This window comes from Musca autumnalis, unplaced genomic scaffold (genome assembly GCF_047663935.1).
Source record: "Musca autumnalis isolate F117 unplaced genomic scaffold, ASM4766393v1 scaffold_4, whole genome shotgun sequence".
NCBI lineage: Eukaryota > Metazoa > Arthropoda > Insecta > Diptera > Muscidae > Musca > Musca autumnalis.
In genome coordinates this window covers 183,350,654-183,422,742 of record NW_027411977.1, presented here as the reverse complement: position 1 = coordinate 183,422,742, position 72,089 = coordinate 183,350,654, and the positions used below count along the sequence as shown (strand labels likewise).

The 72,089-nt window shown below is 33.5% G+C and overlaps 2 protein-coding genes across 3 annotated transcripts in view; one reads left to right on the top strand and one right to left on the bottom strand.

The window, feature by feature from the left end:
* Mpcp2 (Mitochondrial phosphate carrier protein 2) overlaps nucleotides 1-83 on the top strand; it is a 4,919-nt gene extending 4,836 nt beyond the window's left edge. Inside the window, exon 4 of the mRNA XM_073982503.1 lies at nucleotides 1-83. This exon is cut by the window's left edge and continues 971 nt beyond it. The gene's annotated coding sequence lies outside the window, so the exon portion shown is untranslated.
* Nucleotides 84-16,236: 16,153 nt separating this feature from the next.
* Nucleotides 16,237-54,159, bottom strand: Gbs-70E (Glycogen binding subunit 70E). Of its 2 annotated transcripts, XM_073980479.1 has the most exons (5): nucleotides 53,206-54,159; nucleotides 48,117-48,600; nucleotides 37,271-37,663; nucleotides 19,856-20,059; nucleotides 16,237-19,792 (listed from the first exon to the last, which is right to left on the bottom strand). In XM_073980479.1, the coding sequence occupies exons 2-5, from the start codon at nucleotides 48,200-48,202 to the stop codon at nucleotides 19,276-19,278; spliced, it is 1,200 nt and encodes a 399-aa protein (XP_073836580.1). In that variant the 5' UTR covers nucleotides 48,203-48,600; nucleotides 53,206-54,159; the 3' UTR covers nucleotides 16,237-19,275. The 2 variants fall into 2 exon arrangements, with proteins under 2 accessions (XP_073836580.1, XP_073836581.1); XM_073980480.1 differs by lacking the exon at nucleotides 48,117-48,600 and having other exon boundaries at nucleotides 53,206-53,735.
* Between the last annotated feature and the right edge of the window lie 17,930 nt (nucleotides 54,160-72,089).

Genomic DNA, 72,089 nt, shown 5'->3' with positions numbered 1-72,089 from the left:
TATCAAACCAAAACTACCATAAAACCAACCCCAAAAGGAAAGAACTAAATAAATAATTCAGCCAGCCGGTAAAATTATTGTAACAATTTGTGTTTCACATTTGATGGGAAATGGGAGCTTGAAGGAACTAAGCTTTAGTTTCCTCAAAATCGTATGGGCATTCTTGGAGAATCTTTAAAATTGCATCAAGTAAAGGAAGATTCTTAGTTGTCTTCAACATTTTAGGAATAGATCCTGGTAAAAATAAAACATAGTTTAATATGTTCTCACTCTCACACATCAAATGAGTTGACAACTTCTGAATGACCTTAATACATATTTTATAAGTAATCAGCTAGATGGTAATACTGATATTGACAGCATTATGTCATCATAGCAAAAAAATATTGATCTCTCTTTTGTATGGTCTTTATTCGATGTTCCTTCTTCCAATTAAGTTCTTTCACAATGTATTTTCTCACATATCGTCATATTTTCTTCATTTAATTAATACCATTATGATGACGTCGACGATTCCTAAGGAGTGGAAGACGGCAAAAATAAATGCAATAAAACAGAAAGAATCTTCTGGAGATAATTATAGGCCAATATCTTTACTTCCTGTTTTATCCAATGTTGTTGAATACGTTCTAAAAACTACTTAGAGAGTAACAGTTTGCTTGAAGCACATCAATGTTGATCTTGGGTCTGACAGACTCTGACTTTCTCAGAACAAATTTATCTATTCTGCTGTCGTTATATGATGAGGAGTGTCGTGCTGCCACCGAAGAGAAAAATGCGGCATATAAGGCTACTTCACAATCCGTAGCAACGCGTAGCGCACGAGAGAGATACAGGGAGAAAAGGAGAGAGGAGAAACGTCTTTTCCGCAGGAAAAAGAGAGAAAAAGAGGAAAAGCGGGAGTGTGAAAAAATCGAGATGTACAGGAGCCAGAATGAAGTACGAAAATTCTACCAAAGAGTCAAGCATCAAACTGATGGCTTTGGTACAGGCACATCCTCCTGTAGAGACCAGCAAGGTAATTTGGTAACTGATACAGATAGTGTACTCAGGATATGGAAAGAACATTTTTCAAATCTGTTGGTATCCAATAGCAGCGAAGACGACGAAGATACCACAGTCCCAATCCCAGAAGATGGTATTGAATGTATACCGCCCAGCCAAGATGAGGTAAAGACAGCAATAAATCGGCTGAAGAATAATAAGGCAGCAGGGGCCGATGGCTTACCAGCCGAGCTGTTCAAAACCGGAGGCGACACGCTGATAAGGTGTATTCATCAGCTAGTTAGCACCATCTGGCAGGAAGAACGAGTACCCGACGATTGGAACCTGAGTATCCTGTGCCCCGTCCACAAGAAGGGAGATAAGACTGTATGCTCTAACTATAGGGGCATAAGTCTACTCCCTATTGCCTACAAGATCGTGTCAGGGATATTGTGCGAACGACTAAAGCCAATGGTCAACGAGATTATTGGACCATACCAATGCGGCTTTAGACCTGGCAAGTCCACCATTGACCAGATATTTACCCTGCGGCAAATCCTGGAGAAGACCCAAGAGATGCAGATCGACACCTACCACCTTTTTGTCGATTATAAAGCAGCCTTCGACAGTCCGCTGCGCTCAAAGGTATTCCAAGCCATGTCTGAATTTGGTATTCCCGCAAAGCTCATCCGGCTTTGTAAAATGACTTTAACTGACACGAGGTCCTCAGTTAAAATAGGAAAGAACCTCTCCGAAGAGTTTGGTACCAAAAGAGGTTTCAGACAAGGAGACAGCCTTTCGTGTGACCTCTTCAACATCCTGCTAGAAAAGGTTATACGAGAGGCAAACGTCAAAAGAAGTGGCACAATCTACACCAATAGTCACATGTTACTTGCTTATGCTGATGATATAGACATCATGGGTCGATCAGTAAAAGAAGTAACTGATACCTTTATAAAGGTCGAAGGAGAATCTGCTAAAGTGGGTCTGGCGGTAAACGGTGAGAAGACCAAGTTGATGGTGTCGACGCGCAATGCGTCCATTGAGCTCGGACCGACTGTGGAAGTTGGTTCCTATAATATTGAGGTAGTAAAAGACTTCGTCTACCTCGGCACCTTCGTCAACACAACAAACGACATCAGTTGTGAAATAAAAAGAAGAATTGTATTGGCCAACAGATGCTACTTTGGATTAAGTAAGCAGTTTAAAAACAAAGCCACATCTCGTCAAACAAAAATAACGCTCTACAAAACACTGATACTACCCGTGCTGATGTATGGCTCCGAAGCCTGGGTACTTGCGCAAGCAGACATGGCAGTGCTTGGTGTGTTTGAGAGAAAAATTCTTCGAAAGATCTACGGACCAATCTGCGTTGACGGTGAATATCGACGTCGCACGAACCACGAGCTGTATCTGCTATACAACGACATCAATATTGTTAAACGTATCGAGATGCAGCGATTGCGTTGGCTAGGCCATATCAAAAGAATGAGCGATGATGAACCCACTAAAAAGGCGTATGAATACATGCCACATGGCGGTGCACGCAGAATTGGCAGGCCAAGGAATAGATGGCGCAAACAAGTGGATGATGAGATGACAAGGCGCGGTATTCCAGAGTGCAAAGCAACAAATAGAGAGGAATGGAGATCTCTTCTTAGTTCGGCCTATAGAACAAATGTTCTGTAATGGGCCAGCTAAGTAAGTAAGTGCTGTCGTTATACATATCTGCAAAAAGCTTTCGATAGAATCGACTGCAAAATCATGATTGAGAAACTTAAGAACTTTTACAATTTCAGTCGCAGTACCTGTAAATTGGTACATTCTTATTTGACAGGGCGTAGTCAGTGCGTTGTTATGAATGCTGTATGGTCTGGTGCGCTTTTTGTTAAAAGTGGGTTGTTTTTTATAATGTTTTTAAACGATATATTTTCAATTGTTCGGAATTGGTGTTTACCATATTCGTATGCGACGAAATTCTTTTGGAGATGAAACCGTTGATGAGTATATTAAGAACCCAAAAGGAATTTAATGGATACTTTTTATAAATTGTGTTAAAATAATAACGTTCTTAATACTATTTTTTACACAACTAATAAATGCATTTTATTTATTCTGTAATATTATTAATGGCTTGCAGTTTTTATTGCATGCTTAAACTGATTAAAAACACTTTCCAAAGAATGTATCTAAATCAGAATGCGGCACCTCTTTACTCGCGAGCACTCACTAATTGAAAAACAATGCACTGACAACAGTGTTTGCTCAAATTGTTGTTATTGTGTGCCGAATGCTGATCTAAAATTTATATTTAAAATTTAGATTCTAAATCAGGGGTGAGCTCGCCTTTGTGCTAGCACACAGGCAAATTGTGAAAACGTACTCTTAGTTTTTTGTGAACCATCAACAATTAAAAGTTTATGCAATTTTTTATTTATATTTTTTAATAATTTGCATTGTGGACGATTTTAGACAACATTAATGTTTAAAAAATGTTGAAATAAGTAATGAAACATCAAGAAATATTAAATATTAATTCTCCCTTAAATTTGCCTCTCTCTCGATTTTGCTCAGCTCTGTTCAAGAAGAGAATGCTATTTTGGGTTTTTGTACGGGAAAGAGAGTTTTAGTTAACTTTTTCGTAAAGACGCGTGCATGGCTGATCTAAATCAATGTTGAGCAAAACAGAATTTAAGAGAATATAAGAGAGTTTAACATTTGCCGTTTTTAATGGTTTTTCTAAATTGTTTTATAATTGTAAAAACGCAGTTTTAATCTAAAATCGTGGATGAAATTACTTATTAAATAATAATTACAAAAAATACTTAATCGTCTGAGTTTTGTTGAATTAATAAAAGTAAGAGTATTTTACAGCAGCCACCAGTGGATGCCCGTGCACACCATTGATCTAAATTCAATCAAAAGCACTCAATCAAAAGACGTGCCGTGGATCGAAAATGGAGTGCATCCTAGACGTTTGCTGTGGTAGCAAAATGGACCGTATCCTCGCTGCACCATGCCCTTGTAAAAATCATGACTTCTTTCACATAAAAAGATGTAGTCCGAAATCACATGCACTCATGATTCATCTACTTCTTTGGCTAAAAACATTTTGCTGGGTATAGGTTTCAAAGCCAGATTTTGCCCGTTTGCCGGGAGTACTAAACTCGTCTTTATTCACGTATGTATATTTAAAAGATATACAAACTAGTAATAACAATTTGTTTAAAAACTGCTCGCGGGGTCAAAATTTTTAATCTACAATTTACTACAACCGGCACCAATGTTGCAGCACTTCAGATGTTCTAACCACTTTCTCCGCTTGTGTTCATCGACTAACCTATTGACTTCCATTGTCAGTTCTCCGACTCTGCGGTCATTAGGGTTCGTGCGACGAAGCTCATCACGCTCATTAGCTAATCCCGTCGACTCTGCTAGGAAATTAGGTCTTATTTCAGGTATTCGACCAGCAGGAACATAACGAGCGGCTGCAGCAGTGATGATGTCTCGGAATTTGCTCTCTTCTACCCGAACATCAGAGGGATTGGGCAGTTCTCTGAAGCAGCATCCGGCAAAAAGGGGCACACGTGCCCTTGATGAGAATAACAACAGAACAACCACCGTTCAGTCTTCGTTCAGAAGTCAATGAAGCAAGTTCTGATGTCGGTTGTTTCAATGATTTTTAATTTTAGCAATGCATTAACGCACACGCTGTTTGTGGAGAGAGCGAGAGAGAGAGAGTCGTATGCGTGAGGCCGCAAACAATGCGTTTGTATTAGTGCCGATACCTGCTCTGAAGCTTTGGTTCAGGGGTGAGCTGTGTGCTAGCACACAGTCAAATTGTGAAAACGTACTCTTAGTTTTTTGTGAACCATAAACAATTAAAAGTTTATGCCATTTTTTATTTATATTTTTTAATAATTTGCATTGTGGACGATTTTAGACAACATTAATGTTTAAAAAATATTGAAATAAGAAATGAAACATCAAAAAAAATTAAATACTAATTCTCCCTTAAATTTGGTTAGTGACATAGAGGGATGCACAACGAGAATCTGAAACATTCTCTCTTAAATATTTCACACGGCATTTTTGTTGGCTTTTCATAATTTTTTATGTTTTAAAACTTTAGTTGTATTCTAAAATAGTAAAAGTTGCATATTCCTTAAAAATATTTATAAAACAATGTGTATATTTTTGATCGCACTTGTGTCAATTATGGCTGCGTTTAAGAGTAATCGACGCTAGAGTACTGTTTTGTTCACCATTGATGAAAGCTCACCATTGGTTAGTGAATTCTCTGAAACCTTGCCAATCAGCTTTCCCATGGTTAATGAAAGTACGGCGTTCAGTGGTTATGAAGTCTATTGATGGAGATGAGGATTGGGAGATGGTCCGACCCAAGGTAAATGACGGGTTGATATGTCACGTCATTCGTCAGACCGGGTGACACGATGGATATTTATTTATTTACAATATATTTTACAAATTAATTTATAAAATATAGGTTACGCCGGGTAACAGAGACCATATGCGCACGATATAATCAATACTGAGTTTTACAAAACTGAATTTAATATATACAGCATAATTGGAAATATATATTATATACATACATATATACATGAAAAGTTACTGAGAGAATATGTAGGTGTAATTTATAGGAAATTATTTAAAATTCTGATTCAAACATTACGAATATTATGTACATGGAGCGAGCAACGAATTCGACACAGGAGGTCGTTAGTAGAGCAATCAAGAATTTTGTCAATAGATAAACCAATTGCAGAGTATTGACATTCCACTATAATATGTGAAACAGTCAGCAGACCACCACAAAACGAGCAGCTAGCAGGTATTGTATTTTCATAATTATGACGGGTATTAAAAATACATTTTCCAACCCTAAGTCGGGCAAGGAAAACGCAGTCTGCTCTACTAAGATTAGCAGAATATTGTTTTCTAGGTATGGTTGGATTGACATATTTAAGAAAAGTCTGGGATGACTGCCAATTTGTTAGAGAAAGCTGTGGATTGTCCGTTAAAAGAACCATCGGTAAACAGGATCTTGTCCGGATTGTATAGAGAAATTTTTTGGAGAAATAGTTGTTTGTAACAGATTTTACTGGTAAAGTCTTTTTTGTGGAAACTCAAACTAGTATCAAACGAGACTGATTTTTCGTTTAATGGATTGGTAGTTGGTTTGGGAGGCAAAGGAATTTGGAAGGTTGAAAAGAGTTTAAGGATTTGATCAATACTTGATGAGTATGAAGTATTTCTTTTACTAATATGTCTCCAGAGTATGTTGTGAAGACCATGGGATTGTATTGTAAGAGCCTAGCTTCCGAGGCTAATAGAAAATTGTTCTAAAATATGATTAAAATCCTGATATTTTGCCTCGTCATATAGAGATTCCAATGGGGTAGAACGCAGGAGACCTGTGGCTGTTCTGAAACATTTGTTCATAGCTGTATTTAACGTGGAAGTATTGGATTTAGAAGTAAGTCCGTAAATTGTTATACCATGAGCAATAGTACCAAATACTAAAGATTTACAGATATGTATCTATTGCGCTTTCTATGTGAGGTCCCTAGGTGCTAGAGCATATAAGCCGAAGGAGATTATTAATTTTACCCAATTTTTCCTGCAAAACATTTATTTGTTTGTTCCATGATAAATTTTTGGTAAAGCTGAGACCCAAAATCTTCATAGAGTCAGAGACGTTAACAGTATTTTCATGTAGGGATATTGTAGAACATTGACACCTTCTTTTGCGGCATACGTGAAGCATATCGATTTTGTTAAGGGGGATAACTGCTCCCACTTGTTTGGCCCAGCTTTGAACTTTGTTATTAAACATATTTATATTGTCTACAACGGTTTCTTGGTCTCCGGATGTGACAGAAAATATATTATCTGCAAATATTACAACGAAATCGATTTCTTTTATGCTTTCGAAGACTCTGCACAATGAGTTTGCATAAATATTGTAAAGAATAACGGAAAGTGGCGAGCCCTGCGGTATGCCATTATCTATAGGTAGGTTTTTGGAATAATGACCGTCGTCCCGAACAAGCATTCGTCTATTGGTTAAAAATGAACGTAACAATGTCAAAAATTGCGTTTGAACACTCCAACTCTGAAGTTCGGTCAAAATATTGGTATATACCAGGCGATCGAAAGCTTTCTCCAAATCCTCCGAGATAAGCATACTATGTTTTCTTCGATGTAAATTTTCACGAAGGAAATATTCTAATTGATGACACAATGTGTGTACACCGTGATGTGGAAGAAAGGCGTGCTGTATAGGAGACAAGTGTGGCTTGGAGTAATCTAGAAGACGGCGAGATATTATTTTTTCTTGGAGAGAATAGGGAGTAACGAAATCGGCCTATATCCTTCCAATGTACAAGGGTTCTTTCCGTATTTTGGAATTGGACAGAGTATAGCTACCTTCCAGTCATGTGGACTATTGTACAAACTACAAATGCGTTTTTTATCAAAAACGGTGCGTTACGTACCATTGAGTATGTTAGTTTGTCCAATGAGGGTGTGGATCCCTTTAGAGTTTTGAGCGTGTTATTAAGCTCGTAAATGTCAATCAATTTTGTGATGGTCAGATTGTTTGCATTTACCGGGTTTATGTTGGAAATTGTAAAAGAATTTTTGGCTGAATAGACAGATGACTCAAAACCTGAATCTGAGCTTATAGAGCTCCAAAAAGAAGAAAAAGCATTTGCAATACCTTTGGGGTGAGAGATAGTATTAGAATTCACTCGCATGCTTGAGAATCTGTTTATTTTTGGATTTCTTAAGCCATTAACTTTACTCCACAAATGACGAACATTCATCGATGGACTGAGAGAGTTAAGAAAACGGTTCCATGTCAACCTTTTCGCTATTTTACATTCTCTTTTTACTAAAGCATACATTTTCCGATAAGGTATTCCATTTTCTATACTCCTTACTCTTCTAGAAATTCTCCATGCACGTTGCCTCTCACGTATTAACCTTGCTATATCACTGTTAAACCAAACAGGTCTCATCCTGTCCTTAGGTTTACGGCTTACCGGAATTGATTCGTTGGCAGATTTTCTAAATAGGCGTTTGATTTGAGATGCCTCTTTATTGACTTTTTCCGATTGAGCAAAGTTGGAGTTGTACATCAATAACTTTGATTGAAAAAGATCCCAGTTGGCTCTACCGTCTATGAATTTTGGAATAAAATTTTTAGATGGGATAGGGATGTCATTTGAGATAAGGATAGGAAAATGATCACCAGTTTCCGGTAAAGGCAGTGTTTTCCAGGACAGTGAAGAAGCCAAATCAGAGCGACACATGGAGACATCTATAGATGTTAGTGTATGCCGGGTGCTCAATAAGGTAGGAGAGCCATCGTTGAGAATTACAAGGCCGTTTGAATCGGCAAAATCCTCCCATATGACTCCACCTTGAGAAGTGTCAGAGGATCCCCATAAAGTGTTTTGGGTATTTAAATCTCCTAGAGGGAGAGTCTGACAAGTGGTCGGTATGTTAATGGTGTTAACCATTTCACGAGTTATGGGTACTTTACACGATATGTATTTTACATATGGGTTGTCACTTTTTATATACAAAATGTATACGCAAAGTGACAACCCATATGTAAAATACATATCGTGTAAAGTACCCATTAATGAGATGTTATATTCCTTATTGTTGTGTATTTGTTGAAAATAAGCACGCGTTTGATTAATATTTAAATAATACTTTATTTAATAAATAACTAACAACAAAATTATAAATCGAATATAAAAATGGAGTCGAACGTTTTGATCTGGTTGATAGTTGAAATCGAAGTGAACAAAGATTGTAACTAATAAAAGCAAAATGGCAGTTACTAAAAATGTAACGAATACTAATTAGTACAAAAGATACTTTGATTAAAGAGAGAATTTATAACATAGAAATAGAGTTGCCATGTGTATGAAATGTAATAATGGAATACACTACAGTCTCCCAGGCTTAAATAAGGACTTGGTCCGTCAGGAGAGCAGGAGGTTGTTTCCTTAGGCTTGAACTTCTTATACATCAGGTGCAGCTGAGAGGGACTGTTGACTGCAGTGATGACATGTTTTGATAACAATGTTGATAACATGGCAGGTTTAAATTTTGAAGATATTGAAAGTTGCTGATTTGGATTTTTGATCTGGTTGTGTTGATGATTTTGGAATTGTTGAATTGATTTTGTCAAATTGGTTGATGTTGAACTTTAGCTGAAGCTGCTTTCCTTTTTAGAAAATTTAGATGTTGTTTTTCGAACGTTGATAGATTCTGTATGTTGAATTTGTTGAGGTGTTGATTTTGAATACAACCACTGGTGATTCTAGGAACAGGCACTCTTTTCTCCCAGGCTTAATGATTGTGGTATGTTTATATTGTCATCATTGAGATTGATGTTCAAGTGTCGTATCCAACTACGACCCAGCACTGTGGCGCACTTTGGATTGACAATATACATTTCTTCTATTGACGTTTTGTTTTTGAATTTTACTTGTACGTCCACAACTCCCACAGGCACAATTTCTTCACCCGTGTACGATCGAAATGTAATTTTTGATTTCCGTATTGGATTATTAATATGTAACTTTTTGAATTGATTTTGCGAAATTAATGTGTGGCACGCACCCGAATCCACTTCAAAAATTGTATTTTTATTTTCAATTTGCACTTTTGCATAAAATTTGTCTGCATCTGCTATTGCCGTTCCTTTTCTGTTTTTGTTTTGGTCGATATCGATAATTTTGTTGATACCAAAACAGTCATCGGTGGGGTATGTTCCGTGAATTGAATTTGAATCATTTTGAGAGAACAGCTGGTTGCACTCATCGATCGATTGGGTATGTTTATTGATTGTTGATATGTTTTCCTTTTGATTCATTTTCGCTTGAATGCAAACTTTTTGAACATGTCCCCTTCTTCCACAATATTGACATTTCAATTTATGCTTGTTTACATTGCACTCACTTGCTATGTGGTTTGATTGTCCGCAGCGCACACACATACCATCCAAACCCAATTCGCTGTAATTGATTGTTGTTTGGCGGTTTTGACTACGGCTTCGATTTTTGTTTTGGCGGTATTGATTGATTTGATGTATCGATGTTGAAGGGTTATTTGAAATTGCCTGGCTGTCGAGTTTTGCCGCTTCAATTGTTGTTGCTTTTTGCACAATTTGTGTGAAAGTCAGTTCTGGTGTTTGTAATATTTGTTCTCGTATGTGAGCATCTCTCAATCCTCTGATAAATTGAGAGCGTAGAAATATTTCGGCCACTGACTTTTTGCACTCACACACAAACATACATGCACTGGCTCGTTCTTGTAAAACTGCAACGAAATCTGAGATATTTTGATTTTCGTTTTGCATTTCGCACAGGAATTTATGTTGTTCCACTAAAATGTTTTTCTTTGGACAATAATGACAAAGAAGCAATTGAATTATCTGATCGTAAGTCAACTCATTAACGTTCCGTGGGGCAGCTAATGTTGATAGGGTTGAATATACTGGTGACCCAATGTACTGAAGCAAAAGCTTTGCACTTGTTGCTTTGTCTTCAAATACCCCCTTTAATTGTAAGTGGAGCTCCAAACGTTCCTTGTATGTTTTGAAATTTTCCTTCTTTGGTTCAAAGGCATCGAAGTTGGTTATGATGTTGACACTGGTTGATGTTGAAGTAGAAGCTTGTTGCTGGTTTTGCATTGCTGTTGCCATTGTTGTAATGGCATCCAACAGTTTCGCCAATTGATTTTGATCCATTTTAGGTTATGGATTTTGTTGAAGTTGAAAATAGATTTTTTTTTTACAAAATCTTATTGGGAACTCTTTGAACTTGAGTTTATCCTCGTCGCCAATTTTGTTGTGTATTTGTTGAAAATAAGCACGCGTTTGATTAATATTTAAATAATACTTTATTTAATAAATAACTAACAACAAAATTATAAATCGAATATAAAAATGGAGTCGAACGTTTTGATCTGGTTGATAGTTGAAATCGAAGTGAACAAAGATTGTAACTAATAAAAGCAAAATGGCAGTTACTAAAAATGTAACGAATACTAATTAGTACAAAAGATACTTTGATTAAAGAGAGAATTTATAACATAGAAATAGAGTTGCCATGTGTATGAAATGTAATAATGGAATACACTACACTTATATACGTTTATAATGTGGAAAGAAAACCCAACGTCTAATGATACAGACTGAAAAAGAAGATCTCCAGTGGAGTTAAAAATGTTAGACACATTTATATTATTCTTAACCAGAATTGATATTCCTGATTTGGAATAGTTGTAGTCTTTATTATGGTGAAAAATAGCGTAACCTGGAAGATGAAGGAGGTGCTTATTTTGCTCGATGATATGCGTTTCTTGCAATACAATGACACTTGGATTATGCAATGATATTAACATTTCAAGGGCAAATTTCTGGCAAATAAACCCTTGTATGTTCCATTGTAGTATCGTGATGCTTGTATCTGGAATCATTAGTTAAAACATAAAACATGTACTCTGCTCCAGATCCTGCCAGAGCCTACCATCCTCGAGTTTTCCAACAATGTTTGAAGAAAACATTGTCAAAAACCGAAAAATAGTAGACTCCCGCAGGCTATGGGGAAATAGACACGTCGTCTATGGCGTTTCTTCTTGAATCAATCTTGACCGAAGCATTTGGTATGAATGATGAATTGTTTGTCGTTGATGAATTTTCTGGTGTTGTCTTGAGTTGATTTTTTAATGTGTGAATTTGATTCTTTGGCTCTTAAAGTGAATATTTGTGAGTTTAGTTTATCTAATAATTGTTCTTTTCCTTTGTTAATGTTTGATTGGTAGTTAGAGGTAGTAGCGGATAGAATAGATTCCGTATTTTGTGCTGTTAAGGATTTTCCAGAAGACTTTGTGATAGTTGAAGCAGATGATGAAGTTGACGGTAGATTGAATGAATTTGATGAAATAGTGTTTTGGTTGGAGGTAGTGTTTGACTGTGATTCTAGTGGTTTTGTGCTTTGTCCAGAGGAAGAATATTTCTGAGCAACATTTAATACTTGGGAAAAAGAAGTATTTTTTTGTGGTTGGCTTTATGAGATAGTTTTCGGGATCGCTTTTAAAAATTCTCCATCCACTCTGTGTAATTTTTATTTTGTTAACCGATTTTTGGGTGAGGAACGTGGGACACGTGTTGTCATAAGATGTGTGTGTGTCAATGTTGCAATTTACACAAAATTTTCTGCTGCATTCGGTATGTGGAGGAGGTTTCCTTACTGAGTTCAGTGTTTGTACAGTGGTTTTTAGTATGTCCTAGTTTCTGACAGCTTTTGCATTTTAGCGGATAAGGGATATACTCACGTACTGGGATTGTGCGCCAACCTATGTCGATAAAGTTTGGAGGATGTATGAGGTCAAAGGTGAGAACGGCTCCACCAGTGGCAACCAATTGATTTCCTTCCATTTTCATAAACTTTCGTGTAGCAATAAGTCCCAATTTACATTAGGCGAGTTTACTTGCGGCAATTGTCAGTTTGTAGGTGAGAGAGGGGGCTGAGAGGCAAAGGGTTACCATATGCCTCACCTCTCTCTCCATCAAACTGATAATTGCCGCAAGTAAACTCGCCTAATGTAAATTGGGACTAACATCGAATTCGGCTAAATCTTTGAGCATTTCCTCTTCGGATATTGCTTTAATTTTGTCACAGAATATCAGACCTTGTGACTGATTTAAAGTAGCATAGGCAACTATTTTCACAGGCACGACATAGATGAATTTAGCACTTAGGAATTTTTTGAAAGCTTTCACATTGATGGCTTTAATCAGTAGGTCACCGCAACGAAGTTCAGAAATTTCGGAATATTCACGGCAAATGTTTTTAATACCTCTACCAATCTGAAACACATTATAGGAAGCTAATGGTTTCACTTCGCACGTGGTATTTGTAAAAACGGCTGAGGCAATCACAAATCTCGGAACGTCATCATAATTTGGCTTTTTTGTTGGGAGAGACACAAAGTCGGATGCTTCTAAACGTGATCTCTTTAGGGTATGTTGAGTTTTTTTCTTGTCAGCATCAAGTACAGCGTACCTATTATAATTAGGGGGGTACACCTCGTTCATAGTTTTTTTTTTGTTTCAAACACTCAATAAATTTAATCTTTGACAGAAAATGCAGATATACAAAATATCGAGTGTAATACCCTAGACAGACGGCAGAGTTAATTTGCATTAAAAATTCCTTAATTTGAATTAACTTTTTACCCTGACAGACGATAGTTTCTGCATTTATGAAACAGCTGTTTGTGTTGTTTGTTTGTACCCAGCAGACTATTTCATAAAGTTTTACAAAAGTTCGCCAAAATATGCGAAACAAATATACTTTCTATCATTGAATTTTTCACTACGATAATGCAAAAATAAATTTAATTTATTCGCGATATTTTTGAGACTTTTTAATATTATAAAAATATTGCAAAACTTAAAAAAAAAACATTTGTAGAAGATATAATTTTCGATAGAATTGGTAGGGTGGGTAATGAAAGTTGTTGTGAAAATAAACATTTTAAAAAGAGATTTTTAGAAGGCATGAAAAACGATTCGCTGCTATTCTATTTGAGAAAGACCACTACTTATTTGAAAGAAAAGCGAAAATTTCTGATTTGTTTTCCTTTTATTTTCTTAAACATGGAAATTTGACAAAATACAATTGTTTTTCAATGCAAATTGTGTCTCAGAGCATGAATATGCTCTCTCTCCTACATGAATATGGGCTCTCTTTTACAGCATTGCCATATTGAAATACCTAAATACAGTTTAAATTTCCTTTGATTTTGTGCATTAAGAATGTGGATAATGCACGAATTAATTTGAATTAAGGCAGTTAATGCGAATTAACGCTGCCGTCTGTCTAGGGTATAAAAGGAAATAACAAAAAACGTGCTCAAATGAAAACAGCTGTTTTAGATCAAACGATGTTTGCTCATCAACTGTTAGATGAGAACTGACACGATGAATATGTCAGGCGAACTATGGCAGTCTCCTCTAATACTGGTGGGTGCGTCTTTGTTCGCAGTGCAGAATTTGGAGCTATCTATTTGCTCAGCCGGATCTGTGCCTCTCTGGTCATTCCCTAGGGCTGAATGCCATTGCTCATGATGCGCATTAAAATCCCTAGGACCAGCCGGTTATCGCCTCTCAACAAAGGTCTGATGTTGGGCGAATAACGCGGGGCACAGCTATTAATCGGCGGGATATTCACATTCTGCATTTCTATCTAGGCGGTTCCACACCTCACCGCAACCCCCATACACACCAAGTACGGGTCCCTAGAGTCTATCTCAGGCGAGATAGGTCTGTACTGGACATACTGGTGCAGTAGGAATGCAAACCCACCACACCCACTTCTCGTACGATCCAGGCGAAGAACGTTGAATCCATTACAACTCTGAAGACTGCAGTTGCTGTTCAGCTTCGTTTCCTGAATCGCCGCGACCATTATAATTCTTCGACTCATAATATTCACGATCTCACTGATCTTGACTCGAAAACCATCGCAGTTAAACTGCAGGAATGTCACATTCTCAGGAACTGGAACAGGTGTTAACGGCTGCGGCTGACTTACTGGGGATCGTGTTGGCGCAGCACGAAGCAATATAAACCCAGTCGTAATACTCCCTCAGGAAGGTCAGGCCTGAACAGTTCCTGAAATGCACCCATCCGCGACACCCGTTGTATCTCAGCGACACCGACCTGTGGTGGATGAGACGCTGACAAACGGTGAAAAACCATGGTCCGGGGTTACTTTCTATCCCGGCACGGACCAAAAGATTCCGGAGCAATCATTCCGGGAAAATCGGAGAAAGATATATATATATATAAAGTCTATATCTAAATCTGAACAGTCATAATCGGTAAAAATGCTATTCATTTAAAATTGACGGATTTAAAGCAAAACCGGAGATAGATATATATATATATATCGGGACGATATCAAAATCTGAAGCGATTTTTTTTTATCAAAATCGCTTAAACTGATCAGTAGCCTAATAAAAAGTCTTATATTAAATTTAAAGGTTATTCAACTAAAATTTACCGATTTTTAGGAAAAACGGAGAAATAAATATGTGGGGTCTATATCCAACCATGGTCCGGGGTTACTTTCTATCCCGGCACGGACCAAAAGATTCCGGAGCAGGCATTCCGGGAAAATCGGAGAAAGATATATATAAAGTCTATATCTAAATCTGAACAGTCATAATCGGTAAAAATGCTATTCATTTAAAATTGACGGATTTAAAGCAAAACCGGAGATAGATATATATATCGGGACGATATCAAAATCTGAAGCGATTTTTTTATCAAAATCGCTTAAACTGATCAGTAGCCTAATAAAAAGTCTCATATTAAATTTAAAGGTTATTCAACTAAAATTTACCGATTTTTAGGAAAAACGGAGAAATAAATATGTGGGGGTTATATCCAACTCTGAACCGATTTTTGTCAAAATCTTTTAACCTAATCGGGGGCATAAGAAAATATCGCATATTAAATTTGAAGGCTATTCAATTAAAATTGATCGAGTTATAGCAAAATCGGGGAAAGATATATATGGGAGCAACATCCAAATCTGAACCGATATGGACCAAAGTCGAATTTTTTCATTCCTATGCCCTAATAAGTCATTGTACAAAATTTATGGGCCGATTCCGTACAGCGAGGCGAGTCGTGTCGCGTTGCCAAATGCCATTTTTCGATTCCGTATGGCAATATCGCCTGACGTCGTCAAATTTTGTCGCCGAAATGTTCATTTTCCGGCGACAACAAATTAGCTGTCGCCGTACATTTTTACTAACGAATAAAAATAAAATAAAAAAAAATAAAAATAACTTGTTATCGACGATTATTTTCTATCGCTGTACGTAGTGCATTTTTTAAATTTTGTCACAGAGACGATAGACGACGCGACATGACTCGTCTCGCTGTACGGAATCGGCCCATTAATCAGCATGGGTCAACTCCTTCTATTTTTGTCCACGTTTACAAGGAAGCGGCAACACTGTGGGTCATATGTAGACTTTTTGCAATCATTTATTATAATTTTTTTGTTTCACGGGTCAAATTTTTCTAGTAATTTTATAATAATCCATATAATAAACCATAAACTCTACAAAAACCCCCAAAAATTAGAATGCTGCATGAATTTCAGAACAAAAATAAAAAAAGCATTTTCATTTAAAAAATAGATATCATTTATTGCTTTTATTTAAAATCTATACATGTATATAATATATGGCATTAAAATGAAAAAAAAAAATGATACTAAAATAATAGCATTGAACGTCCTTTTAAAATCGGCTGTTCAAAGCAAAGGACGCACAGTTCATTAATAAAAATAAAGAACAACTATGGCCTATGGAGGATATAACTAAAAAACGCTTAAAAGTAAATATTACACAGGAAATAATTAAAGATATTTGTATGTCTATTTGCGAATAGTATTTATGTATTTTTATTTACAAACTAAAATAAATGATATACATTCAATAATTAGCTTTCAATATAACAAAAATAAAAAACACAAATTATTAAAAAATATTAAAAAATCATTGTAGATAAAATATACATATATATGGGCGAAAAGAAAACACATTTGAACATTATATCTTTTTTGAGAAACTTTTGGGTTTTTTACAGAAATTAGAAACAAAAAATACAAGCATGTAATGATGATATTTGAAAATTGGTACAAGGGTGATCGTTTTTTTTTTTTTTGTTTCTTTTCATCAATAACAATTTCAGTCTTTCAAGTTGCAGGATTTCTAGTTTTTTTGTTTTAATATTTATTGAAGAAAAATTGTATAAAATAAAAATACATATAAAAATTATAATGAAATAAACCATTTTTGCCACATATTCGAAGAATTCTAGATAATTTGTAGAGCAATTTGTTTTAATTGTTTTTGGGTTTGGTGGTATTGAAAAAAGAAACAAAAAAATCAAATAATAAAAAGATGAAAAAGCAAAAAATAAAAAAAAAACTTGTACATATAAAAACAAATTAAACATAGTCATTTTTTGTATGTAAGTGCTGAATGTTATATATGGCCATAAAATATTAAAAAAATGACAAAAAATTGTTGTAAAACTATTTAAAAGTATTTTTTCTCCAAACATTGAGGGGCATTTTTTATGTTTAAAAATAGGTAGTTCGTTCCTTAGACGGCTGATTTAAATTCTTTAGTCATATCAAAAAGTAGTAGTAGTCAGTTTGGGGTTTAAAGTATATTCTTACGCGTTCTTGTTTTAGAGACATTTAGATTTGGGATTTAAAAGAGGCTCATATGTAAAAACCTCAATATATAAACAAACATATTTTGTGTATAACCATGAACTCAATTCTTTCTCGACGAAACAAAAAGTGAAAGTGAAAGAAAATTGACCAGTTTTTTAAAGACAATTATTTTTTTATAAGATTTATTTTACAATTCATTTTATGTTCATGATAATATGATCAATCTTGATTAATTTGATGAAAAAGTACAAATATCTTTATCAAATTAATGAAGATACATCAATTTTCATGATAATGAACGCAAATGTAAACGTAGAATTTGAATTGAAATGGTTTGACTTGTATATTTGAAAATCCTTGTTTGATTTGATCTCCAGATTTTGACACAAATATTAGACATGAATATTATTGTACATAAATGTCTGTAAATAAAACGAAACTATAAACTATCAGTTTTAATGATCAACATTTCGACAATAATAATTGTATAAAGTTTCATTTCTATGCACAGTGTAAACTGTTTGTATATTGTATGAGAATCTGTCAAACTGTTCACGGCACAATAGTAAAACGGAATTTACATTAGGGCTGTTTTGTAATGCTAAAATGCTTAATCTCGATTCATTTTACTGATATGATATGGATATAGAGTTATTTTCATTTTAATAAGCCCAAATATAAATCCAGTATTAATCACGTATATGCAAAGGGGCTTATAGTACGTTTACATTAGCGAAATCGAATGGATTTCAACTGTAAATTCGTTTGTCAAATGAAAACTCATCTGAAATCCATTGGATTTAATTTGACGTATACGCATAGGAATTTACAGTTAAAATTGAGAGGATTTCGTTAATGTAAACGTACTATTAAACGTTTAAGGGACATTATTACAAGTTACCTTTTGTTACAGGTTGGATTCAGTGTGTTCGTTTACTCAAAATTTGTACAAATTGTTACTGGATGTTGTTCGTTTACTCCTCAGTACAATGCAAAAGACCTTAGCCGATTGCAAGAAGTTACTGAACTTGTACAAATTTGTACGAATTGTTGAGTAAACGAACACACCTATTGTCTCACCAATTGATACAAGTACAAGTGCAGTCAAAATGCTTTCGTAGCCAAATCGACATGTGGCCTTACTGTTTTAAACGTTGGCAACACCAATCGTTTTTTCGAACTTCCACGATAATGTTACGTTTACATATACATGATTATTTGTTATAACGTGATATACATATTTGACAATTCCTTATACAATATACATATTTACAGAATGCTAGAATCCTCAAAATGTAATTTCTGATGGGAATAATATTTATCATGGCCTATATTCATCAGATTTGAATTTGGAAAAATTGACATGACATTTTTAAAACAAAAAGTTAATACATGGAGATCATAAAAGAACACAAAACAAATATAAACCCAGTAAAAAGATATCCAAATTCAAAGCAGAAAGGGAGATCATAATCAAACAAGTTTTCTCATTAATAAATTTCATGGATCAAGTAAAATGGTTTTTCATTTAAAAGGCTCCGAAGCGACGTTTTTACGAATTACTAATAAGAATTCGTTAAAATTTCAAATGGACTGCCCTGGAAGAAAAAAATCCTTCTTTCGTTTTCAAACTGTTTGAATAATAATAGTTTTGTGATCCAATTGATATGTCTTAAAAACACACATTTTGGATCACATCATTTGACATTTATGTATTTTTCTTGACGTCTACGCCCCTTTCTCTTTCATAATAAAGATAATGTACTTTTTATAACCACCATCTTTCTATATAGTAGATTATATTCCTATGCTTTTTTCATTAAAGGGAACAACTTTAAAGCTCTGTGGGGTATTTTGTTAAAAAAGCTCTGCAGCTCTATTGCATTAAAGCTAAAAAGCTTTTCTTGTACAAGTTCATCTTAATGCAAACTGTTTTCTTCAAAATCCTATTAGCGATCAGCAATATATTTTTTTACCAATAAGGACTTGGTTCTTGCTGCAAATTTTGTTGGGTTGAATCAGGATTCTTATTGGCTAAAGCTGCACTTAGTGCTGATCTCACTTGACTCTGGCATGAGGCGGAATTACGCATTGCGGACGATGAGTTGTTTTTCTCATACGGTGACAAGGCATTGTAATAAAATGGCGAACGCTTAGTGATGGTGTAATTTTTGCCTCCATTATTATCCCAGTACTCCTGACCATCAGCACGGTAACATATGCAGAATTCTAAGCGTTTGGAAGATGGTGGTAGGGTAATCTTGAATGAGAATGTATCGAATATAACATGGGCGCAGGTGGCAGGCCCATATGCTCGATTATAGGTACAAAATATATCTTGTTGGCTCTTCCAGTCATCCCAGGTAACGCGTACAATCACCTCCTTGGCAAAGGAAATGTTCTTTACTTTCACAGTACCCACAACAATTGACTCCTCATCTTTGACAATGACATTTTCAAGTGAAACAAAATCTCGTTCAATGGTTTGTCTAAAAACAAAACAAAAGAGACAATTAAAATATATCCTCAAGATAGTGGGTGACAAGACCTACCTAAAGACCAAGTAATCGGAAGCAGGTTGTTTAAAATCAACTGTCCACTGATCGGCAGGATGTGGGGTAACCAAACCTTGAGTAATTTGTTCCAAAAATTTCACACTCCAGTATGGTGGCACATTAGAGGGTTCAGACATGACCCTGACCTGTGTCAGGGATAGACCTTCATCATCGGCAAATATTACTTTTTTACGTGGATGGCTGAAATAAAAAAAAAAACAAAAATTAGGATTTAGAAATTATTTATTTATTTGATTTTGAGAGAGTTTATAATTAAATAATATCTGTAATTGTGTTTAATAAATCATAACAATGTGAGTTAATGTAAACGTAACCTTATTGTCAGAGCACCAGCCAAGTTCCGGGCCACACTAAGAGTAATTTCACTGAAATTTTGACATGAAAGTAAAAGAAAATGTAAAATAAAACGGTCTGTTTGTTTCATACGAATATTGCAACAAAGCAAAATTGCAGAACACATGAAACCGTGTACACTAGTTTCTTGAAATTATGATTTTTTTCCCAAAAATGCAAAGTTTTATGTCAAAATTTCATTGAAATTACTCTAGTATGCAACTTTTTGCTTGCCCAAATTGGCGTTGTAAAAAGTTTCTTAGGAGAACGCTTAAACGGTGTTTGCATTAGTGCTTTTTGCCGGGTTAACCTTCTTTATGAGGATTTATTTGACCCTTATAGCACGGTTACACTACAGCTTTTTGCCGGGTTAACCCACTTCATGAGGATTTATTGCTTAATCTGGTCAAATCTGACCAGATTTGCCATACAAAAATTAAATCCTCTTATGACTGGGTTTATTTTAAATCCGGCACAAATCCACCAAAAATACAGTGTTGTATTCGGTATTTGTGCAAAAAAATCCAACTCTACTCAAAAAGTACCAAAAGTTGCAACTGTTTTTGCAACAGAGTTAGTCGTGTTTTACACGTTTACGATTGGTCGCATGAGATTTTATGGAGTTAATAAATCTAAAGTTATTTGAAAATCATAAAATTATTTATTTTTTTTTACATTAGACACTTTTTTAACAAAAAGTACGCTTGATACCATGATACAAAAATGTATCCCTGTGTGTAAAATATACCAATATGAGCAAAGAGGGGACGATATCTCATACGAGAAATTGTAAAAGTGTAAAACACGACTTTATTAGTTATTTTGTATGTATACGTAAACAAACATCAGCTGACAGTTTATATCCTCGAAAAGCTAAATGTAACCAGCAAAGATTAACCCACTGGATCTATTAAACCCAGTGGGTTAACCTTCAATAGTGTAACCGGGGTATTATGCTATGAATTGACATTTGAAACCCAGTGTGTTTATTAAATCCGGTTAAGTGCAAATAGGATTTCAATGAAATAATTTCATGAAATAAGGCTTCATAGATTAAGTTCCCCACTAGAGCTATTTTATAAAATAAGTTTAGTATGGAACTGGATCTAAGAACTCGTAATTAATGAAATGGTTTTCAATGAAATCACTCTAATGTGGACCGGGACTCATTTTATGCTTTTGCTGAAGTGAGGAACTCGATCTAAGAACGCCTTATTTCATGAAATTACACATTTTATTGAAATCGCTCTAGTGTGGACCGGGAATAACTGAGAAGTAAACATTTTGAAACTTTTTGGCGTACGGGAACGCTTTTTAAGGAAAAAGTTTGCAAATGTGGGTAAAATTATAAAAATTTGGTTCTAATAGTAGGTTTACATACAACAGCCTTTAATAAGTCTACTGGATGTTAACTCCATTGCCAATATGTCAAATAAATCCTCGCAATGAAGGGTAATCCGACAAAAACTCTAATGTAAATATGGCTCAATATTTTGCATTTTCATTTTGCATCCAAAAATACAGTAAAAGGATTCCAACTTTTAATAATGTTTTTGAACAACAAAAATTTATATCGGGAACGAATAAGGCCGCATATGCGTTCATATTAATAAATTCTGATTAGTGTCTTAATTTTATTGTCAAACATGCAAAAATATCATACGATTCTTTCATTTTGAAATCAAAATGCATTCTACATACACTCTTCAAATGGATGATTTCAAAGGTGTTTATTTTACGTGTTTTGAAATTTTCAAGTGATCGCGAATTCGTAAAGAACAAAAGCAAATACGTTCGTTGACATCGGGTTTCAATTTTCTTCTATTTGTTTTCATTTTTGTGTTTGCAGCATCCAATTGTACTGGCCCTGACCAGAATGTAAGACATTTTCGGTTGTACGGAGATTTCTTTTCAGAGAGGTGATAGGGCAAATGGTATTTGATCATTTGGCGCCAGAGGGATGGTTTGTTTTCGAATCAACGCCTTTCGATATAAATTCATAAAAAGTAACTGAATGTGTTTGGTGTTTTTTTATGTGATTTCTTTTTTCTCTGCCAAGAATTTAATTTTGCATTATTTAAATTGAACGCCATAAAAAGCGACGACATTTTGTTTCTTCAAATAAAATGCCAATCTGTAAATTTGGATTTTACTTGTTTTCTGTCAGGTGGCTATTGCCAAACGTGTCTCAATGTTAATGTACCCATTGTTTTGGTTGTTTATGCCAATTGATTCTGCCGAAAAAGAATGAAGAATTGAAAAGGCCCCCTCATGCATCATTTGTATTTTTGCCAGAATATAAAGCCACGTATTGGTGTACTTAATATTTTAGCATTTGTCTTATTTAAGTTCTTTAATTGGTCTTACCTAAGGCTTAGAATAATAAAATATCATTACATTGTAATGCAGTCGGTAATGAATTTAAAAATATTTGTTAAGTGGATTCGATTGTCATTTCCATTGCGTTTATGTCAAATAAAAACTCATTTGAAATCCATTGAATTTCATTCGGCAATTAACCCACTTAGCTCCGAGAATTTTTTGCGAGAAAAATCAAATTGTATATAAAAATGATATTTTTGAGTCTTTTTAAGCATTTTTTAATAATAACTTTTTTCTCTAAAAGGTTTAGTTTTCCTGCAATCGGGCCTTCTTTTAAAAGTGGCAAAAAATTTGGAGGGTAATATAGGTGTATTCTTATATGCCAATCCCTTGGTGTGTGTGATTGAGAAAATACTCTTACTTTATTCCTAACAAATCCCTGACTTTATATGAATCTAGCATTTATGATTAAACTTTTATCCCTTATTTAAATTTTCATCAAAAGTCGAAAATTACAAAAGAGTAATTTTTTTTTAAAAAAAAACCTGGGTTTGCAGGGTTAGCCTTCTTAATGAGTATTTATTTGACGTACATATATGCCAAGCAATTGATATATGAAACCCAGTGGATTTGTTAAATCCGGTACTACTACTACTACTAAACGTACTATTAGGCCAATTGCGTGAAAATGCATAGGTCAAATGAAGCTTTATAAGCGTGAAATGATAGATACCAGACAATACTATAACAAAACGCAAGAAAAAACCACAAACATATTCGATATGACCAGAGTTTTATGTCAATTTTTGCAACCATTTTTTGTGGCGTTTAAACGGCCGGTGGCTTTATCTGAGTTAAACATTTTACACTTGTAATTAAAACAGTTGTCTTGGGAGTTTACGTCATTTATTTGACAGATATTGCATGCAATTGACAACTTAAATGATGCCTGTTTTTTTAAAACATCCTTATTGTAAAATGCGTTTTACACTGGTTTTCGTAAATGTAAACTTACTATAAGAATATATTATAGGGTTGCCATTTAGTCGTGTTTCGTTCGTCACACTAAAATTACATTTACACCATAGCACAATTACCAAGGTAGTGGTATCACACCAGCTGTTCGAATATGAAGTGTCAAATCCCTTTATAAAAAAATTATTTTTGTTGTAATTTCCCCAACAACCTAAAGAAAGTTTTGACATGACATATTCAAAATTTTACGATACCACTACCTGGGTAATTGTGCCATGATTTACACTCATAATTAAATGGATCTGTCATGTTTACATTACACTTCTTTTGGTTAACCCCTTTATGTGGATTTATTTGACACACGCAGATTTGACATGTACGTAAGTAAATAATATGTACACGTACTATAACTTCATTTATTAAAATATCTTTTCGGGAGATTTGAGTTTATAATGACAATAAACGATGGTGTAAATGGCATTTAAATATTTTATTTTTGAAAATGCATCGCATTCACAGAAAAATTTACCAAATTACCAAAAAATGTTCATATTATTTTTATAGTATGAAATCACGTTTCTTGGCAGTATCGGTACAAAATAATATACACGAAAAAAAACCATTAATTTTTATTAATGTTATCGAAATTCAAATTTCATGTTTCTACTGTTGTTGAATGTGTAATTCTCTGCAATTGCATTTTTTGTGTATTTATTTTTGTCTGGCATAAAAAACCTCAACATTTTTATATACGCCTACATTTTGTCTGTCGGTTAATAAATTTATTTGTTTTCTTTTCTTGAAAGAGAAAAACGCATAAAAATGCAATAGTCGTAGACCACCATGTCAGAATTAAACAATAAAAGTACAACAACAGGGAATTGTTTATGCAGATGTGATTTAATTTCGAAACAAATGTGTACAAAAGCTTCGTTACCGTACTTTTTAATGGTAAAAGTTGCAAAAGAGCCAACTGTCAAAAATTGTTGCAGCTTTTACATTATTTTTATTTATTTATTCCTCAGTTATACTAAAGCCTTCATGGCATAAAAATATATAACATAGCATTTAAACCAGAAATCTTAAATGTAACATGTTCATATTGTTGACTTAATTGGAGCTTTTTGTAGGGTTATCTTTTTTATGAAGATTTAGTTTTAGTTGACGTAGATTTATATAATGACATCGGAAATCCAGGGGATTTACAAAATCCAATTATATGTAAACGTACTATAATTTACGATGATTTTCGAAACAAAACAAAAATTGCTGAAACTTTTTAGTTCTGAAGTAAGTCCATATTTACATTAGGCAATTTTCCTTGCGGCAATTGTAATTTTCAAGGATAGAGAGGTGAAACATATGGTAAACCTTTGCCTCTCAACACCCTCTCTCACAACTCAAACTGACAATTGCCGCAAGAAAATTGCCTGATGTAAACAGGCCTGTTCGATAACTTCGCAAGTAAAAAGTATTTGCAAGTTCTTGCAACTACTTGCAAGTACTTCTCATTTCTCCATTATTGAACAAGTTAGTTATCGAACAGCATTTTGAAAAAGTTTGTACAAATTTGTACAAACTTTTGAGTTATCGTACAGACCTAATATGGACTTATATAGTTGGCTTGATTTCGTAAATGTAAACAAAGCATTAGTTCACCATATGGAACATGATTTTCTAATTAATATAAAAGCCATCTAATAGTACGTTTACATGTCAGCGGATTGAACAAACCCACTGGGTTTCAAATGTCAATTCCATTGTACACACGTTAAACAAATTCTCATAAAGAAGGTTAACCACGCAAAAAGCTGTAATATAAATAGTCTATAAGTAAGTAACCTTCTTTATGAGGATTTATCTGACGTATACGCAATTGAATTGACATTTGAAACTCAAACTATGTTTACATTTACGAAATCCACTCGATTTCAACTGTCAATTCGTCAAATGAAAACTCATCTGAAATCCATTCGATTTCATTTGACGTTTAAGCAATGGAATTGACAGTTGAAATCGAGTGGATTTCGTAAATGTAAACCAAGCATCAGTGAGCTTATTAAATCCGGTTATATGTAAACGTACTATTAACTCTTGGAATATCTGATAGCTCTGCTGCAAAACCTACAAGAGTTGTAACCATGGCACAATTAACCAGGTAGTGGCATCGTAAAATTTTGAATATGTTATGTCAAAACTTTCTTTATGTTGTTGGGGAAATTACAACAAAAATAATTTTTTTATAAAGGGATTTGACTTTTCATATTCGATCAGCTGGTGTGATACCACTACCTGGTAGTTCTGCCATGGTTGTAACTCGAAGTCATGGTACAATAATACAGGTAGCATTATCAAGCCAGCTGATGGTAACATAATGTGTCAATTGCATTGAATTGATGTCAAATTTTGACATCTTATATTACCAACAATTGCCGATGCGGCTACCTGTGTATTTGTACCATGCAGCTTATATTGGATAAAGTAATCATCCATTTTCATTCAAAACCCGCATTGGGATACTAGACACGAGTTATATTATAGTTTTTAATTAGTAGGTATATTGTTGCAACTACCTAATTCAAATCCGGCTTGAAAACAAGTGGTGGGCAAACTTATTAAAAATTAATTACGATTATATAAATCTCCCTATTCAAATCAAGATGATTACCTAATATACATGCATAACTAAATTAACCATGTAACGATCACAAAATCAACACTAATCTATAAAACTATAAACGAAGAAACTGTTTTAAGCGCCATTAAGAACAGAAAACATCCTCAGTTGATAATTGTCTTAATGTACAACCAGTTGTTGAGCTATTTTTATATCTCCACATACTACACACAGACGTACATACATATTTATAAAAATGTTATGAATATTTAAACAGAAAACAAAAAAATGACTACAAGAAATCAAACAATCGTTGCTGGGCAAAATAAAAAACAGAAGAAAACCTGTTGCGTGTGAAATGTGCAACATGCATTAAACGCGTGATCAAAAAACCCAACACCAAACATAAGGTAACACATTTGCGCGCTCACTCTTTCTTTCCCCATTTACAGAGGTAAACAATACACACTCAGCGCTAATGCACCTACTCTAAAACGGCACACTTGATAGGGTCGTTAACATAAACATTTTAAATGTGTATATTTGGAGATTTGTGCTTTGTCAATTCATTCATTTCAATAAATATTAAAATTAGGAAAAAATGAGGAATATTGTAATTTTCGAAAGGTGATTTATTTCCCTATTTGATTGATTAATTTATAGTTTAAAGTTTTTTACGATATGTATTATGCATATGAACTGTCACTTTTTACAACTATGTATTTTGTACATATTTGGTCTGTTCCTTTACTTCTGAAAATGGTAAAACCGGCAAGAGTAGTAAAAGTTGTAAACTGCTCCTATATGAATTGTATTGTGTCTGAAGTAAAGGAACGCTTTTCGAGTAAAAAGCGGTAAAACTTGAAGATTCTTGAACGTAAAGGAACAGAGCTATTATGTGAAACTATCGACAATTTCAATGCACCAAAATTTAATGACAGTACATAGTCATTATTACGACAAGAGCGCGCTCGATTTAATTTTATATGTCTCTCCTCAAATAAACCGCAAGTGGTCAAATGAAAATAAATAAAGATGATAAATGCTGGACAATTGTTTCACTATATCAGAGGATGTAAAGGCCTGGGTACATATAAAGGGTGATTTTTTATCTATTATCTTTTTGGCAACACTGGTTTAAACAGCTGACGGATAGAGTTGTTAAATCCAGTGAACTAGTTCAGTACCATAGTTCGTTTGCGTATGATTTATTTTATTAAAATAAAGAGATAATATAACTCATTCGCAGTTCGTTCATGAAAACAACCGGTGTCCACTGAACTATATTTTGAACTAGGTCGTTCAAACGAACTAGATTTTAACAACTCTACTGACGGACGTTTCGTGTTTTGTTTCACTGTCAAACATCTTCAGTTTTGTCTATAATTTAACAAAGAATCGTCTTACAAACGAACAACATCTTACAACAACGAAAATCCATATAAATGCAACATTGAAAAAATTGATTTCTGGAATAGAAGGGGGACAAATGAGTCGTCTTTGGAAATAAAAAGCTTCAATTTAAACTATACAAATGCAAAATTGCAATCTTGGATGTATAAATAGGAGCTCCAAATGGCGAAAATTGTCTAGCAACAACAACAACATCTAATATGCCTGATGATGTTAGCCTAACCAGCTAACGAAACGATCGTCGCATAGTGGTTGATGTGTGTGTGTAGGACTTCGCTAGATATTAATTTTTCAATGTAATCTCCTTAGGTCATAAAAAGCTCGATTAATTAAATTAATTAAATCTCACAAATAATGGCCTTCGCCCCTAAAAAGGCAAAAACTTAAAAATAAAACATTCAGCTGAGCCCGGCTGGGATTCGAACCTGGGTCGTCGCCAACTAACAGACAATGTTGCTGACGTCTTAGCGTTCTAAACCACAATCCACTTAAAAAATCTTTCGATGTGAAAGACATACATATATACAGTCTACGATGGAAAAAAGCCATCGACTGTAATATGAATGCAACATTGAAAAAATTGATTTCTGGAATAGAAGGGGGACAAATGAGTCGTCTTTGGAAATAAAAAACTTCAATTTGAACTTCACAAATTCAAAATTGCAATCTTGGATGTATAAATAGGAGCTCCAAATGGCGAAAATTGTCTAGCAACAACAACAACATCTAATATGCCTGATGATGTTAGCCTAACCAGCTAACGAAACGATCGTCGCATAGTGGTTGATGTGTGTGTGTAGGACTTCGCTAGATATCAATTTTTCAATGTAAAACGCCGTACACATTAGAGCCTTTTTGCCGGGTTAACCTTCTTTGTGAGGATATATTTGACATATAACCAATGGAATTGACATTTAAAACCCTGTGGGATTGTTAAATCCGGTTATATATAAACGTATTATAATCTCCTTAGGTAATAAAAAGCTCGATTAATTAAATTAATGAAAATCCACTTTATTCGAAAAATTGTGTTCAGCGACGAACTCATTTTTGGCTCAATAGACACGTTAATAAACAGAATTGGCCGCCTAGATCGTGCGATTTAACGCCTTTAGACTATTTTTTGTGGGGCTATGTTAAAGCTCATGTATACCAAAATTGGACCAAGCGGATGGACCATTTGAGGCGCAGTCACGGTCAACATTTGCATGAAATAATCTTAAAACATTAAATTATATGGCCGTACTATCGATTCAAATAAAGATTTCATCCATTTTTCTGAATTTTATGTGTATGTTTTTGAAAAACTTTCCTATAGTTCTTAAAAAATCACCCGTTACAAATTGGTTCAAAATGTGCGAGAACCGAAAAATTGCAGAAATTGCAACAACTATATTCGACCGAATTTGTGTAGCAAAAAATAGAAGAAAGCATCATTCTGCGCCATATCTTTAATAGTACGTTTATATTTACGTAATCCACTCGATTTCAACTGTCAATTCTATTGCTTAAACGTCAAATGAAATCCAATGGATTCCAGATGAGTTTTCATTTGACGTATACGCAAAGATGAAATCCACTCGTTTTCGTAAATCAAAACGTACTATAAGAGAAGTACACATTTTGCTATGTCCGTGTTTAGACACACAAATTTCTCGGGAAAGTAAGTTCAGTTTTTAGGCAATTGGGGGTAGGAAAGAGTATTGAGGAGCTCTTTTCTCTCCGCCCTCTCCCGAGAAATTTGTGTGTCTAAACACAGGCTATGGGTAAGCTTTTCTAGAATTAATTTGGAAATATAGTACTAAACCAAATTTACACTGGCACTTAATAAAATAAGTAAAACCTGTTTGATGAAAATATAGCGCTACGTAGTACTATCTTGCATGTTTTGGAATACAACTTTAGTCGAACAGCTGTTTTTGAATTTATTAAGGATGCTATATTTCCGAAATTGTTCATTTTGTTTATTTTTTTAAATAATATATACAAAAATGACATTGGTTCTATAAAAATGTCTTTGTTTTGGCTTTGATGTTATTAATAATATTTATTATCGTACATATGTATTTTTAGAATGTTGTTGTGCATTATAAAATAATCTAATCACTAAAAATACAATGTGTATATGAACACAGCCCAAAAAATATATCGAATCCATATTGCATATTTTCTAGAAAAGGCCAATTCAGAATGCTCTTTAATTTTTTGTGTGCCACAATGAAGCAAAAAATATTTATTTTTTTCATTTATAAAACGCATTTTACATTTGCGTTTAAAACAGGTGTTTTGAGAATTTACTTCAATTATTTAGCAGATATTCTCTGGAATTGACAACTTAAATGACGCATGCATTTGTTAAGGTCATGTTTATATTTTAGTCTTTTGCAGGGTTAACCTTCTTTTTGAGGATTTATTTGAAATATAAGCAATGGAATTGACATTTAAAACCCAGTGGGTTTGTTAAATCCGGTTATATATAAACGTACTATAACTTACTCACAGTTTAATATACATAGAACATTGCTTTACACGGCATATACTTTCACTTCGAGTCACTAATTAATTAAAAAACGTTAAAACCAACAAGTCAATAATTATTATTTTCATTGTTATTATCAGGGTTATGTTGTGTAAAAGTAAGACATTTTACTGCCTTCAACAGAGTGTTTATGCTTATCAGGCACACTATGGTACAATAAGCATAACAAATAATCATTTGTAAATAAAACATACTGTAGTTGTAATGTTTGGAAATGAAATAAAAGCGTGTGTGTAAATTATCTTCATCTATTGACGATAAGGTATACGGCCAGACATACAGAGAGCTACTACCTAGAAATTCATGACAAAATTTCATAGGAGATGTAGTAATTTTACAAAAATCTACAAATTTATTACAAAAAAAAAAAAAAGAAATTTTCCATTCATATACATACATAAATAAAACATTACTAGTGTATGCGTAAGCGAAATAGGTTCTGAAGAAAACGTGAAGAACACTTCTCAAACAGTGTCCTCCTCATGAGTCAAACACGTTCTGTTCACGTGATCAGCATAAAACACAAATAGTATTTTGCTTATTTTTTTATTTATGTCTTTCAATGTGTATATAGTGGTTTTTATATGTTGTGTATATTGCTGTGTGACAAAAATACATTTATTTTTAAATTTAAACTTTTACTGTTTTTTTGTTAGTGGATACATAACATGATGATAGACCGTTAGGCAGCCAAACTGGCCGTATATATAGATTGTATACGATCAAAATAAACAAAACCTTAATTCTAGTACACAGTATTTACATTGCGCCAAAAATTCTAATCTTTGCCAGTCGTGACATATGTAGCGTCGTTTTCTTTTATAAAATGTCAATTGAAATTGCATTTGTAAACAAACGAAAAAATCAAAACATTAAAATAGAGCAATTGTCGGCATTATGCCAGATGCACAAAAAAGACGATATTTACTTTAATTCAGTTTTTGCGATGACAAGCTGCAATGACGTCTTAGGGCAAAGTGGAAACGTCAATTAATGTTGATGAATTGTGTAAATATGTAAACAAATGATGACCACAAATGGTATGACCACCAATATTAAAATAATATTTTGGAATATTTTTATAAAAAGAATTTAAAACTTTGTTTACCAAAGAGCTTTTATGTACAAATCAGTACTATAAATCTTAGAATATGTTTATACACCGTTCATGACATTAGATTTATTATGATTTATGTGAAATACAATCTCATGTTTTATATGTTACATAAATAAAAATAAACTGTTAATCAGATAAAATCAAATAAAAATAAACTGTTAATAGCTAGTATAAATGCTATCTTAATCGTTTAGATTATCATTAAAATAATGCAAATGACCTATATGATGACATTAATTTTGAAAACACATATAAATGTATCATAAATTAATTCTATTAAAATGTCTAATAACACTGTGCAACACTGGAAATGCAAACAACTTCTAATGGGCATTTTCTGAAACTACATATTAAGACTACAAAAACCTTAATTGGGTTTTGTGTTCTTAGATCGGGTTTAGATTTTATGGCCTCATCTAAACCGACCTAAAATGAGCCTTTTTTCCAGTGATCGGACCATTATCTCCGAAACTAATAAGAAATTTGCTTTGCAGCCTTCAGCAATATTGTAGCCCTATAGTAGTAGAACATAAGTGTCAAACAGATGAACAAGGGAAAGCTGCATCTAGCGCATCAAACTCGTTAAAATATAGAAAAGTTTACATAATCTTTGAAATCCTGGTCAGTAGCAACTAAACTGTTGGGAGTTGAAACAAGTAAACATTCTAAAAATTGTCCAAATAATGTGACCATCAATTCTTCAGAACATTCTGAAACTCTAAAATGGTTATTTCACGTTGTTTAAGGGGTATTTCATAACATACCTTTTACCAAACTTATTTCAAACAATGTTCACACAGGCTGTGTATTCTCATGTTGGGGATTTCAATGAATTATTAAAATATTTACCAAATTGTTGTTGAAAAATTTGCTATAAACAAGGCGATAGAGGCATTTTACAACAATATAATGTTCTGAAGAATTGTGTATTACATTCCAGAGAATATTTTCCCAAAAGGTAGCATAAAGAAGAATTTAACATTTTGGGAGATAGACTGCGAAATATACACAAATTAGAGAATATTTAGATATACTGCAAAATTTGAAGCAATAAATGCAGTTTTTCGAATTCACTATTCTTCCAAATATTTTCTTCTTGCTCTTATCTACAAGTTTGCTGCAGATGTCAAAACAAGATTCGTATTGGTTTCAAACATACAGCCCCGATTTGTTTTAAAAATTCGATCTTTAACCATGTTTAGATGAGGCCATAAAAATCGAACCCGATCTAAGAAAACAAAACCCAAATATGGTTTTTGCCTATTGGTCCTCTACTTTCATAAAATTCTGGACAGAAGTTGTTTGCACGCGATTGGCTCAAAAATGTTGCACAGTGTAATCTATTAAACATCAATCTCTTATTCAAGTATTTCCAATTTTAAACGATTTGTTTAAAATAACTATCCCATTTTAGATATTTTGTAATAATTTGTAAGTTACATAAAATCCTAAACAAACTTATGGGTACTATAACCAATCACCTTAACGATAATGCTTAAAGTTAAGCTGGCTATATTTACATTTTAACTATTTTGAGACCCCTTTTTATACTTCCTATATATTTGATATTATCTCAAAACTTAAATGACTGCTTCGCTGGCTGGGTTGACAAACTTCACACTTAAACAAATATTTAACTTATCTTAATTATCGCGTGGGTCTCGTGCTTCGCACAGTCTAGAGAAAAACTATCTGAGGGGTTTTAGATGTGATATTTTATAAATGGAAATCCATTAGTAAATTTTGTAGCTTAATTACAACTCATAATATGGCGGACATTTATTGTATGTTCCCTTCTTGCCGTCATCCACATCTAATGAAGTATGCTTTTGAGAGTTGTTTCTATTGACAAAATAATAATTAAAATATAATTTTCGAGTATATTTGCTGCTGTTGATAGTTTGTATTCTTTAAATAAATGTAAGTGGTTACAAAGCCACAGGCATATACATATAGTTATTTTATATTATATATGTATTTATTTGTAGTTAATGAATGTGGGTATGTGGCAATTATAGTCTAACAATTTAATAATGAACGTATTCATGTTCGTATGAATGTTCGATTGGTTGAAAATGAAATCGAAACTGGCGCCAATAAACAACTTCGCATTTTATTTAGATTTGCTTAATCGACAGGGCTAGCTACGAAAGCTAGCGTGAAAATATTGGCGATGTGCATGACGGTTAATTTCATCCAACAAAGAGAAAGAGATGAGGAATTTAAAAACACTTAGACTACGTTTATATTAGCAGTTATTTCAATAGAAAACTGCTCTTCCTCTATTTATTTTACGTTAAATGTAAAACAACTGAGAAATAGATGCAAATAGAGCTAACATTACGGAAGTGAGCATAAACTCAATCTTACCATTGGCTCGATTAACCAAGAATAAAACATTTATTTGGGGCAAAACGCGTGATTTATTTGACATATATTCAATGGAATCAAAAACTTAAACAACACTTTTATTAAAATCTTTGAGATGTAAATGCGATTGTTTTGTCAAATATCATATTATAAGGGATCGAAAACGTGTTCTGTACAATTAAAACGGGTTAACCTTCTTTATGAGGATGTATTTTGACGTATACGCAATGGAATTGACATTTGAAACCCGATGGGTTTATTCAATCCGGTTATATGTAAACGTACTATAATAAACGGATTTAACAAATCCACTGGGTTTCAAATGTAAATTCTATTAGATATACGTCAAATAAATCCTCATAAAGGAGGTTAACCCCGCAAAAAGTTATAATATAAACAGGCTTTTAAGTCATCAAATGGAATCATGTATGTATCGTGGCACAATAATACAGGTACTACACAAAAAACAGCTGAATATCACATTATTGTGAATAAAATCGCATACAAAAGGTAAACAAGCAATTCACAGTAATGCGTTATTGTGAACAAATTTTGACGTTTAGTATGGTTATTGGCATAATTAGTGTGATGTAACACCTTTTTATTCCGCCATGGTATGTATGTACCATGGTACAATAATACAGGTAGCATTATCATGCCAGCTGATGGTAACATAATGTGTCAATAGCATAGAATTGATGTCAAATTTTGACATCTTATGTTGCCAACAATTGCCGATGCGGCTACCTGTGTATTTGTACCATGGTATGTACAAACGCACTGGACGAAAATAACAGTACGTTTATAGTACGTTTAGACCAAGATCTATTTACCAGGTCACGTAAGTAGAACAACAACTATGGGCCTGTTTCACTATGTCGAAAGACAATGATTGCGAACGAAAAACACCTAAACTTTGGTTTTCATGGCAAAATTGACTTTGTGTTTCCTTTAAAACAACTGCAAAATCTAAAAATCATACACGAGTTTAGTTGATTTTCGTTCGACATAGTGAAACAGGCTGTATATTTTTTGTTTACGCTTTCATAGAATTTATTCAAAATAACAAAAAATTTGACAGATTGAAACCACGACGCTGCCGTTAGCTCCACCTTATTATTTCATCATGGTTTGGACTTATAAATCCACTCGATTTCAAAGGTCAATTTCATAGTATTGTTACGAATGTAACTGATAGGTTTAGGTTAATTTAGTTTAATTTCCGTTAATTTAAAAATTTGAATTGTAACGTAAAGTTTTTATTACGCAGTTACTTTATTTAAGCAACAACAACTACCATGTAGAACTCTCTTCATTATTCTAGATGTTACTTTACCTTTTATTAATGTGCTTTTATTTGTCTTGCCATAATCATGTAATTATCGTTTAGTCTCTACTTCTTGTATTTCGTGTATTTGTTTGTTGTTGTAATAACGTCATTACTGTGCTTGTCGTCCGCCTGTATTCGCCCCACGTATGTATGTGAGTATGGTTGTTCGCTTAGTGCGAATGTGCGTCTGTGTGTTCGTTGCACAGATTCGAGATGTTGCCAGATTACTGGATAATTCTAGACCAGGGAGACTGTGGGATATAAATACAGGGGAACTGGCAATGACGAGTGAGTTGTGTTTTAAGCGTTGAACTGAACAGATCGGTTAAAGAATAGCTGCGTGCTAACTAGAGACTTGCTGTGTGCTTAGTAATTAAAGTCGGTTCTGAATAAGTGTAATAAAGTAAATAAAGCATTGTAGAAACGTAATCTGAAACGAACCCTGTTTTATTTGGTACAAATCGTACTGGGGAATAAAACAACGTCTACACGGAGATTAGTTAAATCTAATTCCGTAACAGTATATACGTCAATTTAATTCTAGTTATAAATCGACTGGGTTTTATTTGACATATACACTATGGAATTGACATTTCAAATGGAGTGGATTTAGTTAATCTAAACGCACTATTAGTTTAGATTTAGTTAATCCGGTGGATTTAAATTGTCAACACCATTGCATATATGACAAATAAATCATCATTAAGGAGGTTAACCCGGAAAAAAACTCTATTGTAAACACAGCGTAAACAGCAAATCTTTATTTACATTTAAGTGTTAATATCTTCAAAACCGTTCCATTTTCACGTTTACATATATAAACATATGTAATTTAAACTTGTTGTATAAACCACAAACAACATACATATTCGCGTAAAATTATTTTATATTACACAATGATATCAATGTACAATAAACGTATATCGTCATCAATACATTAAACTACACATAGAGAGTTCAGTAACATTGAATGAAGGTTAGTAAGACACAAATTGCTCACCAAAAATTCACTTTGTAAGTTAAAGTTTGCAATTTAAGCAAAATGTGCTTCGTAGGTATGTAGTTCTTTTCTTTTTTGGCCAATTAATATTCATTGAGAATGTCTAGAATTTGGAAGCTTGTTCATAATTGTGGAATAAGATATTAACAGTTTAATAGCTTTGAACTGTCAAGGTTATATAACACAATATGAACTATCTCTATTTTCATTTTATTTCATTTAAAAACAGCTGTATGTCTGGGACAAGAATGTAGGACCACTAATAACAAAATTGGGTGGATTAATCGAATCCTTGTTACTGTGAGAGCGTGAAAAAATACTTTCGGAAAACTTAAAGACCGGTTACACATATTGTCTGTTCATCTACTTTAAAAAGTGGTAAAAGTGGCAAAAATAGTTATTTTCATTTATTTATTACAATAAAATTATACAAAAATTATCAGCCTGTTCATGTATGTCGATAAGAAAATGAATGCGCAAGAAAGACTACCAAATTTGAGTGTGTTTTTCAAATTTGTTTTTTGTTTTGAAGTAAAAGCAAAGGCAATAATATTTCAAAAACTAAAGTTTGGGTGTGTTTCATGCGCACACATTTTCGATTCGAAATACATAAACTGGGGGTAAATATACTAATGGGTACTTTACACGATATGTTATGTTATTTATGTGTTGACACTTTGCGTATACATTTTGTATATAAAAAATGTCAACCCATATGTAAAAAACATATCGTGTAAAGTACCCATAACACTTATGCTTCATATGTCAAATATACATGGGCGTAGCCAGGAATGATTTGTTGTCGTTCTAGGTCTAATGCTTGTTTTTTTTCGTAATATTTATAATTGTTTGTTTGTTTACCCCTAGCTGTTCCTGGCTATGCCCATGCAAATATACCATTGGAAACTCTCTTCTTACGGATAACAAGTACATAATTTACTAAAAATGGTAACAGTGGCAAAAAATGGTAAAAGTGGTGAACTGCTATCATGGCACAATTACCAAGGTAGTGGTGTCATCGCAGCTGTTCGAATATGAAAAGTCAAATCCCTTTATAAAAAAATTTTTTTTTTTGTAATTTCCTCAACAACATAAAGAAAATTTTGACATAACATATTCAAAATTTTACGATGCCACTGGGTAATTGTGCCATGCCTGCTATCATATAAATTGTATGCTTTTTAAAGTAAGGGAAAACTTTGAGTGTAAAAAGTGGTAAAAACTGGTAACCTCAGGCACGTAGAGGAACACGACTAATGTAAGCATTGATTCCCCGTGGTCACAATTAAAAAAGCGTCTTTTGCGGTTGTTTTTTTTTCTCAAGAGTAATACAAATATTATTAGTAATGTACAAACAAATTTTTGTTGTACTCACCTATTATTTTCAGAACCCTTTGTGTCCGTACTAGTATCCTTATCTGTGACTTCAATCGATTCTGTTGATGATTTATGTAGGCAGGATTTACGGCGTAAACATGATTTGGGTGTCATCGGCAATGTTGGTGCCGAAGACATACGTTCAAGGCGACGACCCATTTCTGGCATGAAGCTTGCTATATTCGCTTTATATTGGGCGTAGTGATTATTATTTGTATTAGAATTATTAGTGGAATTGGAATTTAGGCGATTATTATCGTTAGACGATGAAGTACCACCAAAATTAGGACTAGCTACACGTTGTTGGGCGTTATTAACCATAGCCTTGGAGGCCAATGTTATAACTGGAGGGCGGCAATAGCGCGATGCACGATTATGTTCATCGTTACAACTGCAAAAAGAAAGAAAGTAAATAAAAATTATAATTAATGTAATGGCATAAATACAGCTGTTATACTACATATGTAAATTTAAACTACTATAAGTAAATTTAAACAAATATTAAAGATCGGTAGGTATACTTTAGGATAATTTCCGACATAATGCAGTAAAGTTTAAGCAGTTTTAACGACAATTTCAATTTACAACTTGTTTTGAAAATTCTTATTCGATGAGCTGCGCTGAGCTGATGTATCTACCTTGATTATTGTGCCATGTTTGAAATCATCCATGGTATAATAAGGAAGGTAGAACAGGTTCTGAAAAACATTAAAAACTCAACCCTGAAGCTATGCCCGCTTTCTGTCAAAATTATTAATACATACACATTTACAAACATCAACTTATTTTATTTATTTTTGTTTTCTTATTCTTGTGTTCAACTTTCAAAATCATTGAAAAGTGTAAAATTGAATTAATTGTAAGTTTCACTTTTCAGTATCGCGTTAGAAGTGTTGTTAAGAGTTTTCTTGTCTACAGCTAACAGTTTATTTTAACGCGGAATTACCCAAAATGATGCTGTTTTCAAGCCTCAGCCCAATTCATTCATTCCAGAGAACTAACACGATGAAACACGAAAAAAGGTCCCATATAGCAGTCTGCCATAAGGAGATTTCTAATTCTGATGCATAGGTGCATGGAGTGAAAAGTTATTTTTTCCCAGAATCTTTCGGAGTTATATCAATCAGTGGCGCGGCACGCCAGAGCATAATAAGAGATAGTGGCAAATGAGATCTTCGATCAATACATATTCAAAAGTTGTTATAATTTTGATGTTTTTATTTTTATATTACGTGTAAATGAATAAATACATATTGTTTTGGTCAGAAAAAAAAAACATATTAAATACATTTGCAACAACACTTGCAGCCGCCTTGGGAAGTTGCTCTACTAGGTTTCCAATATGGCATTTGAAAATCCTATTTTCTTTCGTGCAGGAAGATTTAAAACCGCAGTTTTCAAGTAAAAATATTAATTCAAGTTACATTGTTTCCAAATCCAAAACGCTGATGACTTCTTGAAACCACCAATTCAATGAGAACAAAAAAGAAACTTTAGACATCAGCAGATTTCTTTATACATTTATACATCCGTTTATTAGTTGCCTGAAATTCTAAAATGGGTCAATTGTACCTTCCAACCAACTCGATGTATATTACACAATTTCTTGGCGTTTCATTTCCACAATTTTAATTTAATGTTGTGTTAAAATAAAATTCCAATTTTGTTCAATGAAACTTCAATACATACATATATTATGTATTTTGTTTTGCTCACAATTTTCAAAACAAAATATAAAACCTACTTTGACAGAAGTCGGTCACCTTCATGAAAAAAAAAATTGTAATCAGCTGTGAGCTCTGTCATACCTTTCTTATTATACCATGAAATCATCTCAAAATAAATGTAAACACATGGGTGTATTTCAGGATTTCGTGACTGTGTAAACATACTTTAAGTTCAAATACAACGTTCATTTATAGTACGTTTAAACTTCTGTAATCCACTCGATTTCAACTGGCATTTCCATTGCTTATAGCACGGTTACACTAGAGTTTTTTGCCGGGTTAACCCACTTCGAGAGGATTAATTTGGCGTTTGCGCTATGGAATTGACATTTTAAATCCAAACCCACTGGGTTAATCCGGTTAAGTGTAACCGAGGTATTAAACTTCTAATGAAATCCAATGGATTTCAAATGAGTTATTAGGTGTGTTCGTTTACTCAATATTTTGTACAAGTCCAGTAACTTCTTGTAAACGACTAACGCCTTTTGCATTGTACTGTAGAGTACACGAGCAATATCCAATAACAATTTGTACAAATTTTAAGTAAACGAACACACATTTAATTTGACGTATACGCAAAGTAATTGACAGTAGAAATCCACTTGATTTCATAAATGTAAAAGTACTATTCCACTTCAAATTAAAATATAATGGTACGTTCACACTGTATGTTTCCCTAAAACGTTTGTTCAAAGGATTTGAATATTTAAATAAGAGTACGTTTACATATAAGACGATTTATTGAACCCACTAGGTTTTAAATATAAATTCCATTGCGCATATGTATGTCAAATAAGTCTTCATCACGAAGGTTAACCTGCAAAAGGCTATAATACAAACATGCTATATGGAGTTTTACTTAAATCCATCTGATTTAAAAATAAATTATGAAATAATCTACTATTTTTTATATCACGTTTACATTTATTTTCATATCGCAATAGTTCGATTTTATTTGAAACCGCAAGCCACACGGTATCTTTTGCTGCTTATCTTTCTGATTTTTATGTTGCTATGTGATCTTTTGTTGGTGCAGAGGGAGTGCAGAGATGGTTAACCTTAAAGAAAATGTTAATTTTTATTTACGTTGAAATTTGAAAAGTTTTTAAAAAATTATCCGCATGCAATAACTGAAATAATGAAAATTTTGATATTGTCAATGGTTGATTAAAAAGCGAAGGTCACATTAGTGTGGTTTTGTAAAAAAATGCGTTAATTTATACGTACTTATAGTACCTTTATATATAATCGGATTTAACAAACCCACTGGGTTTCAAATGTCAATTCCTTTGCGTATACGTCAATATAAATCCTCATTAAAAAGGTTAACCCTGCAAAAGTCTATAATATAAACATGTCCTTAGATCGAGTTCTCCAATACTACAATTCTGGGACTTTGATCTAGTATGGAAGAAGTTTGCAGCATGAATTTCAAAATAATTGATATTTTCAGCGTCAATGAAAACGTGAAACACCATCCAAACATTTATTCTGTTTTCCGCTTTAACCATATAAAATACCTTTTTACACTAGCACTTAAAAAAGGTGTTTTGGAAATTTACGTTATTTACTTTACAGATTTTCTATAGCAACTTAAATTACGCGGTTTATAAAACATGTTAGATGTAAATATCATTTATACGTGTTTCATTTGCACACATTTTCGTTTCGACATACAGAAACAGGCTGTAATTCTCAAAATCTCAATTCGGAATAACGTAAAACTTTGTCAACGTAGCTTTAGTCCATATTTACATTAGGCAATTTTCCTTGCGGCAATTGTCAGTTTGATGGAGAGATAGGTGAGGCATATGGTAACCCTTTGCCTCTCAACACCCTCTCTCCTACAAACTAACAATTGCCGCAAGAAAAATTGCCTAATGTAAATATGGACTAAAAGCACGTTTACATTTTCGAAATTGAAAGTATTTCAAATAAATTACGTATGAGAATTTATTTTACATATACACAATAAATTTGACGATTTCGTAAGTTTAAACGTACTATAAATTAACGTAACGTAAATCTTCTAAAATTATACTGCAAATAAATAATTCCCATCCAGAAATGTTTGGCACCAACATTCATCCACAAAGAAAAATTCAAAATTTATAAATTTTTGTGACATTTTACAGGCACTAGTTTATTAAATATTTTAATTTAAACGCCTACATATTTTAATGGAAATTCTGACCCTCGGTAAAAATTTTCACATTATCCAATATTACATACATACATGTGCGTTGAGGGTTGAACGCCACTGTCAATGCTAAATAAGAAATTAACATTTTATTTTTATTTTTAGTGAAAATTCTTCCGAGTTTTGTAAAAAAAACGCTATGAGGAAATTGTTGTGAAAATTAATTAATGTTTTTCGAACAAAAATGATAAGTCTATTTTGAAAACCAAAAAACAAAAATGAACGACAAGGAAATATATTTGGATTTTTTGGACTTAACAAAATGAGTTCATTGCTTTGGTGGCTTTCTATTATTAAGGTTCCATACATAACTAGGCGTTTACACATGACAATTTGTCTTCAAATACTACCCTGATTTACTAACACATACATATATTGGTCGTTTGTCTCCCAGCTGTCCATCATTTTTTTCACAGACAGTAGGGACAGCAAATATTTGACATTTTTTGTAAAAATAAATAAAATATAATTGAAATGTGTTGAAAATAAATGAACATGAGCAATAACAAAATTGTGAACGGAAAACAAAAGCAAATCGATGATTTTCATTCATAATTTTACAACTGCTTTTGCAGTTGCCTACATCACACAGGCACGTTTTGGGTTTTTGACAATCAATACATAAAATTCAACTGTCCTGTCATGTGTAAACGCAATGCTATTTTTGATAAAAGAACAATTAAAACGGCGTTTGCACTAGAGCTTTTGCCGGGTTAACCTTCTTTATGAGGATTTATTTGACGTTTAGTCCCGGTCCACACTAGAGCGATTTCATTGCAAACATTTCGTGAAATTATGCGTCACTAGATCGAGTTCCATAGTAGAGTAATATCATGAAATTTTTGTAGTGGGGAACTCGATCTAGAAACGACTAATTTCATGAAATTTTTGCAATGAAATCGTTCTAGTGTGGACCGCGACTTACGCTATGAAATTGACATTTTTAACCCGCTTCCAACGTCCAATTTTACTCAAACGTTGGGTGTGTTTAGGACTTAACCGACAAAAATCGGTAAACTTAAAATGCTTAAATTTTCGGTGATTTTACCGATTTTTGTCGGTAACTCAAAAAATGAGTTAGGGAATCGCACTACAGGTCACAAAATTATTATGGAAATGTTGTTTAAAAAATCTATAGGGTTTAGCTACGTTTATATCAACTGAATTGAACAAAACCGTCAATAATAGGCATTTTATTAACGATTTATAAAAAATGCCTGCCTTTTATTATATTTTTTCTTATATTGACTTAATCTCTTTCATAGATATGTATACCGACATAGTTATATACAGACGAACTTCTCTATAACGTATCTGCTGGGGACAAAGAATTACTACGTTATACAGAGAAAATGTTTTATAAAGAAACCAGTTTGTGTAAGAATCCCTTTTTTGTTGTATTCAACAACGTTATAGAGAATTATTTATTATAGAGGCGTTCGTTATAGAGAAGTTCGACTGTACATCCAATGAAGAGAAGAAAAAAAAAAACGAATTCTTCAAGATCAAGGTAATTTGTATTATGGCTTTCTTTTGTTTGTCTCCGAGCGAGCAATCAATGTTCCACATTTTTTTTCTAGAAATATTCAAAATGTTTAATAATATTATGAATGTGATTTTGTGAATATGGTGATGATTGCTCTTTTCTTAGCACTGATGACTACTATATTTGCAGTGTATCTGAACCAAAAATATGATTCAAGGGGAAGTGTAGAAAGGCGCGTGCTTATCTACGTCACATGCGCTTAGTCAATATAAAAATTTGTTTTTGTCTGCAATACAAATTAAATGAATATAATTCATCAAATAAAAGAGAAAGTTATTGTTGGTGTAGACAGAGTAATACACCCGAGATCTACATAAGTGCATTTAAGATTTAATCTTCAAGTTTTTTAATATGCAAAGTTTTAGTTTGCCTAAAATACTATATCAACAATTTATTTCTATTGACTGACTTAAGGTCAGCATTTCTTATACTACTTGCAATTGCAAAAACAATAACAAAACAACATTCTCTTTTTGGCTCTTTATTTGATAAACAACGTTATGTTTGTTGTTTTTGGCCCAATAAGAATTTTTATTTAATTTTCTATTGATCGATTTCTAGATAAATGTCGTAAATACCATAATTTTTCTTGGCACTGGGGGTGTTTCATTAAAACAAATAATAAAAAATTCGAAATAATGCCAACGGATATGACGTAAATTGTAGAAAATATTTAGTGTATAGACTATTTACACAAATAATATTTTCGGGAAAATTCATTAGAAAATTGCATTTAACAACATTTTGAATGCATTAACAAAAAATGTAATGCCAACAAAAATGCGACACTGGCGAACCAGCCATTTACACAATCCTAATAGAATTCAATTGGTCCGCATTTATAAATATAACATTTATTGCTATAGAATAGGACATAATGATTTCATTGGAGCCTTTTCCCGGGTAAATTTCCTTTATCAGGATTTATTTGACATTTATGCAATGAAATGGAGAGTTTAAATGCACTGTATTTACTATGTCTTATAGGCCGTTTACATATAACCGGGTTAACCCAGTGGGTCTGGGTTTCAAATGTCATTTCCATTGTGTATACTTCAAATAAATCCTCATAAAGAAGGTTAACCCTGCAAAAAACTATAATCTAAACGCCGTATTATATTACTTTTATATATAACTTAATTTAACAAACCTACAGGGTTTCAAATGTCAATTTTATTGGGTATACGTCAAATCCTCCTCATAAAGAAGGAAGGTTTCTTCTACCTTCATGTCAAAATTTCAGTGAAATTACTCTTATGAAATTTATTTAATCGCGTGGCAGGGGCTTTTTTAACGTAATATATGCCTGTTAAAACGCCGTTTGCATTAGAGCTTTTGCCGGGTTAACCTTCATTGTGAGGATTTATTTTGAAATATACACAATGTAAATGACATTTTGAAACCAAGTGGGTTTAGTAAATCCAGTTATATGCAAACACACTATAACGCTTGGTTTAGACTATACATTTATGCGATAATTAAGTGCATTATCTTTATTTATTTGATACAAATTGGCTTTGTTTCCTTAAGTTGAAGTTTCTTAAAGTTTTGTAAAGTTTAACAATTTTTAAATAGGAAAGCGTTCCTTAACCCCAAAAAGTAGTAAAACTTGAAGCAAAATTCAAGAGGGAGCATGCCAAAATGGCTTTCCATTTAATTACTTCCTGCTCGACAAATGTCATGGTGTAAAATCTGTCCAACTGCTGATTTGACAATTAAGGCAAGAAAGAAGAAAACAACGTGCACTATCAAAGTAAAAGTTAATAAAATAAATGAATAAAAAATGTAAACCAGTGAAATAAAAAATAAAAAACAGTGAAATTTATTTTGTTTGTTATTGTTTTTTTAGCAGCAATGCTTGTTTTTTGACATTGCTGCAAGATTTACTATTTTCCGTTCCTTTACTTTTGTACACAACTTGTTACGTGAGAGCAATTTTGACAGTTCCCTTTTTTGCTACTTTTACTATTAAAAAAGTAAAGGAACAATGCTATTGTGCTGGATTTGCTAAATCTAGCATAGTCTAAACATACTGTAAGGTAATGAGATTTGTAAATTCATCCACTCAAAGGAATGTTTTGCAAAATCATAGAGGAATTTCTGTGTAGCCAATATACCCTGGCACCTAAAAGACAAGATTTAGCAAAATATGAGAATATTTGCTATATATGCAATAAATTTGACAATTTAAATCTTCAGATGTTCTAAATCCCCTTTGATGAAACGGGCTCTTGAAACGACAGGCATCGCCGGTTGGCTTTCTTGTTCGCTTTATTTCGGATAAAAGAATAAAAAAGACGAAGCAAATTTCGAACTAGGTTGTCTCTTTTTTATTCTCTGTTCCAGAACCTGCAAGAAGCTACTATTGTTTACTACAATAACATTTTTTCCTTTATGTTATCGGAAAAAAATAGTAAAAATTAGTAGATTCTTGCAGTACTGGAACAGACCAAATATGAATAATTTGTCAATCCCATCAAATGTCAGTCAAATAAAGATACATTCGACATAGCACCTTACGTCATGTTTAAATATGGTCTGTTCCTTTACTTTTGAAAATGGTAAAACCGGCAAAAGTAGCAAAAGTTGTGAACTGCTCTCATATGAATTGTGTGGTGTCAGAAGTAAAGGAACGCTTTTCGAGTAAAAAGTGGTAAAACTTGAAGATTCTTAAACGTAAAGGAACAGAGCTATAAAACGCTTTTGAGGGGTCCAACGTCATTGGCATTAGAGCTTTTTGCTGGATTAACGTTCTCTATGAGGATTTCTTTGGCGTATACGTAATGCAATCCCCAATTTGAAATCCAGTGGATTTTTTCAATGCGGTTATATGGTAACGTACTATTAACATCCTTTATGGAGATTTTTTGAGGTATATGCAATGGATATGACAATTTAAATCCACTAGATTTATTAAATCCAGTTATTATTGTTGCACACGTGTCCGTGAAATTTGAAGTTATGTAAACATATCTTAATTATTGTATGTTAAAAGACGGTTCATTGCCACTTTTTCGTAACAATAGCGTCTTAATTATACATATTTGCATTTTTTAAAAAAAAAGTGCATCCTTTATTTGCAAACAGCTGTTTTTGTTAATTAATTGTTAAAAGACACTCCACATCCAAAAGTACACACATACAAAAATATTGGTATGTTTAAACATTTCATTTAAAAAAATGATAACATTGCTTTTAAAACAAGTCATACCCAAAAAAGAAAATCTGACGGCTTATCTAAATATTTCTTCTTTTTATTTTTATGTGAGAATATTCTGTTATCTGTAGAATTTTATTTCTTTTTTACAGCAAAAAGTACATACAGAAAATGTACATACAAACATTTTTATATACACGTGTCTTTGAAAAAGCCACACAAAAATGTATTGATTATTTAATGGATTTTTCTTCAATTACAATTGACCTTAAGTGAAGGTATAATTGAAATAAATTTTTGGGTTGCCTTAATTGTATATATGTATATCAGCCAATCTAAATAATTGGAAATAACACATCATAGGTGCGTAAATAAAATGTTTGTTAGTTACTTAATAAAGCAAAATTTGTGTCAATCCAATTAGTAAACAGTGGGGTTGTTTACCTTTGCTAGAATTTGACGTTTATGGAAACACAAGAAAAACTTTCCATTCTTTCTGAAAAGTGTTAAAAAAACTAGCAAACATGATTAAATTAATAAGGGGTAGTTTACACTATATGTAAATGTCATATGACATGCAATTTTCCATCGTTATATATTCGCTAATATGTGTAATATTGGAGATTTTCCTTACGCCATTTACTCTGTGCGTCCACACCAGCAAAAATGTAAAAAAAACTACGTCTCCACATTGCCTCCGTGGGTAAATATGGAATGTTTTTATTTCGTGTCATATGACATTGATAGATAGTGTAAACTACCTCTAAGATGAACCAGAAACTATAACAATAATACCGCGGTTACACTTAACCGGTTTAACGCAGTGGGTTTAGGTTTCAAATGTCAATTCCATAGCCCAAACATCATATAAATCCTCATTAAGTGGGTTAACCCGGCAAAATAGTCTAGTGTAACCGTACTATAAGACTATTTTGATTGAAAGTAATTCAAGCTGTCATAATGTTTGTTTGCGTTTTCATACGATTAATTCACAATAACAATGAATTTGGCAGATTCGGTGAAATCAGCCGATCTTACAGAAAGTCCCCTCACTGGTGGATTTATTTTAAAATACCGCGCAAAATCCGCTGGCTACCCTGTTTTGTAGAAAAAATCCGTACACTTCCCAAAACGTACCTAGAATTCCAAAAGTTAATACCCCGGTTACACATAACCGGATTAACACTGTGGGTTCGGGGTTTCAAGTGTCAATTCCATAGCGCAAACGTCAAATAAATCCTCATGAAGTGGGTTAACCCGACAAAATACACTAGTGTAACTGTACTGTAAGGCCGAAACTTAATCAACTCGTTGTTTGCTTTCTTCGCTTTGCTTTAGTAGAATCATGGTGGAATAAGAAGGTGTTACATTAAATCATGTCAAACGTCAAATTTGCTTATAATAATACATTACTGTGAATTACTTGTTTGCATTTTGTATGTGATTTTATTCACAATAACGTATTTTGACAACTGGTATGAAGATTAACTGTTTTTGGCGTTATGCTATATTTACATTTACGAAATCCACTCGATTTCAACTGTCAATTCCATAGCTCAAACGTCAAATGAAATCTCATCTGGATTTCATTTGACGTTTAACCTATGGATTTGACAGTTGAAATCGAGTGAATTTCGTAAATGTAAACCAAATCACAGCCTTCGATGTAGTGTTTTGGATTGAATTTAAATGCAGTCTAAAGATGCTATAAAATGCAAGCCATTGAAATCATAACTCTGCATTGCACTACTTCCAAACTTTTTTGCTGGGTAGAATAATAAATGAAAAAAGCAACCTAGTTCAAATTCGTCTTGGCCGTTCTTTCTTCTTTTAGCAAGAAAAATCCATTGAATTTCTACCCTTATTGCGGGACGTCTGTCATATTTTGCGTTATCTGAAGCTTATAAAAAGGATCTGTATCTACAGTATACATAATATGCGTATTTATGTATAAATATGTATATATGATATAAACATCAACTTCACTGTTTATTTTCTTCAAATTATTACATAAGGCTACGTTTACATCAGCACCCATAATCATGAAAATTGTTCAATCTCAATATGTTTTCATAAATTTTACGTCCATTTAAATGAGATAAAACGGTTTATCATGACGATAACTATTCTAGCGAATAACTACTTATATCTTTAAAATTTATTCCGTAATGTTTACATTTATATGAAATAATATGTTTGTATGTCGTTACTTACTTTAAACTTTGACGATTATTCATGAAGTCGGCTAAGAAACTGACAGGTGGACTATGACTAAAGATGGGTGGACTGTGGGAAATCATGGTGATGTTGTTTACTTTTATGTCGTTGGACGACGGACGATTCGACGATGCTAAACACTAACTTAATAATATCACTTAAATCTTTTGCTTTCACAACAAATTCGGGCTGACTCAGTTGGGTAACCAAGCGCGCGCGTATTAATGGCGATGATTGTCACAACAACTATTTAGCGGGTATGAGATTAGAATAAGTTGATATGTTGTTGTTGGTTGTCGCCTTAGCAGCCTGAGTTTTAATATAATCACAGTAAACGCAGAAGAAAACGACACACTAACCAAGAAATGTTGTTATAGTTGACGTTAAACCATAAAGATGATTTGACGTTTAAATTTTTTATTTGTTTTTTTTTCCTCAGATGTTCTTCTTTAAATAGTAAAGTAGTAGGTAGGTACCTTGCCTGCAAAGAGAAAACAATAAAAAGAAACAAAAGGTAATCATTTAGAAAAAAATGTGCTAACACACGACAACAAAAACTACAAAATGTAAACAAAACAATCAAAACAAAAACAAACTAAGTGCGAATGAAAGCATTTGTTTGTTTAGCTAATTTGAGTACTTCATATATAAATAGGCATCAATTATTTCCAATTCAAAATAAAAATAAAGACACTTAATTGAAATAAAGCGTGCTGAAGTAAAAAAAAGCGAGAAATACATTGTTTTTTTCTGACATTTATGTTTGTCAGTCACATGACATGTTTGTAAAACATTTGAAGTCATATTTACATTGGCGGAATAGCGTATTATAAAAGTTTATTTAATGAAAAATTTACATACATACATACAAAAGAAGAAAATTTTATAAAATAATGTCCATTATCTGGAAAATGAGAGTTAATAAAAACTAAATTGCATATACAATTACGCTTTACACTATATACTGCCCTCAAGCTAAATTAAGTCGTATTTAGACGATACCCTTTTGTGACCATAAAAGTACGTTTACATATAACCGGAGTTAATAAACACGCTGGGTTTCAAATGTCAATTCCATTGAATATACGTCAAATAAATCCTCATAAAGGAGGTTAACCCCGCAGAAGGCTATAATATAAACATGCTTTTAAGTTAATTTTCTCGATTTGTTTGACACAAAATGTATTAAAAATTCTGTGAAATAAATTAAGATAGAAAATTGTTATGATAATAAACGTTAGTCTAAACCATGGAGGAATAACAAGGTGTTACATCAGTTACTCAAAACCAATATAAACATCAAAACACATTACTGTGAATTGCTTGTTTACGTTTTGTATGCGATTTTATTCACAATTATGAATTTTGACAACTAGAACGGTAATCAGCTGTTTTTGGGGTAGTATCTGGGTTATAGGCCATTTAGGTATGACTTCATTAACCGCATTATCAGGGTTTATTTGCTAAATCCGGCTATAATCTACCAGATTTACCATACACAAATTGATCCTCGTATTGACTGGATTTGTTTTTAATCCGGAACAAATCTTCCAATGCAACTCTGTTTTGTAGAAAAAACAAGTATCAATATTGGCAGCACAATACTCTTTGGACAAATGATTAAATACAAATAATGTATATTTAAATTTAAACAAAAAGTGATGGGACTGTCACTTTAATCCACCTAATGGTATATGTAAATGTTGCGGGATTTATTAAATCAAGGTGAGGTTTTATGAATAGTCTAATAGTAAGTTTACATTTACGCAACCAAACATAAATTAGCTATTAGACCACAATTCACAGTAATGCGTTATTGTGAACAAATGTTGACGTTTTTGAAGAGACAAATATGAATACTTGTAATGAAATATCTATCCATTAATAATTTGTAGAAATTATTGAGTAAACGAACACACCTAATAGTTGTGTATTTCTATGCAAACCTATGGTAATTCCCCGTTTAGACTATGCATGGTTTAGCAAATCCAGTGGATTTAAGTTGTCATTTTCATACAATATATATCAAATAAATCGAGATAATGTTAAACCATGTTTAACAAATATGTACTAACAAAGTCAAATCGATGATATATGAAACAGCAATCGCAAGTTTTCGATTCCATTTCATTTCAAATAAACAACGTATTTTCAATTCCTTTGAATATCTGTCAAATAAATGACGCATTTGCTCAAAACTTTTTATTAACCCCAATGTAAATTGTGTTTAACAACAAAATTACTTAACACAACTGCAACAAGTGTATTTATTTATATGGCATTACATACTTAAAAAAACGCAAAAAATAAATGGATAACCAAGGTTCCTCTAAAAAATCGTGTTACGGACATGATTAAATATGTATTTACTTCCACCAAATACTGAAGGATTTCTTCAATATAAATGATTTAGCATATCTACATTATAACATGTTTACATTATAACTATTTGCCGGGTTGACCTCCTTTATGTGAATTTATTTGACGTATATGCAATGAAAAAATAAAAACAATCTAAACCCACTGGGCTTACTAAATCCAAGGTTTATCTAAAAAAATGCTATTACGGTTATGTTTTAACGTTTTTTTTTCAAATCAATACTGAAGGATTTCTTGTTATAAATATACTGTAATTTATTTGACGTATGTGGTAACATACGCCTTCACCACGTTTTTGTTCAAAATGTTCTAATATCGACAGCGTTAATTTTTTTTTCAAATATTATATTTGGTAAAAATATTAGCTTATCTTGACTATAATTTTTGATATATAAATGGTTATAATTTTGATTTTAAAATATTAGTTTGGAAAATTTATAAAATGTCTAAAAAGTGACGAAGCCTACTCCCTGGTTGGGCAGCTTCGCCATCTATTTGGAACATTCTCCAACGGACTTTAAACCTGTAATTTACCATACTTCTTCCTTAAATATCAACATTATGCGAAAAAGGAACATTTTTTCAATTTCCGAGTCATTTTTCATTACTCGTAAAATTTTACCCGTTTAGACTATGCTTGGTTTAACAAATCCAGTGGATTTAAGTTGTTATATGACAAATAAATCGAGATAATGCATTAATCATCGTATAGGTACATAGTCTAAACGAAAACTTTGGCTTTTAGGTCAGATATTAAAACCAAAGATTTTGTTTTTTATTTTTCCAATATTTCGTCGATTTCATCGACGATCATCATCAGAAATTTAATACTTTCGCTCTTTACCGACTAACGGTAAACATCTCTACTTGCTCACAACTTATTTCTAGCTGACTGAGAAAAACATGTATGAAATTTTATTTGAAACGTATGTATGCGAAACGTATGTAACCTTAAAAAATTTACAGATCGGGACTATCAGAATCACAAAAATACTGTCTATTTTTTACATTACTTTGTTTTGAACTTTTATTTTCTATTTTAATTTTTAAGACAACATCCAGTAACAATAGATCTGTTCCTTTACGTTCAAGAATCTTCAAGTTTTACTACTTTTTACTCGTAAAGCGTTCCTTTACTTCAGACACAATACAATTAAACGAACAACATCCAGTAACAATAGATCTGTTCCTTCACGTTCAAGAATCTTCAAGTTTTACTACTTTTTACTCGTAAAGCGTTCCTTTACTTCAGACACAATACAATTCATATGGGAGCAGTTTTCAACTTTTACGACTTTTTCCGGTTTTACCATTTTCAGAAGTAAATTAACAGTTATATCCCGGTTACAATTAACCCTGTGGGTTTGGGTTTCAAATGTTAATTCCATAGCGCAAACTCAAAAAAATCCTCATGATGTGGGTTAACCCGGCAAAAACTCGAATGTAACATTACTCTTATACTATGTTTACATTTACGAAATCCACTCGATTTCAACTGTCAATTCCATTGCTCAAACGTCAAATGAAATCGAATCGATTTCAGTTGAGTTTTCATTTGACGTATACGCAAAGGAATTGACAGTTGAAATCGAGTGGATTTCGTAAATGTAAACACAGTTTTATTGGACTTTTGAGTACTTTTATAACTGCATTTAATAAATCCACTAGATTTCGAATGTCAATTCCATTGTGTACACGTCAAATGTGTCCTCATATAGAAGGTTAACACAGGGTTTAAAGGGTAGCTAAAGCTCTATGTCCATTTAAATTTTTTCTTTCGAGTGTTCCTAAAACTTTAAAATAATATACACAATATGTGTGTGCGCTGTAATATGATAAACAATTTTGAAAACAATCGAATTCAATGATTTTTAAATTTGTTTTTAGAACATGTGTAATGAAGAAATTCTTCAGCTTTGCATTGAAACAATCATTTTATCATATCGATAATGTGGAAAAACCTTGGCACTTCATTCATATTTCGCGTTTGTGTAAAATGCTCAAAAAAGGTATTGTAAACAAACCCACTTGTTGCTTTTGTGTTTATTAATTTTGACGTTTTAAGAATTCAGGAAAAACAAGTGTTCTATAGATTTTTTTCATTTAAATCTACCTCTTTACTTATCCCAGAAAAAACTCTAATGTGAACATGGCGTTAAGCTCCTTTTTACATTAATGAACAATATTATATGTAATTCATTTTATAATTCATTAAACATATGACTTTTCGTCAAGTTTTTACGTTTAAATTCGTCAAATTGATAGTTCAAATTTGCAACAGAACAATTAAACTAAAAAAATTAAAAAATAATTTCGATTAGATGTAGATATCATTGTGGTTCATAAAACGTTTGCATATAACCGGATTTAATAAATCCTCTGAATTTCAAACGTCAACTTCATTGCGTATACGTCAAATAAATACTCATAAAGACGGTTAACCCCGCAAAAAGCCCTACTGGAAATGGCTTTTAATTATTGTTAGTATACCATAAATTACAACCATCACCAATTAACTATTTTCGAATTTAACACACCAATTAAATAATAATGATTTTTGAGGTAAAATACAAACCACTGTGCCTTGTAAGGTGCTAATTAGCTATGCTGTGATTATGAGTCTAATAAGGGAGGCCAATCAATAAAAAGGCGCGCATCATAACAAACATAGCGCATAAGCCATAAAATGTATTTCAGTGATACTAACCTTAAATCTTGTTACAAAGCAAACAAAATAGTGTTTCACTGACTATTTGTTTATCAGCTGGGAGGTTTGTTTGTTGGACTGGTTGGTGGTTGTGTGTCTGCCTCAATGACCATTAAAAGAAATTCCTAGGCAATGGCAATGATTGTGTTATTATTATTATGTATTGTCGATTATAATAGGACTCTTTACAGGAACTGGTTTCTTCTTATTGTGCGTATTTACTTCTTCTTCAACGTTTTCGTTTTTTGTTTTAATTTATTTTTATATGAATATTATTATCACAAAGTAGCACTGGTGTTGCTAGCTGGGGTTTTGTTTTCCACTTTCAGCAATTTTTCTTTTTTAAAAAGTTTTTTCTTCATTAAATTTTCCTCCGATCATGAGGTTTATGCGTGATGAGCTATAAATGTTTTTTTTTTCTTTTTTTTTAGGACGCTACTTTTTTGTTTTTGTTAATTTTAGTGTGTTTTGTTTCTTTTTTATTTTGAATTTCTCCAACAGCCGGCATTTTTTTAATTTCCTTGACATACAATTTTTTATTTTCCTTTGCTTCAATTTGATTTATTTCACGCGGAAACGAAGTATTTTTCACTTAATTGATTTTCACAAAGTAGTTTTTAAATTTAAACCCAAAGTTAACCGTTTGTTAACTAGGTACTTTCAACTGATCAATTTGTTATTAACAAAACATAAAGTAAACATTTCGTTTTCAATAACACAAACAACAAAAAATCTGTGGTGTATTTTTGTTGCTTTATAGTAGAGAAATTGAAAAATAAATCCAAAATGTCGCGCCGCGTTCCGGATTTTCTGATCTCGTACGACGTTTATGCCTGGTTGGCGGATCGACGACGAATGATCATTCCTGGCTGTTTATCGCATAACAAAAGGTGTCCAACGAGTGAGCGAACAAGCGAACACCCCGTGAGAGACCGAACTAGTATTTTACACGACAATCGATAATATATACAGAGAACTCTCGAATGCGCTCAATAAAACAACGAAAAACTCACTGCTACATCGACTAAAAAAAAAAAACACCAACAACTGAACAATTATCAGTAGCTGCTGGTGCGCAGGCAGGCACAGTATACATCACACATCAAGTGCCAACCCCGATAGCAGTAGAATAATTAATACATACAGTAAGTGTGCCTTGCTCGTACGTATTCATACGAATTAACCACCACCATGCCATTATCAGTGATGGGATTTGAAATGGGTACTATTGGTCTGTTCCTTTATTTTGAAAATGGTAAAACCGGCAAAAGTTGTAAACTGTTCCAATATGAATTGTATGGTGTCTGAAGTAAAGGAACGCTTTTCGAGTCAAAAGTGGGGAAAACTTGAAGATTCTTGCACGTAAAGGAACATAGTTATTAAGTCTGTCTGGTTACTTTCCCAGCAAGAATTGTCCAGCAAGAACTTTCTCAGAGAGTAAGGGGTTATTATTCTCTTTTGCTAGAAAATTTTAAAAAGTAAACAGACACCTTCCCAGCAAAAACCAGCAAGCAATCAGCTGACTTGCCAAAACAGAACAATTTGTCCGCCAACAAAGGAAGCAAACACGTTGTATTTTATTAAAAATAAAAAAGAAAATGAAACAAAAAAGTATTTTTCCACTTTACAAATTTGTTCTCCATAAAACAATACAATTAGAATATGTTATTTCCACAATAAAATTGTTTTTAATGTTCACAAACATAAATCAACAAAAAACTAAAAACAGCTGATTGATTGTTTTCAGGAAGAAGAAGAGCTTGCAAGTGCTTGCTAGAAGAAATTTGTCCAGCAAGAATTTGCAAGCTTTCAGTGAAAGAACTGTCAAAATGTCTCTCTCGAATCGCTCTCTTTTGCTGGTTTTTTGTGTTAACAGACGGCTTCCAGCAACAATTGGTACAAATTGTTACAAATTTTAGGGTAACCAGACACAGCTATTATGTTAAATTCAAAAGCCATTCACTGATGAATGACAGCATGTATATTTATTGGGCTGTTTCTTTACTTTTAAAAATGGCAAAAGTAGCAAAAGTTGTGAACTGCCCTCATAAGAATTGTATGGTATCTGAAGGAAAGGAACGCTTTTCGAGTAAAAAGTGATAGAATTTGAAGATTATTGCAGGGACAGGAACAGAGCTTATGTCATTGACTTTAACCAAATTAAACTTATGCTTGGTTTACATTTACGAAATCCACTCGATTTCAACTGTCAATTTCATTGCTTAAACGTCAAATGAAATCCAATTGAATTCAAATGAGATTTCATTTGACGTATACATAAAGGAATTGACAGTTGAAATCGAATGGATTTCGTAAATGTAAACCAAGCATTATTATGGATGTCAATAGACAACTTCTGACTGCAATCGAACAACAAATCCAGCGATGGAAGGAACATTTCGAAGCATTTCAGCAACATAAATTCAAATGAAGGAAGCGAAGTCACACCTAATACCAACCCATCATTATAGGTCTGTACGATAACTCAAAGGTTTGTACAAACTTTTACAAAATGCTGTTCGATAACAAACTGGTTCAGCGAAAGAAGACTGGGAGGTGTTGCAAGTACTTGCAAGAACTTGCAAATACTTTTTACTTGCGAAGTTATCGAAAAGGCCTTATGTGTGTTCGTTTACTTAAAATTTGTACAACTTGTTACTGGATGTTGTTCGTTTACTCTACAGTACAATGCAAAATACCTTAGTCATTTACAAGAAGTTACTGGACTTGTACAAATTATTGAGTACACGAAAACACCTATTATCGACATCAACAATAAAGGTAGAAATACAATGAAATACGCCGCTTTTCACGCTCAGTTCCATCTAAAAGACTAAAGGCTATGTACTACCTAATTCAAATGAATTTGGCAGCATTTGAATTAGGTAGTACTTGGCCTTTAATCTTTTACATGAAACTGAGGGTAAAAAAAGCGGCGTATTTCATTGTGTTTCTACCTTAATAGCAATAAAATTCATGCGATGAAATAAAGCATTGAAATTCTGCAAGTGGACCCTGTAGTCTGGTTCAAATCATGCTCCCATTCATAGTGGAATCCTTGCAATAAGAGCAATTTCCAGAAAGTTTGTAGAAGGAATTGTAAAAAGGGCAACCTATGGTCTGTTCCAGAACTGCACGAATCTACTAATATGTACTACTATTTTTTCCGATAACATAAAGGAAAAAATGTTATCGTTGTAAAAATTAGTCGCTTCTTGCAGGTTCTGGAACAGAGAACTAATTAGCAGCAATAATTGGAGAGGAATAACAATACTAACCTCCTGTTTTTGTAAAAGTTTTTATTCTTCTCACACGAATTGTCAAATTTTTGTAGATCGATTTACTCACCTCAGCGCAAATGTAGAGCTCTGATTTTTATAAGAGGAATTCCTAACTATATAACTACGAACTATATAACTACGAAAAATTAGTCCGTATGTCATCTGGAGGCTGAGCTATGGATCCCTAAATTATTACGATATAGACGAACGAACAAAAAATACTTACAAAAACAGGGGGTAAATATAATATACAGGCATGTCACAGAAACCAATTCCGATCGAAAGTGGAATTGATTCCTTATTTAGCTTCTTCAGAAACCGAAAAACGAAATTTTTTTTCGGAATGAAACCACTTTTTGTTTCTCAAGTGGAATTGTATTTTTTGGAATCATATCACTTTAAAACGCTCAAAAACACTTAATAATAAAAATATTGTTTTATTAACAAAATCACATTTAATTTTATATTTGTTTATCATTTTATTTAAAAAAATCGCACATTTGCATTATTTCTCAATCAATGAAACCAATTATTAACAAAGTATTGCCACATAATGTTTTCGTTGTAAATTTGTAAAAAATATACAAAATGACATTACGAATAATAAATTAAAGCAATGAGCAATGGTAAAAGAAAGCAAAATAAGAAAGAACTCAAACAAGGTATTGTTCAAAGTTATGTTGATTTTTTTCGCCTCAATTACAAAAACAATAGAAAAATTGAAAATCCAATAAAAATTAATTAAAAAAGCTTTCTTTAAGCACAATATTTTCACAATTCCCACTTCTACATAGTTTTCTAATCATATGTTTTTGTTTTGTTTCTTTTTATTCCTCTAATGTTGCCATATTTATACTAAATAATAAGATTTTCGGAATTCTCCAAATCGATCGAGATCTGAAGAAGCTAAAACAAAAACGATCGAAATGAAATAACGGAATTGAAACCATTCCGATCGGAATCTGTGGCATGCCGGTATAGTACGTTTACATATGACCAGATTTAATAAATCCACTGGGATTCAAACGTCAATTCCATTGCTTATACTTCAAATAAATCCTAACAAAGAAGGCTAACCCGACAAAAAGCTACAGTATAAATTGGCTTTAAAAGTTTGTGTGGCAACATTAATATTTTGCCATCACTGACGTATTTACACCAAGCATGCTCACCAAAATTCATAATCGTGGCAACAATTTCTCCATTTGATTTTAATACAGTGCCGTTGTAAAGGTTGCAAATAAAAGAAAGCCTCATATCACTAGCCCATATTTTGTGGACATACCTGATTTACACACGACAAATCTCACTCTCTTTCTCTATAGAGATCGCGCAAAATCTGTAAAGGTAATTCAAGCAAATATAAAAATGGAATTAAAAGGAAACTCGCAAAACAACCACCACAACACAACACAACCGTAATGAACCATCATTTTTTTCTAAAGGTTTTGCTGTTTGACAAAATATAACGTCAAACAGAGAACGAAGAATGTGAAAAGCATCCCGAAAACAACAATTGTTGTGGTTTGGGTGATTGCATGCATTTGACAAAAAAAAGGGTGGAGTTGGAAGCTGTGTGTATACATGCTGAACACACAAAATTATTCCCGGATTCTGCGTACATTCTTATGGATTTCTTAACTGCAATTGTCGTTTTACGAAGGTTGTAATGCGAAGTTAATTAAGCCAATCACGAGTTTAAAATTTTAAAAATTAATTTTGCTGTTGAAAGTACTCTTTAGGTTTAAGCAGTTCGCTTGTTATTATGATGGATGACCGTTTACATTTACGAAATCCTCTCGATTTCAACTGTCAATTCCTTTGCCTATACATCAAATGAAAACTCATCTGAAATCGACTGGATTTCATTTGACGTTTGAGAAATGGAATTGACAGTTGAAATCGAGTGGATTTCATAAATGTAAACATAGTATTATTTATAAAGATCTCTGCATTGCTACTTTCTAAAAAATGTATTTCCAAATTTCGGATATTTCAGAACCTAAAAGGAATTTATGAGCGATATACTGAAGCTTTTATTTCACGGAATAATTGCCAGCTCCTAACTTCTTAAACAGCATCACGAAGAATTCTTGTTACTACCCTCATCGATTTGATAAAAATGTCCCGTTTATTCCTTCTCCTTTTAGTTTTTATTTTATGTACATAAGTATCTGTTCCCTGTATAGTATATCAATGTTTATGTACTTTCTAAACAACTCTCAATTCTTGACTGCAATTATTCATTTCAATGCAACGAATATTCAGTGCCTACTGTCTATTCAGTTGTATGCTTGTGTGTACATTTTTTTTTTGTCGAAGCATCACTTCTTTTTGTAAAGAAATTCTGTCATCAACATTATGAATGCGTTTCAGATATTGTTTGTTGAGTTATTTATTTCGAATAACCTGTCTTGACCAAAAAATTCATTACAAAGATCAATATTCCTGACAATGTTGACATAACAAAAACATTGTTAAAGTTAAAATACATCAGAAATATAGCTCGTCAATACCTGAGAGTAGAAATGTCAATAACTGCGGGACTCAAATAATGATGTGTTTATTTTAAATTATGTTAAACACATAATGAAATTCGTACTCAGGTAGTTGAAATAAGAAAAAACATGGTTAAAAATTAATTATTCAGATATACCTACTTGTTTTCAATAATATTCCCAAAATGAAGGAAACAGAATACACGTTCGGGGAAAACAACTTTTACAGGGCCCAAATAATCACAGAATTCGTAAAATTACTAAGTATGTATACGTGTAAACTGTTGAAGATTAAACCACTGGATTGTAGTACGTTTAGACTATTCTGAATTTAGCAAATCCAGTCGATTTAAGTTGTCATTTTCTTACAATATATGTATGTAGATCTAACAGGCGTTTAGTCTTAGTGGTTTCATATACATACCTATGAAGCCCGTAATTTCAATGAGTAGATAGATATCTATGAGTTAACACATACCTATAGCCAATGAAAATTTGGTATGTAATTTCAGGAGTGATCATTTTAATACGTGTTATGATATGGAGTTCGTAAGAAGTGAGAGTGAATGAGAAGTGCTAAAATGGTATTTGAAAAGATTGAATACAAGTCAACACTTCAAATAGATAGATAATTTTTGGCAACCATTGTTACTTTATATGCATTTTTATACCCTTAGCATTTATGCTAACGAGGGTATATACACTTTCATACGGCCAAAATGTGCCTCATCGAAATAATGGTTTTAGACCCCACGTATGTTTGGACGAAATGTGTTTCAGACAATTTGGAGTCGATTGAGCAATGTCCGTCCGCCTGTCTGTTTGGCTGGTGCGCACGATAACTCTCGAACGGAGCAACCGATTCGGCTCAAAATTTGGCTTTCGTAATATTTTGCCCAAACTTAGTTTAAGTTCGAAGATGGGTTATATCGGTCCACTCCTTCCGGTACCTGCCCCACAAAAGTTCGGAAAATTTGTGCGCACACTAACTCTTGAAGGGAGTAACCGATTTGGCCCACACTTTGTACATCTTGAAAGTTCTACCAGACTTAGATGAAGTTTAAATATGGACTCAATCGGTGCACTCCTTCGGGTACCTCCCACACAAAATTTCGGAAAAGTTCAGTTTAGGACCTGCTCTCGAATCGCTTTGATTTTTGTTGTAGCAACTTGTATTCGCTGTCCCCCATACGACGGTACAAGTTTCATAAAAAAAACAAGTCCGTACTTCCTGAGAAAATAGCCTGAAAGTTGCAAAAAACCCTATGACACCGTGTGTAGTGGTTGGAGCGCAAGATAACTCTCGAACGGATCTGCCGACTTGGTCCAAAATGTGGCCTTCGTAATATTTTACGTAGTTTAAGTTCGAAGATAAACCATGTCGGTCCACCCCTTCAGGTACCTCCCTCACAAAAATTCAAAAATCTTCGGAAAAAATATGCGGACGATAACTCTTGAAGGGAGTGACTGATGTAATCCATACTCTGCGCATATTATATATATACACCAGATATAGATCAGGTTCGAATATGGACTATATTTGTGCACTCCTTTGGGTACCTCCCACACAAAATTTCGGATAAGTTCACTTTAAGACCTGCTCTCGAATCACTTTGATTTTTGTTGAAGCGATTTGCATTCGCTACCTCCATTGCGACGGTAAAAGTTTTTTCGGGAGCAGGTCCATATTTCTTGGAAAAACATCCCGAAATATGTAAAAAGCCTATGTCACCATATGCGGCCCTCGAACCGATTTGGTGCAACATTTGGCCTTCGTCATATTTCATCCAAACTCAATTTCATGGGGCAATACCGGTCCCCAACTTCCGGTACTTCTCCCCAATATTTAAAAAATGTCACTAAAATGTTAGAACGATATCACTTGAATGGTGCAACCAATTTGGTCCAAACTTTGGATCTCCTAATATTTTGTCAAAATTTAGTTTAACTTCCAAAATGGCCCATATCGGTCCTCACTAAGGGTACCTCCCCCACAAAAGTTCAACATTTGTGTTAATTCCTAATCCACATTTTTGTCGGCAAGTTCAAATGTTGAAAAAGGGCCACAACATTGTGAAGAGACGCTAAATACATTCTATCTATCCGTAGATGAAAGTTTCAATTCACATTGGCTGAGGGTATACCTCTGTCGGTAAAGCCGACTGACACTTTTTTACTTGTTTTTTAAAAATAATACTTCGATTTTATGCATCTCTTTCAAATAATAGATATCTACGGCAAGGAAAATTATTCGGAGAGTATCTGCAGCTATAAAGACAATATAGCTTCGTTCCCGTACTTTTTAATTGTAAAACTCGTAAAAGAGAGAACTTGCAAAAAAATTGTTCTCAAACAAAAGTTTTTTGAAATAGTTCGGGAACGGAAAAATGGAAAATACGTCAAAAAAACTGGAACAAATGTCAAAGTCGGCGTACCAGCCAATTAGACCCCGACAACCATGTTACTAATTTTTACACGCTCAAATTTGTCGAGTAAAAAGTTTTTAAAGAGAGCGTAATTCAGCGCCATTTTTGTTTAAAGAGAAGTGAACAGTTTACAACTTTTTTGTGTACGGGAACGGTTTTTCGAGTAAAATGTGTAAAAGTCGTAAAAATTGTAAAAACTTTTTATTTCGGGAACAAAGCTTATTATCCACCATATAAGATTTCCAACTACAGAAGTAGTTTTTAATACTTAAATACATTTTAAATTTAACATGTCTTATTTAATTTGTGAATTATTAATTATTATTATTTAATTTGTGAATTCCATACAATATCTGTCAAATAAATGACGTACAACTTTGTACAAACTTTTACAAAATGCTGTTTAATAACGAACTTGTTCAGTAAAATAGAACTGAGAAGTAGTTGCAAGTACTTGTATGAAGTTTTAGTACGAAGTTATCGAATGCTTGGTTTACATTTGCGAAATCCACTCGATTTCATCTGTCAATTGCTTTGTGTATACGTCTAATGAAAACTCGTCTGAAATCGATTGGATTTCATTTGACGTTTGAGCAATGGAATTGACAGTTAAAATCGAGTGGATTTCGTAAATGTAAACCAAGCATAACAGACCCAATATCGACAAAAGTTAAAATTACGTTAAAGTTTTTTTTACGTTTCTGCCATTTTTCCGTTCCCGTACATTTTTGGAAAAATGTGTATATGAAACTTATTTTCGACAGTTTGCTCTTTTGACACTTTTCTCATTAAAAAAGTATTGGAACGAAGCTATAGTTACGGAATTGGATTTGATTTAACCTGGTGTATACGTTGTTTTATTCCCCGATTATGTTACGATTCTACAGTGCTTTGTTATAGAGTTGGGCAATCTAGTTCCCGGAGAGGATCGATCGTTCCAGTTCCTTTTTCCAAAAGGAACTAGTTCCTTAATATAGTTCTATAATTCCAAATAGTTCCAAAAGCGATAAAGTTCAATGAATCTTTCTCTTTTATCGTTCTTTTTATTTCCTTCGTTCCAAATAGTTCCGCGAGTGAAGTAGTTTAACGAATCTTTTCTTTGTTTTCATCTTTTGGTGGATGAATTAACATAAAAATAAATAAATTGAAGCGATGTAACGAGGATGTGATTTACGTTTATTTAACAATGTGGCCGCATCTGAATGATAAAGGAACCGAACGTGAAAGATCGAAGTGAGTGTAGAATTAAATAAAGAAAATGAATTGTACAAATGAAAGGAATTATATGCACGACTGGAACTATATGAGCTAAAGGAACAATATAAATGTAGGAGCCGGATATAGTTCCAATAGTTCCTTGTCCGGAATAGTTCCTTGGAACTAGTTCGTTCCGGAACTACACAACTCTACTTTATTATCATTAGTTATTCAAACACCACTACACTTTTCTAATGCTAAGTTTACATTTACGAAATCCACTCGATTTCAACTGTCAGTTCCATAGCTCAAACGCCAAATGAAATTTCATCTGGATTTCATTTGACTTTTAACCTATGGATTTGACAGTTGAAATCGAGTGGATTTCGTAAATGTAAACCAAGCATAAGTTAACAACTTTTTAGCGCTGTTCCAGAACTAAAAAGTTGTTAATGATAGTTTTGGATTTTTTAATCGGCTGCAATGATTTAAATATTATGCCACAAATACGTCAAACGGAGTCAATACGGGATCTTATACTATGTTTACATTTACGAAATCCACACGGTTTCAACTGTCAATTCCATTGCTCAAACGTCAAATGAAATCCAATCGATTTCAGATGAGTTTTCATTTGACGTATACACAAAGGAATTGACAGATAAAATGGAGTGGATTTCGTATATGTAAACATAGTATTAATCTAATATTGATATTTCTGTGATTTTAATTGGTACCAATGTTGATGGCAATCGGGGCTATGAATTCAAACTTTAGATTGCATATCTGGCAACAGAGCGCGTAAGATGATATTCCTTCTCTTAGAAATGCTGTCAAAAGTGATGTATCGATTTAAAATGAAACGATTATAATACACCTAACCGGATTAACCCAGTGCGTTTGAGTTTCAAATGTTCCATAGCGCAAACGTCAAATAAATCCCCATTAAGGTGGTTAACCCGGGAAAAAACTCTAATGTAACCGTACTATAACGATGATCAGATGATCCATAATAAATGAGGCGGAATAAATTCCTTAAAGTTTTCAATACTGGGGAAGTGTTGAAGAGAAGATAAAATCGCAGGACACGATGGAATCCATGACATTGTGTTAGGGAGTACAGGTGGTGCTTCTTAGGAACATATTGCGATTTTCTTCAATCACTGCATAAACCAAAGCTATTTTCCGGTTTCGTGGAAAAGGGCTATTGCAATACCCGACTGCGTTTGTTATAGACCAATTAGTTTACTTTCAGCATTCGGGAAGCTATTTGATTTTGTTATATTCTATGAAATATGAGAGATTATATTCTATGAAAATGGCCTTAGGGGAATATGTGACCAGAGCTCTAAATAACAAGGGTATAACTATCGCAATAAAATGAGAAGGATAGGCTACTGACTAGTTTCGTAGCGTAAATAGTCTTATGGTGAGAAGAGGATTATTTGTCAGACAGGGCAGTCAATGCTGGAGTTCTATAAGGGTCAAGACTCTTGTCCTCTTCAATATATTTATTAGTGATTTATGTATATGACATTTCTGTCGCTGCAGCAGGAGCGCACAAAAGGAACACTAATAACACACTAAATTCATACATATTTGGATCAAACCCCTGAATACTTCCAAATATGGATAATGCTTTTAAACGTCGACAAATGTGAGGTGATACCCTTCAAAGACAAGAAGCCTATTCTTGCCTATTCTTGAAAATATAATTTTCACTTTAATATATTTAATGCCAAGAAGGACCTCCTTGAAATTTAATTATAACTTTTAACTTTAAGTTAACTGGAACGCTATAAATCTGTTCGGAATAAAACTATAACAAAAGAAGACTTAAACGGCCTTTGCATTAGAGCTTTTTACCGGGTAAAACTTCTTTATGAGGATTTATTTGACGTTTGCGCTATTGAATGACATTTGAAACCCAGTGGGTTTATTTAATCCTGTTAAGTGCAAACGTGATATTATAATAATGGTGGTCAAACTACTATTTACAATATATATGTCTATGTTCACATATAACCGAGGCTGGAATCAGAGCTCCGAAATACTCGCTCGAATTCTACTCCTGAGTGAAATTCGAGCGAGTTCGAGGGGGAGTACTCGCGCGAGTAGAAAAAATAAATCGAGTATACTCTACTTTTACTCGTCACTCGCGAAGCATATTTCAGACTTGCTCGTTTTTACTTGCGAGTACGAGTACTTGAAGAGTACGAGTTTTGCAAGAAAAAACGAGTGGGAGTGAAAATGTTAGAAATAGCGTACGGGTTTAGTCGAAGAGTAAAATCGAGTATAATCGAGTAGGAACAAATTATTTATTTTTTGACCGTTTGTGTCTTCAGTGGTTCGGATGAGGTTGTTAGGAGGTTCGAATTAGGTTGTTCAGAATTTCGGAGGTTCAGAGGAGGTTGTTCCGAAGTTCGGAGGTTGTTCCAAAGTTCGGAAGAGGGTGGTCGGAGGTTGTTCGGAACTCCGAACCCCTTCCTATGGACCTCCGAGCACCCTCCTCCGAACTTCGGAACAACCTCCTCTGGACCTCCTAACAACTTGCTCTTTCCATATTCAGTCCACAGGAACATCAAAACCTGTTTGCTACTACACACGCAACAACACAAACAGCAAAAATAATATTTGTTCACTCGATTTTACTCTTCGAGCAACCTCGTACTCTATTTCGAGTATTCTCACTCGCACTCTTATTTTTAAACCAAGAGTACTCGCGAGTGCTCCCAAATAAAACAAAAGAGTGGAGAGTAAACTTCTTGTAAAACTCGTACTCTTCGAGTACTCCCACTCGCAGGTATTTTTCACTCGCGAGTAAAAACTAGCAAATCGGAGCTCTGGCTGGCATTCATTTGTGTAGAGTTTGGATGCCAAAATACAAAATTTAAACTACAGCTTTCGAAGACGATACTCCATGTCGGAGATTATAAAGACGTAGCAGATATACTGACGCCATGTTTACATTAGAGCTTTTGTCGGATTAATCTCCTTTATAAAAGTTTATTTTAGTTATACGCAACCGTTTTGGCAGTTTAAATCCATTGGATTCAGTAATTCCAGTTATATGTAAATGTAATGTGAGGCATCAAATTTTATTTGAATTCAACAGTAACCTTCAACTGTGTACATTATACGATCGTGTGTTCAATTATCTAACCTAATCGAAAATGTAAGTTACTTTCTGTTGGCGAATCATAATGCCGGTCTATATTTAATTTACCATTTGCGATAAGCAATCAAAAAAAATCACTTCATAAATTTGGTTAATCTGCATTGCATTGTTCGCAAAATGCAAAAATACTGTTTTTATCAACACTTGATTGGTGCCTCAGGCATATTCACCATTTCTTTATTCACTTTATACCATTTGTATGTTTAGAGTACATTGCCTTTCGGCGCAATGGTAATGGAAATCTTTGTTATTGACCCATGGCGCCATAGGCATGTCCAAAAAACTGTTATTATGTACTGCCTCATGCTGCCTCAATCAAACATTTTAAGGTGGTACATATCTACCAAACGCTACTGATATGGGCAAGCTGGGAAGATTTCATTTCTTTTTTTTTTTTTTGGGAGAGAAGTTCAATGTTTTCTGAGGTGATTACAGCCATATCATGGCCTTCAATTTCTTTAGGTTTACAGTATATAAAGGAATTTTTCCACGTTGCAACTTTGTTCTCCGAAAAAAAAAAACAATACAATTAGGCTTGCCATTTCCACAATACAATTGTTTTTAATTTTCACAAACATAAATCATCGAATAATTAAAAACAGCTGATTGATTATTTTCAGGAAGAAGGAGAGTTGCAAGTGCTTGCTAGAAGTAATTTGTCCAGCAAGAATTTGCAAACTCTCAGTAAAAGAACTGTCAAAATGTATCTCTCAAATCGCTCACTTTGGCTGGATTTTTGTGTTAACAGACGTCTTCCAGCAACAATTGGTACAAGTTTTATACCCCGGTTACATTTAACTGGATTAACACAGTGCGTTTGGATTTCAAATGTCAATTCCATAGCGCCGACGTCAAATAAATCCTCTCGGAGTGGGTTAACCCGGAAAAAAACTGTAGTGTAACCGTACTATTAGGGTAACCAGACAGACCTATTTAGAGCTATTTCGAATTTATAATTCGTGTATTATACGATCACAGCATAGGTATTACAAGAAATTTTATTTAAAACGTATTATAAGAAATCAAATAATGATTTTTTTAATAGTTTTAATAGGAAACTGGTTTGTTTTGTGGCTCCCAATTTAAAAGACAGTGGATATAATAAAACATAGTTTATTCTGTAACACATTAAACGACCATATTCAATTAGTGTCCCCCGCATAAAAATGAATTTTAATGTCGGGTTTTATTTTGTTTTCATAATAAAAAACAATACTGAAGAATTGAAATTTTATAACATAGCCCACATTGTCAAAAATGAAATATGTATGTACCTACATATGCATGTTGAATCAACCACAAATTAGAATTGAAGAAAAAAGAAAAACAAAATCGGATTTCAAACTGGTAACAGGCTTGAACAATTGTTTTACCTGCAGACAGAGGTAGACGAATTAATGACACCCAAATACATAGTTCAATACACTTTGTGTGCACATGCTTGAATGCCTTGTATTTGTTTGAATGTATTTTCGATCGAGAAATAAGAAAAACAAAAATATCAATGAAAAAATACAGCAAATCACGTGATTTATGACAAGATTTTCTTTAAAGACCTAAAAATATCCATGGCATTTTCAGACCACTCCAGAGTTTTTTTATTCTTATTTTTCTCTTCTCATTTTCCGTATGAATGAAAACCCACACGAATAACTGAATACCTAATGAAAAACAAACATAGAAAGATAAATGCATGTCATACTTGTAAATGTAGATACATACCTACGTATGTATGCTTGTACTCTTAAAAGTCATTTACATGCCCATATGTATCTACAGAAGTAATGCCGAGATCAGTCAAATCACCCATATGAAAACATAAAAGAAGAATAAAAAAACACAGGCGATGTGTTTCTGGCTGGATTTGATTGATTTGCCTTTACCCTATCCGAAGTGATGTGAATCGTAGACCAACTCAAGGATATCCATATTGACAGCAGATGATATTCCATCCAAATGGTTAGCATTAAGAGGCAAGGAGATGACAATGACTACAACTAACGATTAATTAGCATGACTTAATTACTGTCTGTCATTTGCAGTATGATGTGTAGTAAGATCTTGCTAATTACTCTGTTAATCAATGTGTCCAGCATATTCTAAACTCTTCCGACTATTGACAATCACATATACTACATACATGTGTACCTACATATGTGAAACCATTCGTAAATCCTAAATAAATAATCTGCGGTAGGGCACGGGTGTCAATAAAGTAAATTACAAATGGATGTGATATTTGACCAGCAAATAAGATCAGTTTTATGACCTTATTTAGTCGTTTTTAATGAGAGTCTTTTTTCCAACCCGTTAAATACAAAAGCGTCGACAGACGCATAGACGAAGGGAGTATGCTGTCTTTTTAAAACTAAAACCGATCAGTAGTCTATAGCTAATACATAAAAAGGCAGATAATACAATCTGAGCAAATTACTACGGAATAAACCTCATATCTATCCACTAACCTTGTAAATAAAGTTATCTTGTTGTCATACCTTCCAGCAAAAAGTTTACATCCAAAAATTCAGTTTTATCCCAAGTGCCGCTGCACTAACGGCTTTATTTTGAACGAAATTTACCGGTGAGTTTTGTCTTTCCGCCATTTCAACTTAAAAGAGAGAGTGAGAGAACTTACGGGGACTTTACTTTCAGAATAGCCCCCTACATATTTTTCTATGAATTCACAAATAATGTTTGCAAAAGGACGCGCGCGTATTTAATGCAGTACTTTTCGCATCCAAAGCACGTTTTCTCTTTATCTCCTTTATTTCTTCGTCTAATAATTTGACGGGTGCCACCGTGGTGCAATGGTATGCACACCCGCCTTGCACACATAAGGTCGTGGGTTCGATTCCCCAGCCAGGCAACATCAAAACACTTTTCAACGGTGGCAAAATACCCCTCAGTAATGTTGGCGACATTTCCTGAGTATTTCAGCCATGTAAAACTTCTCTACAAAAGTGGTGTCTTAGACACGCCGTTCGGACTCGGCGATAAACTGTAGGTCCCATATCATTGAGCTAATATGAATCGGGTTGCACTCATTGATATGAGAGAAGTCCCCCTTGCCCCTTATGGGATGTTTGTGGAACAATTATATATTATAATATTTTGACATTGTTAACGTCAAGTGAGTGACCGGTGTTCAGTACCTATTGTGCAAACTACAAATGAATATATGGAATGCCCATGGGAAACCCTCCTTCACCTTCAATCGCAGATATAGTTTTAGACCACCTACTTGACGAAACCATAGATGAGCTACAACTTAAAGACATAAGTATCAAAAAAATGTAGCCAAATGACTAGATGATATTTTAGCAATTATTAAGAAAGACAATGCGGAAAAATATTACCACACGCAGAGAAAAAAAATATGATTGATCCAACAATATTCGAAGAGCAAAATATGTATTGTAAAGATATTGTTAAATTCTAAATGTAGTATTGTGCTTCCAACAATTGGGTTTTGTTAAATCCAAAAATAGTTTTTGTCAACTGGACAATAGTTCTCTCTTTTCTTCGACAATTTTTTCTCTACTCTTGCTATTCGATGCCGTGTTGAAAAAAAACAATTATGGTGAGTTTTGTGTTTGTATGACATGATGCCTTTATCTTTGTTTTTGTGTGTATGTATACCAACAATGAGACTCTTGTTTTTATTTGTTTCTGTTTTATTTCATTCTTCTATCTTCATTGTGCTTTGAGGTATGGTGTTATACCGGAGTTTGTTATGGTGGGTGCTGTGGCTTTTTGTTTGTCTTTGTTGTCAGCCAATGCAGCAAACCATGTATTGTGTTCATCAATGATTGCAATATTATACGCGACATTTATATCCAAGTTATGTGAAAAGTGTATATGAGAAGTATATACACTCAAATCAAAAATTTCTGGGCTGGTTTTCTGGGTTGACAATACTTTTTGTAAACAAAATTAGATTATGATAGTTCCTACAATCGGTATTGTTAACGATTTTTACAATATTGCGGAAATTCGAAAGTTGTTTTTGTTTTCTATGTTTGGAACAAAAGATGGTATTTTTGGATTTGGATTACAATGTTTGAACAAAACAATTACATTTTTGGAACAAAAGCGAAAAATATTTTTTCTCTGCGTGCATGTGAACTGAACTAACTATGAACCTAAAAAAGAGAAGACACGGAGAATGTATGCTTATGTTATTGAATTGCAATAATGTAATCGAGCTGTGAGTTTTTAAGTCTTGTTAATTGTCCTATATGTCCGCAGGGATTGTCCTGAGAGCGTCTGACTCGAAGCGAGCGATCAGCATCTGTTTCCCACGTCATGGACGGGCTTCTCAACATGTCAAACAGTATACGATGGATATATTACGAAATTATTGCCACGCGCCGGTTGGAGTGGGACTCTGTTTCCTCAGTACGTGTAAGTGGAATTCCCCCAAAATGTCATTAAGATTAATATCGTTCCTATCCTCCATCAGACCAAAACTTTGGGAAGGATTCACGGAACGCTTTTTATTCCATCGCCATACAATTGGCCTTGCAGGATCAGCGAAACATCCACGAATATCAAGGACGACAAAACAATGGAAAAGGTTGAGAAAAAGCTGTGCCGAGGTGGATGCAACTCCCAGAGGAGAGGAGGTGGATTTTAGTCTGTAGGAAGATCGATTACCACGTTGAGTGACGGCCTAACGTGAATACATAAGGCATTTTCCCACCACTGCCGCAAAAAATGTTTTATATGCTTAATTGGGGGCCCGGTCCTGAGGCCTTCTTCTCTATGCTGGCGCAACATACTGAGGAAGGATCGCACCAGAAGTGATGATGGGGGATTAGCTTTCCTGTTGCAAAAGTCAGTTCCATAAAAACCGATCTAGCTTGTACCTAACTTTAATGACCCGAACATGTAATGTATGGAGGTAGTAGTCAGGTCTGGAACTGCCTAGTTAGAGTTGCTTAACATATACATCGCATCGATTAATAGCTGTAGTCCATGTTATTGACCCAACATGAGTCCGCTTTTGAGTTATGGCATTTGGTCCTAGATAATGACGAAAGGGGTATAGTGCAGGCTGAGCAATTTAATTGCTATACGTTTTGCTCGGTCAATACAGACATTCTTACCGGCATTAGTTGAGAATGCGACAGTTCGACAGATATAACCACCGCACTGTGGTCGAACTTGTATGGGAACAGCGGTCAAAAATACTTCCTGTGCAGATATCAATACGAAAATTTCGAAATAAATTAAAATCCCTATTTCTTCTCGTTTCCTTTGTCACTTGACAGGTCACAAACGTTACACAAAACCCATGATAGGCACGTAGCATGCACAACATGTGGGTTATAATGAATATTGAAATAACTGTGGCACAATGCGGTGTCAGACTATTTAAATAGGTATGTCTGCACTTACGTACATATCACATGTACGAATGTACAAAAGTATTTGTTTAGACAGACTCACTCACGCATACAAGTGTTAGTTTAAATATTTATTTTCCACATTGAACTGCATTTTCCACAAAACGAAAAAGATCTTTAGGTGCTGAAGAGACGCGTGAGTCTATGCCACTCCAAAGGTATTAAGTGACGAATAGAGGAGACTCTTTCTATTTGTCTCAAATGATCAATTGTTTTAAGATGAACGAACAATCATCGATCCCTTCCATTTACAGTGGCGTATGGGAAAAACCTAACAAAACATCAATCTGTTTATTTTCAAAACGGAAACGTAATTTGAAAGTCACCCGTGAAGAGTACCAAAAACGTGATGTAGTCATTCTAAAGAATCTTCACTGTATTTGAAAGTAAGTAATTCGAAGCAGACCATAATTGTTTATAGGGTTTCCCAAAACAAAGCCATGCATATTTTATCCATGGGCTTAGGTGTTTGGATAGTTTATGGTTTTTTATTTTGATTTGTCATTATTGTAAGTGGTTTGAAGAAAATGGGGAAAGCATGCACGATCTTTGGCTCTTTATTGTGACGTCTCGTATATCATAAATATTGATAATCTTAAAAAACACGATAATTGAAAATAGAGAGGAAAACTTAAAAAACAAGTAATTTAACCTCTAATGAAGGTTACGCGATTTTAGATTGAAAATAGGGCCAAGGAAATTGCTACATGTTCTATCTATCATATGTTTAATTTATGAATTCTGTGCCCTAGAAGGCACATAAAAGAATTATTACTTATGTCGGTATTTTTACGTTGAGTTTATTGTCGAATAATATCCTCTTCATTAATACTTTGTTATATTTTTAATTAAAGGCCGTATTGGGTTTATGAAGAGGACATTATTCGTCCATAAAC

Coding starts and splice junctions, on each gene's coding strand:
- Gbs-70E (XM_073980479.1), bottom strand. CDS start 48,202: ATGATTTCCCACAGTCCACCCATCTTTAGTCATAGTCCACCTGTCAGT. Junction 20,060..37,270: donor AAGGGTTCTGAAAATAATAG/GTGAGTACAACA, acceptor TTTTTATTTCAG/CCATCCACGTAAAAAAGTAA. Junction 19,793..19,855: donor TCCGATTACTTGGTCTTTAG/GTAGGTCTTGTC, acceptor TTTTGTTTTTAG/ACAAACCATTGAACGAGATT.